Below are 60,152 nucleotides of genomic sequence, written 5' to 3'. Positions count from 1 at the left end.
CCTTAAGCGATTTCCAGAAAGCACAGAATTAAGGGCTAGAAGTGGGATTTTGAATCCAAGCCCATCAGATGACATGGCTCCTGCCTGCTTCACTAGGTCACACTAACTCACACTGGAGGGGAGGAAGGGCGCTTCAGGTAGAGAGGAGAGCACGAGCAAAGGCAGAGAAACCTTCAACAGGAAGGTTATGTTCCAGAAAATGCAAGTTATTCAACTCTGGGGGAGCAAAGTGTGTGTGGTAGGGGGACGGAGTGGAGAACGGGGTGCGAGCGTGATGGGGACCCAGTGGGACCCTCAGAGACTTATTCTCTGACAAGAAGGGAGCTCGGATAAGTTGTGGTCATGTTCTGTTTTGAATCATCTAGTTCACTCTGCAGTCTGGTCACTTGGCTGGAGGGTGGAGGATGGGAACTTGCAGGCACAGACCGTTTAGAAGGTGCTCTGGCTCCATCACTCTTAACTTGTGGTGTGACCTGGGGAGTCACTTACCCTTTCTGGCCTTCAGTTTTCTCATCTGTAAAATACAAGTATTGGATGAAAAGGAGTTTTCACCAATTTATCCACCACCGCAGGCCCTGTTTATCTCATCTGCTCACTGGCCTGCAGTGGGGAGAGTCTTTTTATTTCCTGATGGACTTTGCTAATTATTCCTCTCCTGCACCCCGCCCAACCCCTTTCTGGGTAACCACAGCCAGCCAGGCACTCAGGGCCTCTAATCAGCAGAGGTATCACCCTCCTTTGGTATACAGGGCTGAGTGAATTCTGAGTGAAGGCCTCCCTTCCCACAAGAAGGATGTTCTGGTTTTAGGAAATACTGCCATGGGGTCTAGGGACACAGGCTGGAGACCAAGACATCTTTGTCATGCCCCGGGTTCCTGGACCTCCTGCTTCCGGGCTCTTGGTCCCAGGGACCCCTCTGGACGCTGGACGCTAACATGTCTCACATTTGGGAGGTGCTTGGAGCGGAGGTTACACATATTTGGATTTTACGTTTAAACTATTTTTGTTGGAAAAGTACCGCGTGCCCAAGGGAACAACCCAAACACAGAAGAATAGTGAAAAGTCGCTAAGCCCCCTAAGGCCGGTCATCTCAGGCCCGTGCCCACCCGCCCTTGGGAGCCTCTGCCCGGCTGGCCGGGCCCAGGGCTGCGTGAGGCCGCCTCTTACAGGGTCCTCCGGCTCAAGCTCTGCCCACCTGCCGGCCTGGCACCGCCAGGGCACGGAGACCCACCTCAGGGTCGTCCCTGCTCCTCCTGACGACGCCTAGACTGGCGTCTGTCCCAAATGGCTCACCGAAGACTCTCAAGTGGAAGATCAAAGGCGAGCTCTTTTATTTAATAACAACGTTTTGAGAGAATCACGCATGTGGTGAAAAATTCAAACAGGACAAAGCCTCTCTCCCACCCAAGACGCCCCCCACCCCGCGCGTTCGCAGCTTCTCGCTTCTCCTTCAGGAGCTATTCTGCGCATGTACAAGCACGCATCCTGCCCATAACAACTTTTGAAAAGAATCTGACTCGAACGATTATATTCTAATTACTTATGCGCTTTGCTTTTTTCACTTAACCGTGGATCTGGGCGCTGGCTTTCTGCCAGCCCCGCGAGCCCCGCCTTCTTCGTAGGGCTGCACAGGGTCCACGGTTCCGGTCGCGCGTGCCGAGCACAGGGGTCAGTTCCACCAGAGTGGTGCTCGTCCTCCTCCTCTAGAGCGCGTGACCGGGGCAGGCGGTGCCACCGCCCGGGGTCTGGGCAACGGCCCCTCCCGAGGCCGGGCGGGTCCCCAACTCTGCAATTTGCGGGAACTTTCCCGGGCGCTCGCGCGCCGGCCAACCGCAGGTTCCCCCGTGCAGAGCCTCTTTTTAGTTTTAAGGTCGCGAATCGCGGCGAGGGAAGCCGCAAGAGGCGGATACATGGGAAGCGGAGACCGGGAAACGAAGCCCCGCGAGCCGGCGGGCCCACCCGCGAGCCGCCCCGCCCGCGCCCACGAGCCCCGCCGTGCCCCGGCGCGCCCGCCCTGCCCCCGCCGCGGGCGGTCCCCGGTCCAGCAGCCCGCCCGCCCTCCCGCCATCCGGCCGGCCCCCCTCCCGGGCGCAGTGCCCGTCCCCAAGGCAGCTCGTCACCGCCGCGAGGCCAATGGGCTGGGCCGCGCGGCCGCGCGCGCTCGCGCCCGCTGGCCCCGAGTCCCTCCCGCTCTCTCCCCGGCGCCGCACTCCTGCCCTCGCTCAACCGGCCGCCGCCGTCGGAGCCGCCATGCAGCCCCCGCGCGCCCCGTTCTTCCCGCCGCTGCTGCTGCTGCTGCTGCTGCTCGCGGCGCCAGGCGCAGCCGGGTGTCCTGAGCGCTGCGAGCCCGCGCGCTGCGCTCCGCCGCCGGCACACTGCGAGGGCGGCCGCGTCCGCGACGCGTGCGGCTGCTGCGAGGTGTGCGGCGCGCCCGAGGGGGCCGAGTGCGGCCTGCAGGAGGGCCCGTGCGGCGAAGGGCTGCAGTGCGTGGTGCCCTTCGGCGTGCCCGCCTCGGCCACGGTGCGGCGGCGCGCGCAGGCAGGCCTCTGCGTGTGCACCAGCAGCGAGCCGGTGTGCGGCAGCGACGCCACCACCTACGCCAACCTGTGCCGGCTGCGCGCCGCCAGCCGCCGCTCTGAGAGGCTGCACCGGCCGCCGGTCATCGTCCTGCAGCGCGGCGCCTGCGGCCAAGGTACCTGCGCTTCGGGGAGCTCCCCGCTCTCCGCCTCCCGGCCCCGACCTGCCCCCGCGGGACGGACGGGCCGGCAGAGGGGCAGCGAAGCTTAGCGGGGTATTCCGGGCGCCCACTGGCCGGGAGAGGCGGGCACCCGCCCCGGCGGGGGCAGCGTTGCGCGGGCTCTGTCGGAACCGAGCTTTGCGCCTAGCCCAGGGTCTGTTCCGCGCGCGGCGGGTCCTGGACGTGCTCTGTCCAGAAGCCCGGAGCCAGGGTGACGGGGCATCCCGCCCGCTGGCCGGCTGCTGGGTGCCCCGCGGGGAGCCGCACCGCGCCAGGGCCTGGGGGACAAACAAGACAGGAATGTGGGCATAAAGAGAGTTGAGAAGTTCGGGGCTGAAAAAAGTGCCGTGTGCTGCGTGAGTCTGAGGCTTTGGGACCGGGTCTAATTTCCGTAGCTTTCCCTTCTTTCTCTGCATCTGCCCCCCCCCCCCCGCCCTTTAAAATTAACCATGCATTCATTTTTATTTCGGATACTGTCGTTGAAAACATTGCCTTTTTATTTGAAAGGGACGGTGTTGCCCGTCAGGCTCCCCAGTTTCCCTAGGTGACCTCCCCGCCCCCTCCCCCCCCACTCGCCGCCCTGGCCAGGCACCAGTTTAGGCGGTGCAGCGGCGTTGCTGCCGCCTTGCTTCCCGTGTTTTGAGCCAACCCTACAAAAATGAAAGTGGTTCTTTTTGAACAAGCTGAATGTAGTTTTGGATCACAAAATATGCAGACTCAGGGGTGAGGGGAGAGGGTTAGGGATGAGGGAGAAGGATATCCTCTCCCTCCTTAAGCATCTTTTCTCTATCAGCGAGACCCATCCTGGCAGGGGAGGTGATGGTGATGGGGCAAAGGGTGGAGCAATCGTCTAACTCTCTCGCGGGACCTTCCAGAGGGATGCTTCTCGTCTCCAGTCAGAGAGACCATGTGGAAAAACAATACGGAGTTCAGCTCCGGCCAATCCAGCGGTGTGGGGACGGGCCAGCTCTGCTTGGCAGTGCACTTTGTTGCAGCCACACGGTGCCTCTTCGCCGCGGGCAGTGCGTGGAAAGGGAAAGAGGGGAGCCCAGCGCAAGGGGCTGCTCTAGGTTTTCTTTGTAGGAAAACCGTCCAGCACTAGGGCCTGGCACAGGTTGGCCGACACAGAGAGGAAGGTGCCAGAGCAGTGTAGGTGAAACGGAGATTGTGTGTTCTGCCAGCACGGGAGCAGGGAGCCAGCCTCCGCGCTCAGGAAACAGCCTGATTAGAGGGTGGAGGAGCGATATTCCCGAGAGAAGTGAACCTGCTGAGTCTGAGGTATGGGCATGACAACGCGTGCGTATTGAGTGCCCACTCTGTGCCCCAGTCCGTGTGCCTGGTGTGTTACACGTGTGACTGCACTCGGCCTTCACAGCCTCGAGAGGAGGGAGCCTTTGCTGTCATTCCCATTTTACAGGTGGGGGAACTGAGGTGGAACTACTTGCCCAAGGCCACTCAGCTGGAATTTGAACCCGGACAGCCTTACTCAGAAGCAGCCCAGTGTTTAGCCCCAAGCCTGGGGAAGGGAGGTCAGGCTGGGTAAAGGAAGTTTGGGGAGGGCCCGAAGTGCAACCCACGTGGAGTGCGGGGGTCAGGCTGAGCCAGGTATTGCTTGGTGAACAGATTGGTGTGGCTGGGGCTGCTTGGGGTGGGGGGCATCAGGGGTGACCCAGGCTGGTGGTGCAGAGCCCCAGGGCCAAAGTGTTCTCAGATGTTCTTGAGCCAGGGCAGCTCAAGACAAAAAAACCAAACAATAACCAAAAATACCTGGGTAGGACAAAGCTAGCAGTAGAATGCCAAACACGCCAGGGCACGGAGTTCGGGCTAGTGCAATCAGTAGTTTGGGTGTGAGGTGATGACTATAAAAAAAGCACGTTGTGTGTTTTTGTCAAAAACAAGCTAGCTGTTACTGTTTGTAGTCGAGCTGCACAGGGTCCTGAGTAACTGGCAGTATTCAAGCACCGAATTTACTGCCAGTAAGGTGGAGTCACTGAGTAAGTTTCAGGTCATTAATAGTCACCGTGTGTGTGGAGGGAAACAGGTCCTCTCCCACTGGCTGTCAGGCCCACAGCAGGCTCCCAGGAGAACCAGCGAGGGGACAGCCACGGAAGGATGAGCGTGGTGGCCCAGAAAGGAGGGAGAGACAGAGGGTGCAGAGCTGTTCTCCTCTGTCCTTTCTTTCTGCAAATATTTACTGAGCTCTACGGTGCATCCGGCACTGTGTGTGTGTGTGTGTGTGTGTGTGTGTGTGTGTGTGTGTGTGTGTGTGTGTCTGCCTGGCACATAGGAGGCACCTGGCAGATGCGTGAGGGGATGTTGAATGAATAAATGAACGAAGGAAGAAACCAGAAGTGCTGGAGATACACGATAACCCAGTCTTTCCTCAACGGAAGGTTTCACTTTTGCCGCCCTTCTCCCCCCATCTAGCATTCCGCCCTTGACTTCCTGGAGGTACCTCTGAGGACAGGAGCCTGGGAGCCAAGACTTCATTCAGTTGAAGCCCTGCCCACAAGCAGGTCACCTGACGTCATTGTTAAATGCTGTGCGTTGGCCGCCTGCTCCAGCTGTGAGCCTTGGCAGGAGCACTGTTAGCTGGAGTGCCCCTGCGAGGCCTTTTGGAGGAGGCGCTGTCGTACGGGAGGCCTGGAGTTGGAGCGAGCGTGCGAGGACGAGGGGAAGGATCGGCTCCCCGATTCACGAGATCGCGAAGAGGGTTTGTCTGGAGCGGAGAGCGAGGGCAAGGGAGGTAGGACAGGCTGGCGCGCAGCGTTTGGGAGCCACAGTGGATCTTTGGATGGCGGAATGAGCCACCATTCGAAAGAAAGCACTTTTATTTGTAAGCTGTTTCACAAAGACTCCAGAGGGGGTCTCTAATCATGGTTCTGGAAATGAAGGCAAATCATCTATTTCAGAAATCAATGCTGCTGTCAGGGTTTGGATGGGAAAGTGTCCAGTTATACCAGAGATCAAAAGAGCTGTCGTCTTCCACCAGGGGCAGTTTGGATTAGCTTCAAGCAAAAACTCTATACTGGTCAGGGGATTACGAAAAAAGAAAGGAATTGCAATTACTAATAGTCTGATAATAAGGGCTAACATATACTTCGTGCTTATTCTGTGCCAGGCCTGCGTTAACCCATTTGATCCTCCTAGCAACCCTATAAGGGGCGTGCTGTAATCCTCCCCAGGTTACAGCTGGGAGACAGAGTCACAGAACAGTACCTTGCCCAGGACTTGAACCAGTGCATCTGGTCCACAGCCCATTCATAAGCACTCTGTGCCGTTGACAGAGAAACCGAGATTATAAGCCAACCCCAGCTAAGCCGAAGCTAATAGCTGGAATAAACAGAGCTCCAGATGGCCATGGCCTTGAGCTGAAACAGAAACAAAGGCCACGTCACAGTGCTCGCTCCGCAGGCACAGGAGTCTGAGGACATGGTTGCCCCCAGTTGCCATGAAGGCAGCCCTTGCTGGAAAAAAAGCCAAAAAGCAGAAGCAGCTGTAGCAGAGATCCATCCAAACCAGAGCCCCAGGCCCCAGACTGCTCTTGGGCAGAGAAAGGCTCCTCCGGATTCCCAGACGCTGCAAAAAACTAGCCAGGATGTGTAGCAGATTTCTGCCAAAAAAAGGACAGGAAGCCAGAAAAGAGGCCTGAAAAAGACTCCTCAAGCATCAGAAGTCTAGTCCTTTTCTCCTCCTAGTACACTCTCCAGGAAAGCGACCCGCCCCACCCAAAAAAACCCCAGCAGCGCCGAGCCCAGGAACTCCTCGTCCTGGTCTCACCCCAGGCCTGACAAGGGAGGGCTTCTGAAGGTGCGGGCCGGCCCTGCATTCCTGGCGAGGAACCACCACTGGCTTAGATGCCTTTTGAATAGTTTATAAGGCTTTGCTCACTCTGGTTGGTTATCTTCTTTTGTTCTCAGTTGGTTTTGCTAAAGAGTTAAAATATTAAGGTTTCATAAAATTAGTAAGCCAAGTGTATAGAAGCCAAGCGTCTGAGTAACTCCGTTCCATCCGGAGGAGCTGTAAATAGATTGCATTAGCACTTAAAATAACTGCATTCAGTAAGTGATTATGGCGGGGACCATGAGCTAACTGTGGTCAGACGGCCGACGGCCTCGGGACTGCAGGGCTGGATCCTGAGTGCATTTGGAGTTGTGTGATCCTGGACGCCGTTCCGTGCCTTGGATTGAGAAATCAGACTTTCCATGAGCTTATATTTCAAGTGAATAAATAGTGATGGTAAGGCTTAATTTGAAGAAGAAATCAAGCTTGGCAGTGGGTGAGGCCAGCTGGGGTGGAGGGACTGACAGGCTGAGACTGCCTCTGACCCTGCCTAGGCTGTTACCTGACCAGGTGACCGGCCCCCGAACCTTCAGAGCCTCAACAGTGAGGGGATTGGACCAGGTGATCTCTGAGGGCTCTTCCAGCTGGAATGGTGTGTGATTCTTGTAAGAAAGCTAGTCTCTGAAGAATTGTGGTAACCTCATCCTTGTTTTAAAGCCTGGGCTGGCTTCTTTAAGAGTTATTTCTTTTTCTTAAGTTATCGATGGTTAAAGCCAGGGTTCGGGTTGAATGCCTGTGGCCCACTTGGGTCTGGTTGCCTCGTACTGCAGCTTTGTGCTGTCTGCTGCAGGTCCCCAGGTGACCACTGCGGTGGCATGTCCAGCCCAGGAGGTGAGCTCCACTGAACCCGGTGACCCTTGCTGTTTCCCAGGGACTCCGAGGCTGGGCTGCATGTGTCCTCTGGAGTGAGATCCCTCCTGAGCCCTTTCTCCTTCCTTCCCCATCTTCTCTGCCGTTAACAAAAAGAGAGAAAATTAATGTCAGCAGAGAAAATGAGAAGAGTGTAGCCATCCCAAATGGTTCCCGTTGCAGAGGCATGTCTGTTGCCGCTGGAAGGGCAGAGTTCAGCTTTTGGAATTAGTGCCATGAGTTCTATTTCTAAGTTCATTCAGAGCATTTATTGAACACCTTCTGTGTACTTAGAAGGTCCAGATAGAAAGAATCAGAGGTGAGAAAGGCTGGGTAGCCCGTGATCTCAAGAAGTTCGTAGTAGGTCATATCACACCCGGCTTAAGGAGTCAGATCACCACTTTGTAAAGGGATGACTTCTCGTATGTGACTTAAACTCTCTAAGTTTCAGTTTCCTCATCAGTAAAATCATTATAAAAATAATGGTGCATACATACCTATGTCATAGGTTTGTTGAAAGATGGAAACACCTCATTATATGAACTTAGTGCTTAGAACTGTGCCCAGTGCATTACTAGAACTGGATCAGTGTTAGCTGTAATAATAATTAGCATCATCATCGTCATCATCGTCAAGGAGTCCGCTCAGTAGAGGAAGCACTATAATGATGTCTCCCTGGGGATAAGGTGCGTGAGTGGCTTAAAGAAGGCGTCACAGAGAAGGAGGGTGATGCGGGACCTGTGTCCTGGAGGCTGACTTGGGGTTTGCCAACAAATATGTTAGAAAAGCTTCTCTGGGCAGAGAGACTCAGACACCACGTTGCCCGTCGTCACCCTGTGAAACCCCCAGGCGTTGTCCGTACCATCTGAGAAGTGTGTGACTTCTCTTGAATGAAGAGCTGCATGCCTGGAATGCCTGGGATTTCACAAATGTCATCTCATTAACCTTCCTTAGAGTATGTGACACCCAGGAGAGAGCAGTGTATAGCAGCCCCAAGACCTTCCTGAAGGACGCTTAGTTTGTTTTCCATGTTTTGGGAATTCCTCACAAGGAAAGACTGGTCACATCTTAAGGAAAAAAAAGAGTTTGGGAGCCCACAGATACCCTATTATTTTCGATTCCTAGGACGAATTGTCAAGTCAGTGTGTTCTGTAATAGCAGTCCTCCACAGCGTCATGTGACAGCAGCTGGTCCCTCACCAGGAGATCATCGTGCTTCCTCGGGCACATGGTGGTTTCAGAGGGCGTATTGTTGTGGCTGGAATTTTCAATAATTTTCAAATTTGAATAAGCTCTGTCTTAATGAGTCAGAGCCTTGTGCAATATTTTCAAACCTCAGGAAACATCTTTTTCATTAGTTGTGCAATCAGATCTCAAGGAGAAGACGGCAGGCCTGTCTGCCTGATAAACTGTTTTATTTTTTCATTTTTTTCTGACAGTTTGGTGCGATTCGTGGTAGGCTTCCCTTCCACATAGGCTCGGGCGAGATTTTACTAGATCGTCCAACAGGTGAGCCATCTCACACCCCAGGGCTAGGGGCGCTGTCTCTTCGGTGCCAGTATTCCAAGCGGCACCCCTGCTCGGGGTGGGGGATGGATGGACACAGAGGGTTCTGCCAGTTGGGGTTGTCCCGGCCGATGGCTGCCAACTGGATGCAGAGGAGGGAAGGCTCAACGTTCAGCAGTCACGTCTGCTTTTCTCTGGCAGAGGGTGAGCTAGCCTGGGGGACGGGGGGACAGGGACAGTGTTCTCCAGGACAGCCAGGTGGTAGGAAGCATCAGTGGGCAGAACAGTGACCAGAAGAGCTACCACCACTGGGTGCTTTCTGGGAGCTGGGCACTGTGCTCTTTGTGTTATGGGCCAAACTCGTGCTTCCCTCACCGTCACCCAGGGAGGGAGGGGCCTCGTTCCGTTCTCCAGCTGGGAAGAGATGAGGCTCCAGGAAGTGACTGATAATTGCCCAAGGCTACCCAGTAGAGGGAGGTAGAGCCAGGATTTGAACCCAAGTCTGCCTCACTCCAAGATTATTCTTGAGATGTCTTTGACCCAGGTGTTACTTAGAAGCGTGTTCCTTAATCACAGATACTTGCGGGCTTTCCAGCTCGCCTCTGTTACTGATTTCTAGCTCAGTTTCACTGTGGTCTAGGATCGTGCTTTGTATGATTTCTCTTCTTCTTTCTTTTTTGTCTTTTAAATTTGTTAGGATGTGTTTTCTGGTCAAGGATGCGGTCTCTCTTGGTGAATGTTCCATGTGAACAGCAGAATCTTCTGCTGTTGTTGGGTGGAGTGTTTCATAAACATCAATTAGGTCTAGTGGATTGATAAGGTCAACTATATCCTACTGATTTTCTGCCTGCTTGGTCTATCAGTTCCCGGAAGATGGATGTTGATGTCTCTGGAGTCTACTCTGGAGCCCTGAACTGCTGTCTCCTTTACGGGCTCCCAGTTTGTGGAAACCTGGGTTCTGACCACACAACCATCTCTGTGTCTCCACCACAGAGAGCGTGTGCTCTTTACCAGGGAGCCTGTGGTCCGCATGCTGAGTTTTCAGGCTAAGTTTCTATTGAACATTTACTGGTCAAGAAATGGCCTGAGTTGGGGTTTCTTAGGTCCTAGTTTGACATTTCTCCACCAATTTGACCTTTTTGGCTCTGGAAAATGTAGCCCAATGTGGTTCAGCCCTCATTGGAAAAAACCCAGGAGGAGAAGTCTGATAATAGCACAGAAGGCATAGGAGGAAGGGCAAGAGTTTGAGACCATCTAGAAAGGCCCCATGCGCACTGATCCCTTTCTGTCTGTGGGGTCCTAGAACACTCTCATCCAAGGCTCTTCTCTTGGAACGCTCACCGTTGGTCAGCCATATAGTTCTTCATCCTCTGAAAAATACAGCTGTGCCCTCACCTTCCACAACCCATCTCTAACCACATCAACTCTCCATTTTCATGTTTTCTGGGATTTTGTGGACAAGGACACTTCTGCCCTCGCAGAGACGCTGTTGACTGGCCAAAGACACCAGTTGGCTGTGGACAGAATCCCAGTGCACAAAATCTGAGTGTGGAAGGTTCTCGCAGGTCCCATAACCCAACCCTTCACTTCAGAGAGAGGCACCCAAAGGGAACACGACTCTCACAAGCTGCTTAGCTCATCGGGGCAGGAGGATGGTGGGTCAGTGTGGGCTCCATCCTGAGGCCCAAGGTAGAGCCCTTGAGCCCTTCCCTCCTCAGCTGTACCTTCCTGCTAAAGCAGGGGGTTATTTGGGAGAGGCTGGGGTCCATGCACACGATTCCCATGAGGCAGAAACAGTGGGTGCTTTCACTTAGTCTCCCATTACAAAATGATGCTAAAGAAAACTCCTCCCCCACCCCCGCCAAAAATAAGCTCCTTGGGTTGGAAGATGACAAAAAGCTATCCGTATAATGACTGACTTCTCCTCCCAAGAGTTCTAAGCACCTATTAATGCCCTTGAACCATAATTACAGTGCTCTTGCTAAAAAGAAAAAAATTAGTATAAATATAGTGGTGGGCACACCAGATAAACCAGGGCTGAGATGCTTCAATGTCTTTTAAGCTGTGGCCTGATTTTCCTCTCTCAGCATAAAGACTCTTTTGAATCTCTTTTCACCGTACTGTTTAGACGTCATGGGAAATGCATTTATACGTTTGATGGCATACTGCACTATGCCAGTGTTTGAAAGTTATAAATACACTTTAATCACATCACAAATAAAAGAAAAAAGATTCAGGATTCCACCATTATTCCAGCAGCTTCATCATTTCTGTCCCCAGCATTACCACCATTTGGTTAACTAGTCCTTCTTTGTGTCCATTTGGGCCACGTTTGCCCCAAAACAAACATTTTTGTGTTCATGGTTATTTCTGAATCTAGGGTTATTCTTCTGGGATAGATACTAAGAAGTGCAATGACTGGATGGAAGGTTAAGTTTCTTTTATGGCCCTTGGTGTATGCCACGGGCCATAAATTTTTTTCCAGGTGGTTGCCACATTATTTTCCAGGGGGTTGTACCCATATCCGTTGCCTTCAGCTATAGAGTTACCCACCTCCTAAGTCACTGACAGCTGGGGCAGAAGAAGCCAAGAAGAAATTCTCCTGAAAGAAATCCTTCAGGATACATGGAATAGGATGGTACCAAAACGGTCACTCTGCTCAGTCAGTAAATGACCTGGTCTGTCTTGAAGTGATTTTTATTCCCAGATTGACTGCTTTTAGGAGATATGCAATGTTTGGGGTAGAATGAGAACTTTTAAAGTTTGATTTTACCTGCGGATGGAGTTGTGATTGCAGACTGGAAGGGGGATTGTGTGGTCGTCAGGTCATCTGGTCCAACACTTGTGTTTTCATTGAGGGGCCAGGACCATTGAGGGGATGTGAAAGCCCGAGGTCACAAGCCAGGCTGTGAGAGAGACTCTGAGTTTCTGGACGCCCAGCCCACGGCTCTCTGCACTCAGCCTCCCGGATGCCAGCTCTGTCCAGGATGCAGGAGGAGGCCAGACTGTTTGTGCTTGTTTGGAAAAGTGAGCAACATGTTTATTCGATTGTTTGGTTACACATAGACCGAAATACAACTGGAGCGTCATACATAAAATGCAATTCTCTAGTAGCCACATTAAAGAAGTAAAAAGAAACAGTGACTTTTTTCTTTTTTTTTTAACGCTGTTCTATTGAGATATTATTCACATACCATAAAATTCACCCTTTTAAAGCGGATAGATCAGAGTTTTTATATACTTACAGAGTAGTGCAACTATCATCACTGTGCAATTCTAGAATACTTTCCTCACTTCAGAAAGCAGCCCGGTACCGGTTAGCAGTCACCGCATACTTCCTTTCTGCCCTAGGCAACCACTGATCTCTTTCTGTCTCTATGAAGTTCCCTATTCTGGACATGGGACATTTCATATAAATGGAATCATACATTTGTGGTCCTTTGTAACTGGCTTCTTTCACTGACCGTAATGTTTTCAAGGTTCATCCATGTTGCGTGTGTCCATGCTTCATTCCGTTTTATGATCCAATAATATTCTGTTGTGTGAATGTAGTAAGGCCAGGCTTTTATTTGATCTCCTCTTCCTGTTGGGGAAATCCTAATCCCAGCCCCAGAAGTCACCTTGACAGTGACTAGACGGCTCAGATGGCTCAGAAGAAACTGGAGCACAGGATGCAGGAAGCCAGCCTGGAAAATAAGAATATTCCATAAGGATGGGAATTACATACTGAAAGGAAAAGACCAGGAAGTGCACTTTTCAGATTTATTAGATCATATGATATTTTTTTGGAGCTGGAAATGATGTTGGAAATGGTCTAGTCTGCCCCTCGTCTTACTGATGAGGTAACTGAGACCCAGAGAGGGGAAGTGGCTTGTCTTGGGTCTTTACTTCTCGCTTGAGCCAAAGATTCCTTCTGACTTTTGTCTCAGTTTTACAAGTTACCCTCCTCACACCTCGAAGACAACGCTCATCAGCAAACGGGCAGGGGGTACCTCTCAGGAAGAACTGTGCCCTTCCTGGACGGAGGGCCTTGCTTCACCATCACATCCCCGCTTCTCCTTTCCCAAGCCCCAGGCCCACCCTCCCGGACCAGGGGCTACAGGAGGGTGGCTGCTGACAGCTCAGGAGTGTGTCCCAGACCCTTAATAAATGGACCCGTCACCGCCCAGCCCGCTGCTCGCAGCTGGAGGCTTCGGGAGCCTGCGCTGGCTTGGCCACTTCAGACACAACAACCGGGAGGAAGGAGCTGGAGCGGGAAGGGAACCCAGCTGAGAAATCTGGGGCGGTCAGGACGGGAGCCAGGTGCTAATCAGGAGGAAAGTTAATGGTGTTTTTGTGAGCGGAGCAGTCAGCTGTTTCCCCAAAGATGATGATAGACGCATCATTCGGGAGACTTCTGAAAAAAGAAATCGTGCGGTGGAGCTGATGGGACACTTCTTTTTCTGACTATTTTCCTAACATCCGACAGGTCAGAAAACAACGATTAAAGGCAACAATACCCAGCAAACCCAAGCATTCACCATGAGGATGCAAGCCAGGCCTTTTTTTTTTTTTTTTGCCAGCGAGACTGAAAAGCGGTTATCAATGACAGGCACCTTTAGACATAGACGCATTGTTCTGGAAAAGGCATCTTTTACCAGTAGAGCCGAAGCTGCAGAGAACTGGGCCGTGCGTATGACTGACGGCCAGCTGGCCGGGTGCCCCCCGAAAGCCGTTCCTCCTCCAGAGAGGCTGCTTAGATGTGTTCGGGTCGCCTTTCTCCCCCTTCACTTCACCTGCCGAGTCTTTTCCAGCATCACCGGCAGCAGCCTGGTCCCAGCCCCTGCAAACAGTCACTCGCTCAGGGCCCATGGATATGGGGGACGGGTTTGCAGTCTGAGGTCTGGCATCAGGCGAGCTTTTCCCGCTCTGAGCCGTCTGAGAGACCGCGCCGGAAAGCCAGGGGCTGCCGGGCCTTGGAAGTGCCGGTGTGGGCTGGAAATTGAGGCCAGGCTCCCGGGCTCCTCCCCCCTCTGCCTCCTTTATTCATTAGGAGCAGAGAAATGGGTCACACGTAACTCTCCTGAATTTTACTTCTTCATTTGTCTGCAAAAGACAGAGAGTGTAGTGGTCCATCATCCAATTATGCATCTTAAAAAAAAATAACAGTTGCTACCTGCGAATTCAGTTTCTTTTGACAAAAATAGAGCTGAGGGCCCTTGGCTGTGGGAAGCTTGATTCCAAAGCTGTGTCTTTTCTGTTTCGATCTGTCTCACTTAGATTTGCAGACGGTGGCCCTGAGAGGTACAGGACTTTAAGGTGATTGTAGACGTCAGCCGGCTGCCTTGGTCACAGCCAAGTGATGCCTCTCTCTCCTGAGCGTTTTCCCTGCAGGGTTCAGAGAAACCTAGCTGCACGGGCCCCTCTGCCCTGGAATCTGCAGCCGCAGCACCGATTAGAATGGGGGTCTGGTTTCCTGGAATGTGCAAGGTCTCGCTTCTGTTTCTGCTGTCTCCACGCTCCAGACCAGCGTTGGGCCAGACTCTGGGTTGGAGCCGTGGCTGACAGGTTTTCCTTGGAATTTAATGGAGGGGGACGGACAGAATCCAGTCACTCAAACTGAAAGCATGGAGAAGATGAGTCTTGCAGGGCATCTCTGCTGCGGTCACTGAGTTACGCTTTTTTTTTTTTTCTCCCCCAGGCAACCACTCTTGCAAAAAGGAGGCCCCGTCCCCTTTGCACTTCATGCATCCTTAGCCATTAGGGACCTGTTTAAATTGATTTGTCTCCTGACCCTCAGGGAGAAAGCAGTCAAAGTTCGGCAGAAGAGGAAGCATTCTGGGTTTCTCTGCTGTCCCGGCTCCTTTAACTGCAGCCCGCCTGATCTCTGTCTCCCCCTCAGCTGGTCTGGCCTCCTCCTCCTGTGCCCCTCAAGGTGATTCTCGAATTCATCATGCAACCTCACAAAGGAGCCTTTCTTAGTGAAAAGGCATCCTGCTGCCTTCCCTGGATGTGGACCAGCCCCCCTCCTAGCTGCGAGGTGTCGGGTTACTGAAACGCCCGCTTCCTGGCCCTGTCTCCATGCGCCTACACACCTGGCACAGGTGTCTTACTCGGGCCTCGGGTGCCCGCGCTTGGCCAGAGTTGTGGAGGCCACCTTCCAATCCTGCCATCAAAAGTCGTGGCAGGGCCCGCTGTTCAGGGTGAAGCTCAGTCTTCCAGCATCTCTCTTTCCGTGGTGCCCGCGGCTGGCCTCCCCATCTGCTGGCCTTGGCCTGCAGCCCTCATTCTCTCTGCTGTTTCATCCCCAGCAGAAGGAGAGGGACCTTTGGCTCAGGGCAGTGTGGTGCCCAGCGTTCCCATCCCCCTACTCCCACACCCCAGCCTCACCAGGCTCCACTTGGCCTCTAGGTAAAGGTGCCGAACAGTGAGTGGAATGGGCCCGGTGAGAACAGACCCCTGGGCCCACGCGGATGATGTGCCGGACGTGTAATCATTTCCTCCTGGGGGGGGGGTCCCCTCCGGATTTGGGCCTGGATTTATTTACCAGGCAAGTAGCCTCTTTGTAGTTACTTTTAATCTCGCCATACTAGGGACAGAGAAATACTCAGATGTGACCCTGGGACCCTCTCAAGGTGAAGAAGAGGACAGCCTCTGGCATACACCCCCATGGCAGTGCATTCTGAGGCATCACTGGTTTCTAGGCCTGAATCTAGGCTGGTCCTTGGAGGATGGGGTTCCAGAGACTGGACCTCACATGGGGAGCCCCTGCTCGGGGTGCTTTGGCTGTGGGAGGGTGGCTGATGACAGGTGAGGAGTGCGTCCCAGACCCCTTACTCAACTGAGCCATTCCCGAAGGCTATTTTAAGTTTCCGTGACACCCCACTGGAAGCCTGGTGTGTTTGCTCCTTTATTTACAGTTTCTGAGCCTGTGGGAGACTGGCTGGCTGTGTCTGCTGGAGGCCAAGAGAAATTTCCCAAGGCTTTTGGGTAGGACTTGGAGTTCAGAGCAGTTGCGGGTCCAAGCTGGCATCTCAGGGGTCATTACTTCTTCTGGTCCTTCAAATGAAAATGCGAATATGTTTTCCATTGGCTTTCACTTCCAACCTCTGTACAATGCATATGTGCCCTTGCCTTCAAAAGAACGTTATTTCTTTTGTCACTTATGCCCAGGTCCACACACGGAAGGAAGAGAGGGCTGGACCGGAAGTGTCAGGGGGACTGGGGCCGAGCAGGAGGGAGGCTGCCCTGACCAGCCTGCCACAGTCCTTTGGCAAGTAGACCCTGGATGAATCCAGCCATCATTCTGGCCGAGCTGCTTTCTTCCCGTTTTGTCCTTTCCCCTGCATCTTGTCGACTTGCTACGATTAGTAGTCTTTAAAGTATGACTGACTTTGCTGGCGTTTAAAGTTGAAGAAATTAGGTGAAAAATCACAAGTGAGTTCTTCCCTTTCTCTGTGGAGCCGAGAGGGACCTTGGAAGCCACCCGATTAAGCCTCCTTATTTTAAAGAGAGGAACCTTCGGCACGAGGGGCTTGCCGCGGTCGCACGGGTTGCCTCACGGAGTGTGAGCTGTACCAGGCATCTTAGATCACAGGAGGGGGGTGTCTGCCCGCTAGCGTATGGGACGTTTCCTCGGCTCCTATAGACTGACTGCCTGTGGGCTCCTGGGCTCAGCCAGATTAGGGCAGCATCTCCATCAGGTCCTGAGCACGTGTGGTGCTTCTCAGTACTTCATGTGCACTCTGGGTTTTAAAACAGATGAGTTTGGAAAGTAGGCAGGGCCAGCCTCATGGGTGTGCCACCCCCTCAGGAGGAGCCCACCCCTGGCTTAATGCCCTGCTGTGACCAGCTTGGAATTCTTAATAATTTTGGAACAAGGGCCCTCCACGTTTTCCTTTTGCACTGGGCTCTGCAAATTATCTAGCTGGTCCTAAATGTGGGACGGTTTTTGAGAACATGCTGTTCCCGTTGAATAAAGGAGGATTTATTTCTTTTCCCTCGAATATACTGTGTTTTGTTTTCCCAATTAGCCCGGCTCACCAACTCTGTTGAGAATTTGGAGAGCGCGATTGTTCTTGCTGGAAGGGGAGGTTGCGTTGTTCATCTTGAATCCTGGCTCTGAGCTCTCGGGCCTGGAAGTGGGAAGTGTGTCCCCACAACTGCAAGAGCTGCGGGGGACTGGAGGCTGGGTGAAAGGGCTGGGACCTGGAAGGGAGGCCACAGAGGCAGAGCAAAGAGTCCAGCTGGGGAGCCAGACAGATGGCCGCTCGCCAGCTCTGAAGCTTTGAGCATCGTGCTTGACTTCTCTGATCCTCCGTTTGTTTCCCCATCTCTGTAGACTGGAGGTAAGATCCTCCCTGCAGGTTTGCAGGAGTGGAGAGTGTGCATTAAGGAATCTTGGGAGATAGAGCTGGGGACTCAAAGCCACGTGATGGAGGGAGTTGTGGATGAGACAGGAGATGGGGATGTCCTTGGGGGTCCTGCAGTAAGTTCATGCACCCCAAGTGGCACTTACTCAGGGAAGACACCGAAAATGGGCCAGACCTGCCCGAATTAGAATGTAGAAGTGGGATTCTTAGAAGTTTCAGAAGTGTGGGAGGAGCCTTTTGGAGGTGTTGAGATGCACCGGGGAGTGCAGGGGTGAGAACTGGGAGGTGAGAACCCAGCTCGTGGCCTCAAGACGGGCATGGGGTTTAGTGCTTTTTGTGCTTTTCTCATTCAGGACTCCCAGCTCCCAGAAGTAGTGGTATTATCTCCACGTTGTAGGAGCGGAGAATGAGGCTTGGACGGGCAGAGCCGCTGCCTGAAGCGACACAGCTGTGAGGGGCAGAGAATCGGGACTGGAGGCCAGGTCTGCTCTGGGGTCACTCTGGCATTAACAAGGAGCCTTGCGACCTTACCCAGCCTTGCTGACCCTGCTAAGAATGTTCTGAGGTTGGAGTCCAGCTTGGCCTTCCTGTCTCCCTCGGACACTCTGGGTTTGTGAACCTGAGCTGCTAAGCCGGGGTGGGAGAGGGTGGGCAGCTCCGCATGGAGAAGGGACAAGGGACCAAGGGACGGGGCCGAGGGACAGAGCGTCCAGATCCAATTCTAGGCCAACTGTAGCCAGATGTGGAGCGGGGGCCACCCTGGAGGGCCGCCTTGGTCCTCCTACAGTGGAAACAAACTTATGGTTACCAAAGGGGAAAGGTTGGGGGGAGGGATACATGAGGAGTTTGGGAGTAACATATACACACTACTATGTATAAAATAGATAAACAACAAGGACCTACTGTATAGCCCAGGGAACTACACTCAATATTCAGTAATACCCTATAAGGGAAACGAATCTGAAAAAGAACAGATATATATAGATTTAGATGTAGGTTGATATGTATAGATATGTATAACTGAATCACTTTGCTGTACACCTGAAACTAACACGACGTTGTAAATCAACTGTACTCCAATATAAAAACAATTAAAAATCAAGTGTATCCATGGCACACTGGCCATGGTGACTTGTCGGTCACTGAGAGTCCTGGCTGGCAGAGGCGGTGTGTCCTGTAGGTGTAGCTGAGGTGTCCTGCTGGCCTGGCTCGGGCATCCCCCTCTTAACACTGTGAGCCAGCCACGTGCTCTGGGGGGTCAGGGAGCCACGAGGGTGGGACCCAGGCCTGGGCCCTGGGCAAGATTTGGTACTCCCACCTACGCCTGGCAGGTCCAGTGTTATGGGATCTGAAAGGGGCACCCTCTTAAGAAAAAGAATTCACAATTATGAATACAGCAGTAGGCATGGAAAGGATTCCTTATTTAGACAGAAAACAAACCGCCACAAATTAAAATTTTTTAAAGTGGACAAATTCTACAAACTCCACAAAACCCAGAAAACTGTCATGATGTTGTTAGTAACTACCGGATCCACTTTCACCTTTAAAATACTCCTCCCCGCCGCCCCCCCGTATTTTTTGGCTGTAGATTCTTTGATCGCCTTTTCATGTGACATATTTTGTAATGTTTCCTCTGAAGAGAATAGAATTATTTCTTCTTCTTATTGTCATTATTATTATTACTACTATTATTGTTAGTTTAGCCTTTCCTCTGGCGTATTTCTCCACGACCCACATACTTCCAGGCCAGATCACCGTACTCTGTACAACCTGTGGCTGCAGTAGGGGCACTGGCAGCATGGCAGTAGCAATGCCCCTGGAAACTATTTCTGTCCCAGGATAGATAACTAGAGCCAGAAGTGACTTCAAAGCACATAAATTAAACGCAAAGCAAAATGATCCCTCTAGTTTTACTTTCCTCTTAGCCACATCCCCAAATGCCCACAGCACTCCGACAGGACAGGAGATGTGTGACGGAGGGAAGGAGACAATGGTTTCAACCAGCTGCAGTTTAAATATTTCATTTCTACAGATTTTCCAAAAGCGTTTGCTTTGGAAAGCTGAATGCTTTGCTAGAGCCCTCGCAGGGCAAATGCGGGCCGGCTCTAGGACAAAGCCTTGTTTACCTTCACTCTAAATCCACTTATGCTTTGGATTATTGTAGCTGTGCTGGGATTCAGGATTATCCACTGGAGAGAGCCCAGGAGACCTGGCCAAGGTTCCCAAAGCTTCATGGTTTGTGGGCACCCTTGATGTCTCAGTAATTTTTCATGGCACCTAGGCCAAAAGAAGGATCTGACAGTTCCATTTATCAAGTATTATAATTAGGTCCCAACACCTTAATAAGTTTTTGTGTCCTTGTAACCTATTAGTCATTTGACAAAAAAAGAAAAAAGAAAAGAAAAATGATATTTTAATTTCATTATTCAATAACCACAATTACTTACAAAATTAATACAAATGATCTTTGCACACCTGTTGGGAGCCACACAGCCTCTCAAATCTTGGAATCAGATTGGACACTGCCAACCCATTTCCAGTTCAACATTGATTTTTGTACAGTACTTTCTTTTAATCACAGAGACCACCAGAAATCCAAATTCGCAAAATATGGAATCATCAAAAGAATGTAGTGCAATCTGATTTTGAAACCGTGAATGGCCTAGAGCTCGTTCTCAAGGTGTCCAACAGATATCAAGTATCGCTGTGTTTCCCCAGAAGACGTGAAATATCCTGTGAGTTTGCTATGGCACTCAGGGGTGGTTCAGGGCAGAGTGAGAACAAATGCATTAGGACCGGCAAGACTTCTTTCTTCTTGCTTCACCTCTCATCTTTACCTGATACTTTTGCCTTAAAGATGAATGAAACACACATTTTGATGTATTTAAAGCACATGTGCAATTGTGTGCTAAATCTTTTGAGAGAAACACAGGTAAAAGTCTGTCCTTTGATTCGTAGTCCCCTTGTGATTTTCATTTTCACTGCAACAAATTTTCTTCAGTGTGATCATGTATGTCCAGTACTTAACTTACTGTCTGGCTTTTTTTCAGTAAACACTTAATAATGGAAGTGTCTGTTAATTCTGATTCTGATAATAATCACTGAAACTTTTCAACACTGTGTCTCTCTTTCCTCATGTAAGTAAGTTGTTGAAAGTAGTTAGGAAGTATCATCTGTAAAACTCCAGAGATGATGGTTCCAAGGAAGCAGCATTTGTGGAGTTTTGCGCATGACTAGTAGTTTATAAAGGGGAAAGATGAATCATTATTGTCTTTGGATGGGAATCTGGCAATTGTAAAACTCATAAAATTATAGTAAATGGCTACTCTTAATGGGTCATTTGTTGTGTTTAAAATTATGAATGATAAATATTTATTAGGGAAGTGGAAAGATCTGTCTTTGTAAAATGTTGTGACATCATTCTACTAATCCTAGTTATTCACAATTTTTCTGTTTAAAATCACGTAGTACGTCATTCAATTTTCTCTTTTTGAGAATTATTTTGATATCCTAGGTTCTTTGCTTTCCACATAAATTTTAGAAATAGCTTATCAATTTCTACAAAAACTCCTGCTGGGGTTTTCACTGGGAGTATGTTGAATCTGTAGATCAATTTTGGGAAAATTGATAGCTTAATAATAGGGAGTCTTCTGACCCACATGTATGACGTCTCTCTCCATTTATTTAGGTTTTCTTTAATTTATTTCAGCAGTTTTGTAGCTTCCAGTGAACAGGTCTTGCACATATTTTATTCAACATTTTCCTAAGTATTTAATATTTTTGATGGTGTGTTATAATTGGTATTTTTAAAAATTTCAGTTTCCAATTGTTTACTGCTAATACATAGAAATACAATTGATTGTGCATATTGACCTGTTACCATGTGATGTTGATAAACTCACTTATTCTACGTAATATATTTATAGATTCTTTTTCTGTGTGGACCCTTACGTCATCTGCAAATAAAGACAGCTTTATGTCTCCTTTCCAATCTCTATGCCTTTAAATTTCTTTTTCTAATTAATTATTCTGTCTAGGACTTCAATAAAATATTGAATAGAAGTGGTAAGAATAGATGTCCTTGCCTTGTTCTCATTTTTAGAGGGAAAGCATGTAATCTTTCACGGTTAAGTATGATGTTAGTTTTAGGTTTTTTGTTGATTCCTTTTATCAAACTGAGGAAATTCTCTTCTATTTCTAGTGTGCTGAGTATTTTTTATAATGAATGGACGTTCAATCTTGTCAGATCTTCTTTTGCGTCTATTGAGATGATCGCTTGGGTTTTCTTTTTTAGTATGTTAATTTGGTGAATTACGCTATTTAGTTTTCAGATGTTACACCAACCTTATTTATCCTTTCCTGGGATAAACCCCACCTGGTCATGATATAGTATCCTTTTTCTTATATTGCTGAATTCTATTTGTTAAAAAATTTAAGCACATTTAGTCTGTGTTCATGCTGGATATTAGTCTATAATTTTCTTTTATTTATTTATTTATTTGAATTTTATTTTATTTATTTTTTTATACTGTAGGTTCTTATTAGTCATCGGTTTTATACACATCAGTGTATACATGTCAATCCCAATCTCCCAATTCATCCCACACCACCCCCTCCCCTCTGCCACTTTCCCCCCTTGGCGTCCATACGTTTATTGTCTACATCTGTGTCTCTATTTCTGCCCTGCAAACCAGTTCATCTGTACCATTTTTCTAGCTCCCACATATATGCATTAATATATGATATTTGTTTTTCTCTTTCTGACTTACTTCACTCTGTATGACAGTCTCTAGATCCATCCACGTCTCTACAAATGACCCAATTTCGTTCCTTTTTATGGCTGAGTAATATTCCATTGTATATATGTACCACAACTTCTTTATCCATTCGCCTGTCGATGGGCATTTAGGTTGCTTCCATGACCTGGCTATTGCAAATAGTGCTGCAATGAACTTTGGGGTGCATGTGTCTTTTTGAATTATGATTTTCTCTGGGTATATAGTGGGATTGCTGGGTCATGTGGTAATTCTATTTTTAGTTTTTTAAGGAACCTCCATATTGTTCTCCATAGTGGCTGTATCAATTTACATTCCCACCAACAGTGCAAGAGGGTTCCCTTTTCTCCACACCCTCTCCAGCATTTGTTGTTTGTGGATTTTCTGATGATGCCCATTCTAACTGGTGTGAGGTGATACCTCATTGTACTTTTGATTTGCATTTCTCTAATAATTAGTGATGTTGAGCAGCTTTTCATGTGCCTCTTGGCCATCTGTATGTCTTCTTTGGAGAAATGTCTATTTAGGTCTTCTGCCCATTTTTGGATTGGGTTGTTTCTTTTTTTAATATTGAGCTGCATGAGCTGTTTATATATTTTGGAGATTAATCCTTTGTTGATTGATTTGTTTGCAAATACTTTCTCCCATTCTGAGGGTTGTCTTTTCGTCCTGTTTGTAGTTTCCTTTGCTGTGCAAAAGCTTTTAAGTTTCATTAGGTCCCATTTGTTTATTTTTGTTTTTATTTCCATTACTCTAGGAGGTGGGTCAAAAAACATCTTGCTGTGATGTATGTCAAAGAGTGTTCTGTGTTTTCCTCTAAGCGTTTTATAGTGTCTGGTCTTACATTTAGGTCTCTAATCCATTTTGAGTTTATTTTTGTGTATGGTGCTAGGGAGTGTTCTAATTTCATTCTTTTACATGTAGCTGTCCAGTTTTCCCAGCACCATTTATTGAAGAGACTGTCTTTTCTCCAATGTATATCCTTGCCTCCTTTGTCATAGATTAGTTGACCATAGGTGCGTGGGTTTATCTCTGGGCTTTCTATCCTGTTCCATTGATCTATATTTCTGTTTTTGTGCCAGTACCATACTGTCTTGATTACTGTAGCTTTGTAGTATAGTCTGAAGTCAGGGAGTCTGATTCCTCCAGCTGTTTTTTTCCCTCAAGACTGCTTTGGCTATTCAGGGCCTTTTGTGTCTCCATACAAATTTTAAGATTTTTTGTTCTAGTTCTGTAAAAAATGCCATTGGTAATTTGACACGGATTGCATTGAATCTGTAGATTACTTTGGGTAGTATAGTCATTTTCACAATATTGATTCTTCCAAATCAAGAACATGGTGTACCTCTCCATCTGTTTGTATCATCTTTAATTTCTTTCATCAGTGTCTTATAGTTTTCTGGATACAGGCCTTTTGTCTCCCTAGGTAGGTTTATTCCTAGGTATTTTCTTCTTTTTGTTGCAGTGGTAAATGGAAGTGTTTCCTTAATTTCTCTTTCAGATTTTTCATCATTTGTGTATAAGAATGTAAGAGATTTCTATGCATTAATTTTGTATCCTGCAACTTTCCCAAATTCATTGATTAGCTCTAGTAGTTTTCTGGTGGCATCTTTAGGATTCTCTATGTATAGTATCATGTCATCTGCAAACAGCGACACTTTTACTTCTTCTTTTCCAATTTGTATTCCTTTTACTTCTTTTTCTTCTCTGATTGCCGTGGCTAGGACTTCCAAAACTATGTTGAATAATAGTGGCGAGAGTGGCCATCCTTGTCTTGTTCCTGATCTTAGAGGAAATGCTTTCAGTTTTTCACCATTGAGAATGATGTTTGCTGTGGATTTGTCATATATGGCCTTTATTATGTTGAGGTAGGTTCCCTCTATGCCCACTTTCTGGAGAGTTTTTATCATAAATTAGTGTTGAATTTTGTCAAAAGCTTTTTCTGCATCTATTGAGACAGTCATATGGTTTTTCTTCTTCAGTTTGTTAATATGGTGCATCACATTGATTGATTTGCATATATTGAAGAATCCTTGCATCCCTGGGATAAATCCCACTTAATCATGGTGTGTGATCCTTTTAATGTGTTGTTGGATTCTGTTTGCTAGTATTTTGTTGAGGATTTTTGCATCTATATTCATCAGTGATATTGGTCTTTAATTTTTGTTTTTTTAATTTTCTCTGTCTGGTTTTGGTATCAGGGTGACGGTGGCCTCATAAAATGAGTTCGGGAGTGTCCCTCCTTCTGCAATTTTTTGGAAGAGTGTGAGAAGGATGGGTGTTAGCTATTCTCTAAATGTTTGATAGAATTCACCTGTGAAGCCATCCGGTGCTGGACTTCAGTTTGTTGGAAGATTTTAAATCACAGTTTCAATTTCATTACTTGTGATTGGTCTGTTCATATTTTCTATTTCTTCCTGGTTCAGTCTTGGAAGGTTATACTTTTCTAAGAATTTGGCCATTTCTTCCAGGTTTCCATTTTATCAGCATAGAGTTGCTTGTAGTAGTCTCTTAGGATGCTATGTATTTCTCAGGTGTGTGTTGTAACTTTTCTCTTTTCATTTCTCATTTTATTGATTTGAGTGCTCTCCCTCTTTTTCTTGATGAGTCTGGCTAATGGTTTATCAGTTTTGTTTATCTTCTCAAAGAACCATCTTTTACTTTTATTGATCTTTGCTATTGTTTTCTTTGTTTCTATTTCATTTATTTCTGCTCTGATCTTTATGATTTCTTTCCTTCTACTAACTTTGGGTTTTGTTTGTTCTTTCTCTAGCTCCTTTAGGTGTAAGGTTAGATTGTTTATTTGAGATGTTTGTTGTTTCTTGAGGTAGGATTGTATTGCTATAAAGTTCCCTCTTATAACTGCTTTTACTGCATCCCATAGGTTTTGGATCATCGTGTTTTCATTGTCATTTGTCTCTAGGTAGTTTTTGATTTCCTCTTTGATTTCCTCAGTGATCTCTTGGTTATTTAGTAGCATATTGTTTAGCCTCCATGTGTTCGTGTTTTTTACGTTTTTTCCCTGTAATTGATTTCTAATCTCATAGTGTTGTGGTCAGAAAACATGCTTGATATGATTTCAGTTTTCTTAAATTTACTGAGGCTTGATTTGTGACCCAAGATGTGATCTATCCTGGAGAATGTTCCGTGCACACTTAAGAAGAAAGTGTAATCTGCTGTTTTTGGATGGAATGTCCTATAAATATCAATTAAATCTATCTGGTCTATTGTGTCATTTAAAGCTTGTGGTTCCTTATTAATTTTCTGTTTGGATGATCTGTCCATTGGTGTAAGTGAGGTGTTAAAGTCCCCCACTATTATTGTGTTAACTGTCGATTTCCTCTTTTATAGCTGTTAGCAGTTGCCGTATGTATTGAGGTGCTCCTATGCTGGGTGCATATATATTTATAATTGTCATATCTTCTTCTTGGATTGATCCCTTGATCATTATGTAGTGTTCTTCCTTGTCTCTTGTAACATTCTTTATTTTAAAGTCTATTTTATCTGATATGAGTTTTGCTACTCCAGCTTTCTTTTGATTTACATTTGCATGGAATATCTTTTTCCATCCCCTCACTTTCAGTCTGTATGTGTCCCTAGGTCTGAAGTGGGTCTCTTGTAGACAGCATATATATGGGTCTTGTTTCTGTATCCATTCAGCTAGCCTGTGTCTTTTAGTTGGAGCATTTAATCCATTCACTTTTAAGGTAATTATCGATATGTATGTTCCTATTACCATTTTCTTAATTGTTTTGGGTTTGTTTTTGTAGGTCCTTTTCTTCTCTTGTGTTTCCCACTTAGAGAAGTTCCTTTAGCATTTGCTGTAGAGCTGGTTTGGTGGTGCTGAATTCTCTTAGCTTTTGCTTGTCCGTAAAGCTTTTGATTTCTCCATCGAATCTGAATGAGATCCTTGCTGGGTGGAGTAATCTTGGTTGTAGGTTCTTCCCTTTCATCACTTTAAACATGTCATGCCACTCCCTTCTGGCTTGTAGAGTTTCTGCTGAGAAATCAGCTGTTAACCTTATGGGAGTTCCCTTGTATGTTATTTGTTGTTTTTCCCTTGCCACTTTCAATAATTTTTCTTTGTTTAAGTTTTGCCAATTTGATTACTATGTGTCTTGGCATGTTTCTCCTTGGGTTTATCTTGTATGGGACTCTCTGCGCTTCCTGGACTTGGGTGGCTATTTCCTTTCCCATGTTAGGGAAGTTTTCGACTATAATCTCTTCAAATATTTTCTTGGATCCTTTCTCTCTTTCTTCTCCTTCTGGGACCCCTATAATGCAAATGTTTTTGTTTAATGTTGTCCCAGAGGTCTCTTAGGCTGTCTTCATTTCTTTTCATTCTTTTTTCTTTATTCTGTTCTGCAGCAGTGAATTCCACCATTCTGTCTTCCAGGTCACTTATCCATTCTTCTGCCTTGGTTATTCTGCTATTGATTCCTTCTAGTGTATTTTTCATTTCAGCTATTGTATTGTTCATCTCTGTTTGTTTGTTCTTTAAATCTTCTAGGTCTTTGTTAAACATTTCTTACATCTTCTCGATCTTTGCCTCCATTCTTTTTCCGAGGTCCTGGATCATCTTCACTATCATTATTCTGAATTTTTTTTCTGGAAGATTGTCTATCTCCAGTTCATTTAGTTGTTTTTCTGGGCTTTTGTCTTGTTCCTTCATCTGGTACATAGCCCTCTGCCTTTTCATCTTGTTTGTCTTTCTGTGAATGTGGTTTTTGTTCCACAGGCTGCAGGGTTGTAGTTCTTCTTGCTTCTGCTCTCTGCCCTCTGGTGGATGAGGCTATCTAAGAGGCTTGTGCAAGTTTCCTGATGGGAGGGACTGGTGGTGGGTAGAGCTGGCTGTTGCTCTGGTGGGCAGAGCTCAGTAAAACTTTAATCTGCTTGTCTGCTGGCTGGTGGGGCTGGGTTCCCTCCCTGTTGGTTGTTTGGCCTGAGGCGACCCAGCACTGGAGCCTACCTGGTCTTTGGTGGGGCTAATGGTGGACTCTGAGAGGGCTCACGCCAAGGAGTACTTCCCAGAACTTCTGCTGCTAGTGTCCTTGTCCTCGTGGTGAGCCACAGCCAACCCCCGCCTCTGCAGGAGGCCCTCCAACACTAGCAGGTAGGTCTGGTTCAGTCTCCTATGGGGTCACTGCTTCTTCCCCTGGGTCCCGATGCACACACTACTTTGTGTGTACCCTCCATGAGTGGAGTCTCTGTTTCCCCCAGTCCTGTTGAAGTCCTGCAATCAACTCCCGCTAGCCTTCAAAGTCTGATTCTCTGGGAATTCCTCCTCCTGTTGCCAGACCCCCAGTTTGGGAAGCCTGACATGGGGCTCAGAACCTTCACTCCAATGGGTGGACTTCTGTGGTGTAAGTGTTATCCAGTTTGTGAGTCACCCACCCAGCAGTTATGGCATTTGATTTTATTGTGATTGTGCCCCTCCTACCGTCTCACTGTGGCTTCTCCTTTGTCTTTGGATGTGGGGTGTCTTTTTTGGTGAGTTCCAGTGTCTTCCTGTCGATGATTGTTCAGCAGTTAGTTGTGATTCCGGTGCTCTGGTAAGAGGGAGTGAGAGTACATCCTTCTACTCCGCCATCTTGAACTAAATCCTCTTTTTTTTAAAATTAGAAAAGACAATTCTTTTGGCCACATGGCATGTGGGATCTTAGTTCCCCGACCAGGGGTTGAACCTGCGTTCCCTGCATTGGAAGCATGAAGTCTTAACCACTGGACCACCAGTGAATTCCAGTCTATAATTTTCTTATAATATCTTTGTCTGGCTTTTATATTAAGGTAATGCTGAGTTCATAAAATAAGTTGCGCAGTGTTTACCTTCTTTTTTTTTTTGCGGTACACAGGCCTCTCACTGTTGTGGGCTCTCCCGTTGCGGAGCACAGGCTCCGGAAGCGCAGGCTCAGCGGCCATGGCTCAAGGGCCTAGCAGCTCCGCGGCATGTGGGATCTTCCCGGACCGGGGCACGAACCCGCGTCCGCTGCATCGGCAGGCAGACTCTCAACCACTGCGCCACCAGGGAAGCCCTACCTTCTTTTTTGAGGAAAGTTTGTGAAGTGTTAATATTGTTTCTTTCTTACGTGTTTGGTAGAATTCGCCAGTGAAGCTGTATGGGTCTGACATTTTCTTTCTGGGAAGGTTGTTAACTACAAATACAGCTTCTTTAATAGCTGTAGGATTATTTGGGTTACCAATATCTTCTTCAGTGAGTTTTGATAAATTATGTCTTAAAAGAAATCTGTCCACTTTTTCTAAGCTGTAGAATTTATGTGCATAAATTTGTTCATGATACTTCCCTATCATGCTTTTATTGTCTGTAGGATCTGTATTGATGCTCCCTCTTTGACTCCCTGTTTGCCATTTTTGTCTTTTCTCTTTTTTTCATTCATCGGGAATGTAGGAAATACCTTACTTTCATGTTTCTGAATTCCCAGCTTTCCGTAATTGGCAGCTGTTACCGAATGCCAGCCAGTTCCAGCTTTCTGTATGATAATGGAGTAGCTAGAAGGGCCAGGTCGCAACCCGGCTTGAGACGTCCCATCCTCATTACCTTCTGCTGCCTCGGTTCTGGCATGATTAAACACGGCCCTCACTTCATAGAGGGAGTTATATTGGTCTTCTTCTGGTGAGGTTGGTTACTCCATGGGAATCTGAGGGAGTGCAGCTGGGCTTCAGTTCAGGCTAGACTACCCTGCTGACACAGTCCCTGTCTCCCAGTGGCTGCAGGTTGCCCTGTTAAGCTGGGGAACAGAGTACATGTCAAAGCCAGAAAAACCGCACACCTTCCCCTTGACCTCTGCCTCTGCACTTGTGGCCACGATGGCCCTGTTAGGAGGAGCCTCTAAGACGTACACAAATTTGCCAAGGTGAGGAGAGTGGTTCTCTGGACACTTTTCACCTCTCCCTTTACTCCTCTGCTGTGCCACTGAGGTACGTGGTGCTCACACCTGTCCAGAGCTGCCTACTGAGCAGCACCTCCACCAGTTCTCTTGTTTTTTTATTTTTAAACTATGCCGTAACTTGGCCAAGCACTTCATCATATACAGGAGCTCATAAAATCAGCATCAAAAACACATGGAGGTAGGGCTTCCCTGGTGGCGCAGTGGTTGAGAGTCCGTCTGCTGATGCAGGGGACACGGGTTCGTGCCCCGGCCCGGGAAGATCCCACATGCCGTGGAGCGGCTGGGCCCGTGAGCCATGGCCGCTGAGCCTGCACGTCCGGAGCCTGTGCTCCGCAACAGGAGAGGCCACAGCAGTGAGAGGCCTGCATACCGCAAAACAACAACAACAACAACAACAAAAAACAAAAAAAGAAAACACATGGAGGTAGATATTATTATCATCACATTTTATGGACAAGGGGAGAAGACATGGAGGAGTAAGGTGACATACTAAGGTCACATAGCCAATAAGTCCCATACCAAGTGTCACACTCTGATCTTTCTGAGACCAGAGCCTGTGCTCTTACCTATCCTCCCCATGCTGAGTGGCCTGGATGCCCCAGCCCTCCATCTGTCTGCATCACTTGGAGAGTGAGTTGTGGCAGAGCCAGCCCAGGTCCATCTCTGGAATTCTCCACCCTAGTTGACCCCTCTGGAAGGAAGATAGTTGACCTGCAGTTGAAATCACAGCAGGTGGGGCCAGCCAGGGTTTCTAAAGACCACGAGGCAGCGGCAGCTTCCTTTAGCTCGGTGGACAACCTTTTACATGGAGCAGGACCCTAGCATTGAGCCAAGCTGCTCTTAGCAACACTCTTATTCCTCATTCTGAAATTGCATTTGGACAAGACAAACACTTCCTTGGTTTGACGTTTTGCCCATCTTTGGACTATTAGTTGATAGTTCCTTCAGTTCAGTTGTTTCTGCTCTATTTATTTCTCCCATTAACACAGATCCACCAATGATAATAGAGGTCACCCGTTGCTTTTTTTTTCTTTTTCGGTACGCGGGCCTCACTGTTGTGGCCTCTCCCGTTGCGGAGCACAGGCTCCGGACGTGCAGGCTCGGCGGCCATGGCTCACGGGCCCAGCAGCTCCGCGGCATGTGGGATCTTCCCGGACCAGGGCACGAACCCGTGTCCCCTGCATCGGCAGGCGGACTCTCAACCACTGTGCCACCAGGGAAGTCCACCCATTGCTTTTTCATCTCAGCGGCACAATTAAGGCTTGTCACTGTGGCTTTTCAGTGTGGTCTGTGCACCCACTGTTCCTCCTCTCTGTTTACACATCTGCAGAATTAGGGGAGTCCTGTGCCCAATCTCAGATTCCACAGTCTCCTTATTTTGCTGTAGCATGTTGGAGTAAGGGGGAGAGACAGGGATTAGTTCATAGAATGTTGAAGGTGGAATAGACTTCACAGCTCATTCTAGAGGTAGTTGGCCCCATTTTACAGACGGGGAAATGGGGACCACCCGGTAGACTGCAGATGGAACCTGGGCCTTCTGGTGTCCAGGCCAGCATCCTTGCTGCTCTCCCACATTGCCATCCCAGGTGGACAGACCCTGGAGCCACTTTCTCTAGTGTGTGTGAGGAAGCAACTGCTTCTTGTTTTAGCTGGAAAAACCCATTCTCACTTTCATCCCTGATGTGGGCAGATTCTCCCGGGCTTATGTGGGAAGTAGGAAGAGGAAGCGAGTGAATGATTTTTAGTGGCAAGACTCTAGTAATCGTCCTTCTTTTGAGGGTCTCAGAATCTCCACACTTCCCTGGGGGTTGCTGGCCTTGTTGGAGTTAAGCCTCCTTTTGGCCTTTCCCAGGGAGCTAGTCCGAGGAAGCCCAGATGCATTTGTTTACAGTTGTCTCTGGGTGATGCTCATGGGTTCTGTGTTGGGAAGGAATGTTCCTATCCCCTTGTTTATATCTCCTGTTGGAGAATGCAGGGAGACACGCCAGTTAAATAACCACAGCTACCTGGGGTCCTGGGAGGGCAGCAGGTGTGTGATGTGGAGACGTTGTAGGTTTGCTCAGACTTTTCTGTTATTTATACACTCCAGGAAGAAAATTTAGTGTCTCTAGAGAAGTCGTTTATAGTCTCTGAGCCTCAGTTTCTCTAAATATAACATGGGAGCAATATCTGATTTTCCTCTTCCACAGGAAGGGTACCATAAGGAAGGCTTTTCTTTTCTTTTTTTTTAAATACATTTATTTACTTATTTTTGGCTGTGTTGGGTCTTTGTCGCCGCACGTGGGCTTTCTCTAGTTGTGGCGAGCGGGGGCTACCCTTTGCTGAGGTGCGCAGGCTTCTCATTGCGGTGGCTCCTGTTGTTGTGGAGCGCAGGCTCTAGGCACACGGGCTCTGTAGTTGTGGCGCACGGGCTTAGTTGCTCCGCGGCATGTGGGATCTTCCTGGACCAGGGCTCGAACCTGTGTCCCCTGCATTGGCGGCGGATTCTTAACCACTGCGCCACCAGGGAAGTCCCAGGAAGGCTTTTCTTAAGCTTATTTATTGAATTTATTTATTTTTGGCTGCAGTGGGTCTTCGTTGTTGTGCACAGGCTTTCTCTAGTCGCGGCGAGCTGGGCTACTCTTCGTTGTGGTGTGCAGGTTTCTCATTGCGGTGGCTTCTCTTGTTGTGGAGCACGGGCTGTAGGTGCACAGGCTTCAGTAGTTGTGGCATGCGGGCTCAGTAGTTGTGGCTCGCAGGCTCTAGAGCACAGGCTCAGTAGTTGTGGCACATGGGCTTAGTTGCTCCACGGCATGTGGGATCTTCCTGGACCAGGGCTCGAACCCATGTCCCCTGCACTGGCAGGTGGATTCTTAACCGCTGCACCGCCAGAGAAGCCCCAGGAAGGCTTTTCCGATGGTACCATATGAAAGGGTTCTGAAAGCAAAAATAATAAATATTATGCTACCATAAATTTGTTGAGTTAGTTAATCTTGCTCAGTAGTTGCAGATCTTTTTCTGCACCTTACAAAAATCAAGCTATGCAAAAAGAGAGCAGATTCCAGCCCTGAAATAAAGCAGCTCAGAGCCCAGTAGCCGTGACAGACAGGGGCCCTTTGTTCATCGATGGTCTTTCACTTCCAAGAAGGAAAGCTTGGGAGAGGCAGGCTGGTACCCGAGATGGCCCTGTGCCCAGGGGTATTGAGCTGGAGAACTGAGGTCCCTGGTGGGGACACACAGCCCAATCTGTACAGATGCTGTGGTGCCACTGGGGATGCCTGTGGACACGCAGCTCTGAGAGCCACAGAAGACTTGAGAGTGTCACAGCTTTCACAGCCTGGCACCTGGAGAACGGCTGTACCCCTGGCACAGAGGGGTGTGTTTGTGTGTAGGAGTGTATGTATCTGTGTATACGAGTGTAGCTGTGTGAATGTATGTATGTGTGTGAGTGTAAGAGCGTGTGTGTATACAAAAGTGTTTTGGTGAGAGTCAGAGTCTGTATGTAAGAGCGTGTGTGCATGCGTATGTGTGTGGATGTGTTTATGTGTGTGTACATGTGAGTATATGTATATGTGTGTACGATCATGAGTGTGAGAGTGAGTGTGTTTGTGAGCATATATTCATGAGTGTGTAAGTGTAGGTGTGGGCGTGTGTGTGTGTGTGTGTGTTGGGAGCACAGGCCCTTTGGTTAGCAAGGGGCAGTTTTGCAGGCCTGTGGTTTCCTTTTAAACCTCAGCCTCCTTGCGAACCCCCGTGTGTGAACGGTGAGGGAGGGAGACCAGCTGTGGTGAAGGGTCAGGGTTCTTTTCCTTTTATTTCCTACTCATCATGGATCAGTACTTTTGTAAAATATGCTAAAAATGAATTACTACCAAAATATAGTTTAAAAAGACAGAAAATATCAGCCCCGATTTAAAATTTTTAGATGCAAGAGGCATAAGATTTCTCCGTCAAATTTCTATGAAGGTTTCTGGAAGCTCCCTGTGAGTTCCTGCATGGGGCCAGGTGGCAGCGGGGCTGGCAGAGCTGCTGGGTGCAGCCCTGTGCTCGACCCACGGGCCAAGGCGGAGAGGAGGGAAAGGAAGGGGTGCGGGGGTTCTTGGCTACAGACTGGCCTGGAGCCCCTCTGCTGTCTCTCTGCAGAGAGACTTGTTCAGGGGTGTCAGCAGGTGGCACGGGTTTGGGGTCAGAACAAGAGGCTCAGGCTGCCTCTGCCACCCGTGTGCCCGCAGAATGGGGGCTCCCAGCCCCTGAGTCTCCAGGAGCTCATTTCTGAGTCAGATGCCATAGGTGTGCACATCGGGCTGGTGGTATCTAACTTTTTGCCTTGCTGGGAGACCTACATCAGATTTGTGATTGACAGCTTTGTCTGAAAGGAGCTTTGCAAAATGCCCACCATACGGGGGGTTCCCTCATTACAGTGCATATGTTTATAGAGAGAATTATGGTCATTCGATTTTCTCTTTTTTTTCCCCCCAACAGAATCAAGGCATCTCTTGTGTCTTTTGGCCTGGGATGTCCTGGGGTCGGGGAAATGGAGTGAGTGCTTAAGATGTGGTGGGAAGCTGCTCTGGGGACAGACAGCAGGAAAGACACCATCTGTGCCTTTGCCTTAATGCTTTTTCCTAGTAGCCTTTTAAATCTATAACACTTGATGGGCATCTTGTCAAAAACAGCCTCAGCCCTCCCCTCGACAGCGGCGGTGTGCTGAGAAGGGCTGCTGTGTGGTGCTGCGGGAGTCGGGGAAGGGACACTGGTGGACGGTGTCATGTCAAGGTGGCCCTCGGGCGACCAACTCTTTGGAAAAATGTAGGAGGCCCGGGTATCTGCTGGAGCCTCTGGTTCAACATTCTCGAGGTGAAACTATTGAGAGCAAGGAAGCCAAGACAAGAGGTCATCTTTGGTGGGTTTTGCCGTCTTATCTGAGTGGGTATTTCCTCAAGAACCAGAAAGGTCTTTGCAACTGAGCCCAGTTGCAAAGGGCTCTTGTCCTCACCCTCCTTCAGGTTTTCTGGCTCTTCTAACCTATATCTTTCTCCAGGTGGCCACAGCACAGAGCACAGCACCTTTTAAGTGTCTCGTCTTTGTTTCTGTTCTCAGGGCAGGAAGATCCCAACAGTTTGCGCCATAAATACAACTTCATTGCCGATGTGGTGGAGAAGATTGCTCCTGCTGTGGTTCACATCGAACTGTTTCGCAAGTAAAGAGAGCCTTCCTTTTGTTCCTCAGCCTCTGAAGCTCCCACTGAAACCGCTGCCATTAGCAAAACATCAGATCTATTTAAAGTGTCCCTGAATATAGTCCTACAGGAAGATAAGCATTTCTCCCTTGGGATGTTTTCCTGTTTGACTACTTAAATCTACATTCTTGACCCTTCTAGATATTTTAAGAACCTCTGGTTCTGAAGAGATTCCCTAAGAATATTTTCTAAGTGGAATGTTTGGATGCGTATAGAAGTCAGTCTAACGTTCCATTTTTTAAAGTTAAATAAAGCCAGTGTGTCAGGTAACAATTACTAGACGCGTGCTGCAGTTACAGAATCGGTTCATCAGTGTGTCTCAGAGCTGATCTGAAGATGTTTCAGCCTTAACCAGGTACTGTTTTTGGTTCTAGGCTTCCTTTTTCTAAGAGGGAGGTGCCTGTGGCCAGTGGGTCTGGGTTTATCGTGTCCGAAGATGGACTGATTGTGACAAACGCCCACGTGGTGACCAACAAGCACCGAGTCAAAGTTGAGCTGAAGAATGGTGCCACGTATGAGGCCAAAATCAAAGATGTGGATGAGAAGGCCGACATTGCACTTATTAAAATTGACCACGAGGTAAGTGTGTGCCCCACCTGCAGGACCAAGTTCTCAGGTGCCTTGACTGACATTTGGCTAAATCTGGAGAGGTCAAAAGGCACCAGAACTCCCTGATTTCATGAGATTCTGAAGCGGGACCAAACCAGTCAAGTCTGGACCAAAGGAGAACATTTAGGACATGCTGAGTGTGACCTGGGGTGAGGGAGGGGAGGGAGCTCATGGAAGCTTCTTTAATAAGCAGGCTATCAGGTGAGAGGTTTTTTGTTTGTTTGTTTGCGGTACGCGGGCCTCTCACTGCTGTGGCCTCTCCCGTTGCGGAGCACAGGCTCCGGACGCGCAGGCTCAGCGGCCATGGCTCACGGGCCCAGCCGCTCCGCGGCATGTGGGATCTTCCCGGACCCGGGCACGAACCCATGTCCCCTGCATCGGCAGGCGGACTCCCAACCACTGCGCCACCAGGGAAGCCCTCAGGTGAGAGTTTTCACAGTAGTGTTTTCAATTTTTATAAAAGAAAGCAATAGGTTTATAAAGAAATGAGTAGGTAAGCAGTGAAAATTGAGTTTCCCTTCCATTCTTAGCCCTGAGGCAACTGTGGCTGCAGATTTCTGTTCCTTTGTGCACTCATCACATATAGAGAATTTGCTGGGTTTTGAAGTTAGCCATCATTAGCATGTGAACAGCCACTCTGAAAACAAACCAGGTCTCCCAAATTGGGTTTTTGCAGAGTTACTAGGTGTGTTTTAAAACAATACTCCAGGTAGATAGCTAGTGGGAAGCAGCCGCATGGCACAGGGAGATTGGCTCGGTGCTTTGTGACCGCCTGGAGGGGTGGGATAGGGAGGATGGGAGGGAGGGAGACGGAAGAGGGAAGAGATATGGGAACATATGTATATGTGTAACTGATTCACTTTGTTATAAAGCAGAAACTAACACACCATTGTAAAGCAATTATACCCCAATAAAGATGTTAAAAAAACAAACAAACAAACAAACAATACTCCACACAAAAAAGTTTTGGAAACCGTGAATTAAAACAAAGCTGATGGATTTTGTCCGCATAGCACTTCTCAGAGCTTTTAACATGCTAACGTGCATATGACTCTCCTACGAAAGGGTGTGTACTCTAAACTACAATTTTCTGAGTGTAGACTTTTTTTTTTTTTAAACAGAGACACAAAGAGCTCAGTTTGGGAAAAGGTTTGCTTTCTTTTGAAATATTCTCCATGTAGGCATTTTTGTTCTGTTGATTTGTTTAGCAGTCTTCATACCTGAACTTAAATCCAATTTTTTTAGACCATCAACAGTTCCCAGTCTTTGGTACGTTAGTTATGGAGGTTTGTTTTGCTGTGTGGCAGGTGCCTAGAGAGATGGTGTTTTCTGGTTTCTCCACGCTCTTGTCATTTTCCAGACTTCATCTGGAAAGAGGAATCAGGCTAGGCTGGAATCTTGTTTCCGGCCCAGGAAAAAGGATCATAGACCTCGAGCCAGGAGGGATCTTCTTCTCCGGCTCTCTGTACATTTTACTTGATCCAAGCTGTGAAGTCAGACGCAGGTGGTACAGCACGGGCTGTTTATGTTTGTGTTGTTGATTGGGACAGAAACAGGCTCTGCGCCTGGTGTAGGTAACTAGGTAACTGGCCTTTAGCGATGTCTCAATTGCGTATTATTTCTGTTAGGTTACCGTGGAATTTCTGTAACAACTAATCTTTCAAAATGTGTTTATCGGTCACAGTATAATCATAATAACTTCTACTTGATAAGCGCCAAAGCTGGACCAGGCTCTGCCTTCATTTGTAACTTTCACCTAATCTGCACGATAGCGGTATTATTGCCATTTTATAGAGGAAGAAACAGGGGTTCCGAGAGCGTAAGTCACCTGCCCGAGGCCACACATCCAATGCTGTGGTGAAGTCACAGCCTCCGAAGCCGGCCAGGCTCCCCAGGTGCCCAAGCCCGTGACCGTTATGGGAGGGACGCAGCCTGGCCTTTTGATGTGATGGGCTGACTCAACTTTAAATAGCCCACTGGGAGGCTGGCGCACCCCGGCTTAGTTTCACACTGCGTGAAAGGTGTCCAGGATGTGGTAGTCTCACCGGAAGGAGGTGACCAGAATAGCATAGCCTGTGGCCACACGCGGGACTTCTCAGCTCCACCGAGCCCTGGGGAAGCAGCCAACCTTGCGGGCTGTCTGCAGGCAGGGCTCTGGTCTGGACGCTGCGTGAGCTGCCCCCGCGGGCTAATTTCATGTTTGGCACGCGTGGGAGCAGCCCATGCAGCTGCTCTGGCCGGGGGATGTCCTTTTCAGCTTTTGAGCCAAGGTGGCGAGTGTATTCTCCTGCCATCCCTGGCATGTCCCGGCTGGCTGTGAACCATCTCCCATCTCGACAGACCAGCTTTGTAAGGTGTTTCTGACCTGGCTCCTACTGTCCCCGGGAGGCTAGCCTTCCTGCCAGCAGCGCGCTATTTGAGATGCGTTTCTAGCCCAAGAAAAAGGAGCTTGAAAATTTAGAGTCGAGCTAACGTGGCCTTTCAAAATGGAATCGGAAATGAGAGGATATTAAATTGCAGACGCCCACACAAGAGACTGGTTTCCACTGACTAAACTACTTTTTTTTTGCTGATTGTGGTTGGAAGTGGAGAGAGTAAAAACATCTCTTCCAGCTCTTTCCATTTTGTTCCGTTAGTCTGATGATTGATTATTTAGGAGAGGGGGCCGCGGACTGGCTTGTAATCAGGCTCAGTTTGGAGAGCCTCTCACCTGGGTGAATACAGATGTGCCCGAGCACATGACAAATGTGCCGGCAGCGCTGGGGGTTGAGGTGAGCTTGCCTCGCGCTGTGTCGCCTCAGCAGCGAGAAACAGGGCAGGAAATCTCAGAGGAGGCAGAACAGAACCAACCAAAATTGGACTTGAGGGTCGAAGTCACTCCGAATGGCGCTTGCCGTGTGAGGTCAAGGCCCAGCCTCCCCAGGGCTATTTGCTAATAACCCAGTGGAACTGGTGTGACCGCCCCCCGCATACACGGGCCCAATGGTTAAGTTGGTGCCTTATACTCTGGTCTCATTTCCTCCCCCCAGCACGAGGATTTCACTTGAAGGGCTCTCCATTACTTAAACAGCCATCCTCCTTCCTGAGCATGCGATTCTTGCCACTTTTAATGAATGAAAATTACCATGGCCATCTGTTATCACTGCCCACTTTTCACCCACCCCGTCCCCCCTTCTTCTGGGAGCAGAGGCCAGCATCTCCTTCAGGGTCCATTTCTCCCCCACTGGAAAGTCTTGAAGGGACCACCAGTCATGACACCCCGCCCTCTGGGGCCAGGTGGACACGGGACCCATCAGACCGAGCAGATCCTCAGCTTGGAGCAGCGACTGAATGCCACCCACGGAAAAACAATATGGGGGAAGCTGGTGTAGCCTCTGCTGCCGGGACCCCGCTGCCCCCGGAGTTCCTGCCCTTTCTGAGCCTGATCTACCTACTTTCCCTTCCATTTTGCAAGCCCCACCTCACATCTTCCGTACACCTGCCTCGGCTTGAAGTTGCCAGAGACGTTTCTGGGCTTGCGACCAGAGGAATTTTTGCTTCTCACTGCCGAGCGGACACATGTGCTCTCACTTTCCCCGCTGAGTTTTGAGCCAGGAAGAACCTTTGGAAGAAAGCTCACTGGGCAGAGCAGCTGTCTTTCCCTGGTCTGCCGCTCCCACCAAGCTGGAGAAGGAGGATGTCCCCCAGCAGGCCCATCCCCTCCAACCACAGGCGGCCCGGATATCTCTTTCTGTGCTTCTGTCCTAGGATTTGCAGCTCCCCTTTCCTCAGGACCATGACTGGGACCAGCATTCATCAGGGGAGGGAATGCCAGCTGCAGGAAGGAAGGACAGTGTGCATGCAAACAGTTTAATAGAAAGCAGCTTGGAGGGCAGACTAGTTCAGCCTCACATAAAAACGGTTTCCAGATGTGTTGAACATGACACTGGCTGTGTCTGCAGAACATTTAAAAATTTCCTCCAAAGGCAGCATTTTGTCTCTGCAGTTTTTTTTGTTTTTTTTGGTGGTACGTGGGCCTCTCACTGTTGTGGCCTCTTCCATTGTGGAGCACAGGCTCCGGACGCGCAGACTCAGCGGCCGTGGCTCACGGGCCCAGCCGCTCCGCGGCATATGGGATCTTCCCGGACCGGGGCACGAACCCGTGTCCCCTGCATCGGCAGGCGGACTCTCAACCACTGCGCCACCAGGGAAGCCCTGCCTTTGCAGTTTTTTTGCTGAGTAGTTCAGGGCGAGAGAGAGAGAGAGAGAGAGAGAGAGAGAGAGAGAGAGAGAGAGAATACTTTAGGCCAGAGTGCAGGACAGAAATACCAGGGATGTACTGAAGAAGGTGAGAGAGGAAAGTTACTTTTGTCCCAGCTGCTTTTCCGCTGTGTTGATTAGAAAACAGGCAGGAGAAGGTCATCTGTCCTCCCGCCTTGATGATTGCAACTTTCAGATTGCGTCCTGTCTGCCCTGTGTAAACCCCTTCACACACTCTCTGTTCTTACAGAGAGATCGTAACTGCTTACAGGGCCTTGGAGGGCCACCCAGCCCGACGGGCGCCCCACTCTACCCCGCACTCCTCCCTCTGCCCCTCCCCCTCTCTGCTACCCCCCACCCCCCATGCAGGGCTGTTCTCCTGGGGCCTCGGCCTTCCCTCCCTGGGGTGTCCCCATCCAGCTCCTCCACAGGTGACCTTCCTTGTCCTTCAGGCCTTGGGTTAAATTCTGCCTCTGCCCCAGACGGCCCTTCCCTGACCCCCTACCCTGGGGAGCGCCCCACGTCCCAACCTCCCCTCGTCACTCTGGAGATGCATAGCCCCGGAGGTGATCACATTTCCTCGTTCATTTGTGCCTTCTCGCCCCCTCATCGTAACTCACGATGGTCTTATCTACTTGTGGATATCAGTTTCTCTCTGCTGCTGGAGTGTGAGGGGCACGCCTGTCTTAGTCCCTTGTGAGGAGGTGGAGGCTCAGCACCAGTGTCCTGGGTGTGAACCGCGAGCCCTCCGCTCAACGGCAGGCAAGGCCGGCTGCCCTGAGGGCTCGGGGAGCGGGGAGGCACTGGGGCGCCTGCAGTGATCCGCTGCCCCCTTTCCGGCGAGGAGGTGACCGCGCAGCAGGCTGACTGCAGGGCAGCAGCCCCCAGACTCCGAGGCCAGTTCTCATCTGATCCAACGGCTGCCTGGGGTTTGGACGGACGGCGTGTTGCTTTGCTGGGGCCCCCGTAGCTCTGCGGTCTGTGGTAACTCAGAGCCCTGGTGAGGTGGTGAGGTTTCCTGTGGGCGCTTCTACCCCCGACGCCAACACCCAGGGGAATATTTGGAAGCAAGCTTGTCGAGGCTTATGAAGTGGTTTTCTTCCCTCACTCCCAGACCTGCATCCGCCCTTGGCCACCTTTGGGCCAGATGCCACCTATGGCCCTGTTTGAAGTGGCTGAAGAGTGACAGCCCTGGGCACGGGGGCTGCTTTGTGGGCAGAGGGTCCTTCTCCTGCTGAGCGGGCTCTGGTCTCTCCACGCCTGTCTCCTGGAACGTGGCCTGCTTGCAGTGGATCTGCCCCAACTTCTCTGAGTGAGGAGGGTCCAGGCGGCCTGGGGACGATGGTGGGGGAGGGGAGTGGCGGGTGCCAGGTGTGACTCGTGCCCCTCCACTCCCCCACCCTGCGCCCAGCCTTCAGCCAGTTCCCCTCAGACAACCTGATTGTCGGAAGGCGCTGACTCAGCCGCCTGAGCTCATCCAAAAGTGGATCAGATAACACAGAGCCTGTGCTGGACCGGCTCCCCATCTTCTGGAGTCTGTCACTCATGCTTGTAAAGTAACCAAGAGCTGGAATGCTGCTTGCCCTACCATAGTTACCCTCGTATTTTGTTTCTGTGTTTTTCCATTTGAATTCTTTTCCCCACTCCCTCCGTCCTGGTTGTTTTGTGGTCTCTCCTCTTTTTCTCCCTGAACTGAGAGGCCTGCATTGCATTCGTTAAAGAGGCCCCAGACCCTGTCGATGTAACGAGGCTTCTGTTACCGTATTGATTTTTACCATTTTTAGGGGGATGCAGATCAGTGTTGCATTAGGTGATGTCAATCCAGACGCTGGCGGGGAAGCCGGCGTCTTTTGCGCTGGGCCAGCCTGTGTCCAGAGGCTCATGGGGACGAGGCTTCTCATTGTTCTGACTGCAGCTTCTCGTGGAATGAAAATATTTCAGTTCCCCAGACTATCAGAGCTGGAGCCCTTGTGTGTTCTCTGGCCCCATTTCAAGAGCTTAGTTGATTGTTAAGGAAATTCTTTGGCTATGTTTTTCTCTTAATATGGTAATGCTTTTTTTCACTTTGGCAGACACTCTTCAGGGTATTTGACCAAGACTCTTATTTATGGTTCTGACAAAGCAGCTGGGTTGTCGGGACTGAATTTGTAGATGCTTCATCGGGAATGTCCCCTTCAATGAGGAGGGAGGGCATGCGTTGTCAGTTTAGTGAGTGAGTAGCAGCGTGTTGGGGCCCAGGGTTGGCTAGCTGTGGCCTGCAGTCCAAATCCGGCCCTCCATCTGCTTTTGTAAATAAAGTTTTATTGAAACACAGCCATGCCCATTTGCTTATGTATCAGTAGAGTCTACAGCTGCTTTTGCTGGACGGCAGCAGAGTAGAGTAGTTGGGATGGAGACCACACGGCCCGTGAAGCCAAAAGTAGTTACTCTTTGGCCTTTCACAGAAAAAGTTTGCCAACCCCAGTGTGAGATGATTAACACCTTGTTCTAAAGGAGCAAAGTGTGCTTGGACCAAAATATACTCTTAAGACCCAAGTGAGGTGAAGCACGAGGTCACTACAGGGGAAAGGGCAGAGAAGCTGATCTCATTTGCTCTTGTGGGGACTGTGCTTCTTTGCTGAAGAAGATGCTTCGGTCTTGCTGGATTAAGCAGAGAGAGGCCTTAGTTTTGACCATTTCTCTGTAATATCGGTAGAGAGGAATTTTGTGAATTTGAAGATGTTTTCCAAATTATTATTCAATTTTAAATCCTAATGATCTTTTAAGGTCTTGTTGGTTCATTCTTTCAGTTATTCCTTATTCCTTCACAGAGTCCATAAATATTTATTGAGCATCTATTTGACCAAACACTGTGTTAGGTGCTGAGGATGTAACAGCAATGGGCAAAAGCCATGGAGCTTATGGTCTAGTGTGGGAAACAGGTAAACTGGAATAAATAGGGTCGTTGGGACAATGAAGGAACAGATAGAAGAAGCAGGAGAAGGCACTGGAGCTGGGGAGACCCTGAAGGTAGTATAGGCAGAGAAGCTTATCTGAGGAGGTAACATCCAAGCTGAGACGTGGAGGACAGACAGAGCCAGCCAAGGGGAAGAGCGGGGTACCTCGGGTCGCTTAGATTTCCTTTCTGCCCATCCTGAGGACCTGGACCTTCGGCCCAGTGCAAACTTATTTCCCAGTGAGTTTTTTAGAGGCCTCCGGAACACAAGCCAGTGCTTCTGGTTAGCCGGTGTCTCTGCATATTGTCCATGTATCTTATTGGCCTTGGTTCTTTGGGGTTCCCGATCGTACTCTGGAAAGCTCCAATTTCTTATGTAGTCAATCTCCTGAGAGTCTAGAAGTGCAAAGGGTTCAGAATGAGCTGGTCGCCTCTTATTCATGGCAGGATGCAGGCAGTTTCCCAAAACTGGTTTCCTAAAACCAACCACTTTCTATGGCAAGGCAGAAATAAGACATTCTGGTGAACTGAGGACTGATTATTCTAATAAATGTGCTAAGCAACAAGTCACTTTTGTTAAATAAGGCACCAGAATCTGATAACGAGAACATATGACTCAGGGTATTTCCCTTTTTGCTTTGGCTGCCAGGCAGCTCATAGAAACCATTGGCCCTGTGGCTAGAATACTTCCTATGCCACCATTTTATGTCATAAAGAGATATGAATTAACTCATTGTAGTAAGCCCTGTGTCATTGACCATCTCAAATTATTTTTATCTAGAGGAGGTTATACACCTTTAAGAATTTTTTAGAATAAATTTTACAAGAATGATATATCCTGCATATGGAGCCACATGAGCTCTGTGTGGTCATGGGTAATGGTCACTGTGCCCTCAATTCAGTTCAGCAGTTACCGAGTGGCTGCTATGTGTTGAGCACTGAACCTACCAGAGTGAGACCACAGCCCTTCCCTTTGCGGAGCTGGTGGGTATAAGTTGTCCCTTTACCCACCTGAGCCCTGAGCCTACTACCGTAAAGACGGCTGAAAACCAGGCTGCAACTGGAGTCCTTACCCAAACTGAAATGCCAGGCCCTGGCTAACCCCAGGGTTAGTCCAAATATTGGACTAATCCCAATTTTAAGATCCTAATGGATCTTTTAAGACCTGATTTGTTTATTTGTTCATATATTCACTTTCACATCCAATGATTTTCATAAATATTTATTGGCCAAACAACGCTGTAGCAGCAGTGGCTAACTTGAAGCCGCCAGATAAAAGTGGAGGGGTTGAGGGCTTCCCTGGTGGCGCAGTGGTTGGGAGTCCGCCTGCCGATGCGGGGGACGTGGGTTCGTGCCCTGGTCCGGGAGGATCCCGCATGCCGCGGAGCGGCTGGGCCCGTGGGCCATGGCCGCCGGGCCTGCGTGTCCGGAGCCTGTGCTCCATGGCGGGGGAGGCCACGGCAGTGAGAGGCCCGCCTACTGCAAAAAAAAAAAAAAAAGTGGAGGGGTTGATAGATGAGAAGACAAAAGTTACACTTGATGAGATGGTGTTTCTCCTACTCTCCATGCCACAAACTATATACAGTCACTGGCTGTCGGGCTCCCGTATAGAAATGTTGACATTTCTATACGGGAATATTTGAAATGCCAGTGTTTCTTGATGTAGCCTAAAGGAGTCTAGATATCACGGTGCTGTGCATAAACAGTGAGGGGGAAGTTTGCTTCATCAGCCCTTTCTCTATTTTGTTTTTTCGTAACCATCCTCTGTTCCTTTTCTCTCTTTCTCTCCATCTCCCCCACTTCTCTTGTCTGTCCCACCTGAACATCCCCCCACTCATCCCACCTCTTCCCCTCCTCCCCTCCCTGTATAGCAACTGTAATATGTCAATCTGGGGAAACGGACGGGGGTAACTTGATTACACGGTCCTTCCGAGTTCAGCGTGTGTTGTGATCTCGGTGCTGTGTAGCAGATCCTTCCTGGCCTGGCCTCCCGGCTCACCTGCGCACTGCAGCCGCCCTCTCTTGGTGGTACCCTTGACCTTGTCGTCACTGATAACCTCTCCGCTCTCTAATCTGAATGCCAAGCATCTCAGTCTTGGTTCACCTCCTCCTCCCCCGGCACAGCTGCTTTATGGGCATGTGACCTGTGCCCTTACAGCCCCTATGCTCAGAACGGAACCCCGCTTGAGGGTTTAATGCTCTGAGGTCTTTGTTTTAATTTTATCTTTGAATTTTGTGCTTTGTACGTGAAGTCTGATGAGACAGCGGAGTATGTGCTGGGGCTTAGAGCCTTGGCCTCCGCCCTGTTTCTTTTCCTGTTGCCTTCCTACCTCCCCAGGATGGGTTCTTGGCTTCCCCACTCCTCTGGCCCCTGGGACCTCGGACCCCGCACAGCAATCACTGCCACCCTCCTTCCCCCAGGGAGTACAGGCATGGGGTACATACACCCCACAGCATCTTGGGCAGCGGGTGGATGATGCCACAGGTCATTCTGCCGGCAGCGAGGCAGGGCTAAGCCTTTTCCACCCCATCCGGGTACCTAGTGCCTCCTGGTGCCGAAGGAAGTTGCAGTGCCCTTGGGGGTGGTCCATCCTCTGTGGGTTGGGGCAGTGAGCTCTTGGGATGGGGAGAGGCCTGGCTCTACTACCCTGTCGCTGCTCGGGCACAGTGCATGGGTCTGTCCAGTAGCTGGTGAGCAGAGCACTGAGTCTGAGTCTCCTGGGTCTGCACTCACCCCATGAAAATCTTTGTGCCCCAGGGAGCATGACACTGAACAGCAAATAAAAACATCGGGACAGATGAAGAGAGAGAGAGAATATAGAAGGGAAAAAAAAGCTTTATATTTTAGTACCTTTAATGGGACTTTTTATGCACTTTATGAACAAGGCGTCTCCATGTTTATTTTGTCCTGGGCCCTGCAAATTATGTAGCAGATCTGTGGTTCATCTGGGTCCACCCATCTGCTCACATTCCCCTGTCCCTCAGCCCCTTGTGGGCTCACTTCCCTCCTTCCCCAGGCGGGATCCCTGTGTCTCAGGCAAGTCTTAGCTGCTAACATCCCCCTGAACTCTGTGGTCTAGTTTGCTGTTCCTTAGGAAGCATGCAAGTTCATTGGCACTGCTTCTTGCTGTGTATGGGGGTCGCACACGGGAGATGTGCTCTTTTCCCCCATTGCCTATTTTTTTAAAGAAAATGAAAGGTTAGCATAACTGTTTCCAGAAGACACACTGAATCACTTAGTTGAGTCTCAGCCAGTTGCTGCAACATTAACCTTTGAAGCAAACTTCATCCAACACACAACACCAGCCTGCAAACCCCAGCCTCTTGAAAACAGTGTGCTGGGCAGCTGGTGGATACAGTGGCTTCTGCAGATTCAGCAACAAAAATGTTTTTGTAACAGGAGCAGTTTATACTTTGCAAGGAAGAGAAAGAAGTAGTTGACTTGTCTCATGAGGTTAAAAGAAAGTTGCCAATTTTTTTTTTAGTTTTATTTGTTCATTTTATTGCTCTTCTCTCCAAGCTTTAGTGAATGAGGTTGCAACGAGAGGAGCGCTCAAGGGCTTTTAGGCCAAACCCAGGGTGGCCAGAAGCTGAAATGTAGATGGGTCATTGTTTTTAGGTCCGCTCTAGATGATTTCTGGCTGAGCCAGCGTCTGGAGAATTCCAGGAATCCCCTTTCCTCTTGCGGCTGTAAGAGTTTGCAGGGATCATCTGACCTCTTTGCGAAGTTGTATGAAAAGAGATTTATTAAGGACTCTGGTGCTTGTTTTTTTTCTTTTTCAAAAAATAAATAAATTTATTTATTTGGGGCTGTGTTGGGTCTTCGTTGCTGCGCACGGGCTTTCTCTAGTTGTGGCGAGCGGGCACTGCTCTTCGATGCAGTGCGTGGGCTTCTCATTGTGGTGGCTTCTCTTTGTTGCGGAGCACGGGCTCTAGGTGCACAGGCTTCAGTTGTTGTGGCGTGTTGGGCTTCAGTAGTTGTGGCGTGTTGGGCTTCAGTAGTTGTGGCTCGTGGGCTCTAGAGCTCAGGCTCAGTAGCTGTGGCGCATGGGCTTAGTTGCTTTGCGGCATGTGGGATCTTCCCAGACCAGGGCTCGAACCCATGTCTCCTGCATTGGCAGGCGGATTCTTAACCACCGCGCCACCAGGGAAGTACGTCTGGTGCTTGTTTTGATCTCACCAATTTAACCATTGTCTGCTAATAGGTTTTTTTTTTTTTTTGAAATCTACCAGGTCTTCTGGAAAGATCCCTAATTGTCAGAGCTGGGATGACTTTGGACATCACCAGGCTCGACTCCCTTATTTTAGAAGTGATAAAACTGAGACCCAGAGAAGTCTGTCAAGTGGCCCAAGGTCAGAGTGAGTTAATACAGATGCCCTGCTCCCTGGGACTGTGTGCTCCCAGCGTACGTGGAGGCTGTGGTGGTGCTGTGTGTGTGTTTTGTCTGTGTCTTCCCTCTGCACCACCCTTTGTGGATGCTGGAGGATACGCCCATAGCAAGTCATCAGCCAGGGCCCTTACTCAGCACAGGCCTTTTCTTCCCTGTGGGAATCAGCAGTTGTGATGCCCCTTCAGGGGGAGCCCAGGCCACACGGCGAGCCCGTGAAGCAGGCAGTGCCACACAGCAGGGGCTTGTCTGAGGGTACCACCGTGGCCTGGGCCCTCGCCCTGAGGACGTGTGACCTTGGCTTCCTCTGGCTGTGGCCTCTGCTCTGCTTCCCTTCAGCTCCTGGCCCTGTTGTGTGTCATGTCTGCTCCCGTCTCCTGCCCTGCCCCGTGGCAAGCTCTGGCACAGAGAGGCTCTTCTTTGGTGGCCGGCTGTGCACCCTGAGCATCTGGGCGGTGAGCACTGCTGAGAACACCTGGGCTCTCAGTACCACCACCACCAGCTGCAGGACCGTCGGTCCCCTGGTGAGCGGAATGGGCACTATGCCCGTCCCATCTGCTCATGGGACAGAGCACAAGGCGTGTAGGGCATGCGAATAAGAGGGAGGCTTGTCTACACTGACGAGGCTCTGCTCGGACCACTTGTATTTCACGCTGGCTGCCCTAGACATGTGTGGCCATTGCTCTCCTCTGAAGCGGACTTCTCCTCTTTCTGCCCTCTGCCAAAAAAAGAAACCTGCATGAAGGAATGTACACCTACAGATGTTTCCAGACACGTATGAGCATCACCACTGTAAAAGGAGCCAGCTTTGGTGGACTCTGATGGTGGCCCAGCCCTGAGTTTGTTTTAGGTCCACTCCTGACCGCCCCCCGCATTCCTAACTCAGGCAAATCCTGAGAGTCTAAGGCAGTCACCAGGGCTATGATCCCCCCCCACCTAAGGGTGGTTGAGGATAACCTATGACCAGGCAGTGGCTGATGACCCACGAGGAAGAATGTGCTGGGCCCTTCTGGATTCTCAGCTCTTCTGAAGAGACACGCAAGGGAGAAAAGAGTCTGTTACTTCCAGTCGGCATTGCTCCATCTTTATGTCATGCCTGGAATGATGGTGGCCCTCCTGTGACCATGGGCCCAGGCTGCCGTTGATCAGACGGAAGGAAGGCAGGAGCTTCTCCTTGACTGACGTTGCCCTTGAGCCTTTGAAGAGAGCAGCCCTCTGCCATCGCGCCCGTGAGCAGGTGGATGTTCACTCCACTTTGCATTGGGTTTTTTGTTACTTGCAGCTGAAAAAAAAAAAACAAACGTAATTGATGCACCCAAATCATTTTTAGCGTTGATCTATATTTAGCCTTTATGGAAGATTCTAGGCTGAGCTGCCCTTGGGAAGGGAGGTGGATTTTATCTCTTTTTACTGCTGTGTGTTCTGCCGGCTTGTGTGTTTCCCTCCACCATCAGACAGTAAGCCTGGAGGGCACGGGTGGGTTTCACTGATCTTTCATGTTCCCTGTGCCAGGCCCGTCCTCAGTGAATGCTTGTTGAGAAAGTTCTCTTTCATGTAGGCAGCGTTTTGTGGGAGCGGTGATGCCAGGCCTGCTGGTTGTTGTCTGTTTGTTTGTTGGCATCTAAACGAACAGTAAGAGCCGCCTTTAATCATGCTACTCACCAGCCTCTTCCAGGTTTTAGCAGAGAATCTATCACGCCATTAGTATCCTGCCTACGGCTTGTAGTTAGTGATTTAACTCGGACGTAGAGCCCACACGCAGGACTCTTGACACCCTCGTCTGGGCTGTCTCCATCGGCCTGGCTGGCATGGCCGATGACCCGGTTGTTCTCGGGATCCGTGTTCCCTTCCAGCCCCTCTTGTTGACTCTGCTGTGAGGCCGGCATGTAGCACAAGTGAGTCACTTGCAAACCGAGGATGCTGTGCCTTTCAATGTGGACGTCCCCTCTGCCCCACTGGCCTCCCAGCTTCCTCCCTCTCATGAACAAGAGCATGACCTTGAGAACGGGCAGTGTGATGGCCTCACTTTGGGATGCCCCTCGTCCTGGAGGGATTGGGACAACGTGAGCTGCACGCTCTCCTGGTGGGGCCCGAGGGCTTCTGCCCCGCTCTGATCCGGAGCTCGGGGTTGAGCTTTTGCCACGTTCAAGCTCCCGATCCCGGCTTTGCTGTGTACCCGACTTGCATTTCACCCTCCCTCCCCGCCAGTGGTTGGAGAATCTGGAGACAAGGAACGGGAGCCTCACGCCCCAGTCTTCCTCCTTCCCACTCTGCTCCTCCCGGCTGCCAAGTGGAGGACGGGTGTCTGCGCCTTTACTTCGTAGGCGTGTTGCGAGGCTCCTGCGAGATGCTGAGATGTGGGCTGTTAGGAGAGGGTCGGGCATCTCCAAGATGGCCTGTGGCTGGGCCGCTTCACAGAGAGGCTCAGTGTCTGCTGCAGGGAGCCCGGAGCCGGCTTTGATGTGGGCGGCCTGGGAACCAGCCTGCGGACAGCAGCGCGGGGTTAAACCAGGAACGGGTGGCCCCAGGGTTTCCCATCCACAGGTCAAGGCCGAGGCGTGCCTTGGCGCTTCCAGCCGTATCTGCTTTTCGTCTCCCCCCGAGTCCCCCCATGGAGCGTGTGTCTAGACAGCTGTGGAATAAAACGCTCAGTTGCCGAATAGGAATTTGGCCAGCAGAGGCATAGCTGCGCCGAGCAGACAGGCCCAAGGTGAGGAGGGAGGATGAGGATGAGCCCCACTTGGGTCTGGAGCAGGCTGGAGAGCCTGACGCCTGTGCGGCCCGCTGGCACCTGCGGGAGACGGGAGCCAAATGGCCCCCAAAAGGCATTTTGACCTCATGAAGGCTGTAAATCTGGCCTGGCCCACGTCTCTGCTCCACGTCACTCTCTTGCAAAGATTTCTGCCTACAATTAGAATTCACATTAACACCTACAAGGAGTGAAGGTCTGGGAGGTGGGAGACCTGTTCTCTCGTTTAGCCAGGCTGCTCGTGAGCTGTGAGAAGTCACTCCCTCTCTGAGCCTCAGTTTCCACATCTGTAAGATGGGAAAAAACATGCCCTAACTGCCAAGGGGGTCATGAAAGTGCTGTGTCACTTGGGAGGTAAAATGTCACCTGTGTCATTCCTTTCACATCAGTCCAAGCTTCATAGTCTAAGGATTCCCCTTGATACGTGTCCACTTGCTTATTTCTGTCTTATGATTGTCCTTTAGAATCTAGGAGATGTTCGAGTGAATAAAAACTTAAACAAGGTGATACTTGGTGTCGCCATCAGTGCAGGTTTGGCTAAATGACCACTTGTGATCCGAATTTCTTCGCCTTGTGTTGAAGTGAGGATTGGTCCTCGGGGAGACTCTGGGCTCCTATCACTGGTGTCCACTTGTCCAAGCCTGCATGGTCACTACAGTGTGGTGACTTCACTGCGCTGGACCCAAGCTCATCCACAGGCTTCCCTGGGCCCCGTTACTGGCCACAGGCCTGTTCCTCCCCAGTGAGTGCAGCCAGCCGAGCGGCAGGCCCTGGGTGTTCTCCTTCCCTCCTGGGGGGTCTCTCCCCTCCGTCCTCACAGCTTCTGCTCCCCAAGAACAGGTGCCTCCTTTTCCCATCCCCTGGGCCTGAGCTCTGACTTGGAAGAGGGGAGTTCCAGGGAGCGCTGTCTTTGGGCCCCTCTGCCTTCTCAACCCCCTGAGACGCAGGGGCCTGGGTCTGGCCCCCTTCCTAGGGGCTGGAGGTGGAGGAACGGGGGCGGGCGGTGAGCAAATGCTAATGGAGACCCTCTGCAGTGAGTCCTGCCCTGTAACTTTCTGATGTGGTTCTCGGCTTGTGGCTGAGCTGATGTGGGCTGGGCCCGCCTTTCTGTGTTTGAACCTGAACTCTTGCCTTGAAGCTGGTGAAAAGCAACTGTAATCTTGGGCAGCCTGGCAAACCCAGCCCAGGAGCCTTCGCCACTGTGTCCCCTTGCCCACCCCCCAAGCCCAGCCCTGAAAGCAGTCCCTGGGCCCTGAAGGAGTGCTAGTGTCCCTGGCGGGCCTCCCCACAGTGGTCAGTGCTCATCACTGGCCCTGACTCCTGCCCACCCACCCGCTGTGGCTACTGGATGAAGTCATTCCTGGCAGGGGCGGCTGGCGCGGGCCCAGGGTAAACAGGCCACGCTGAGCTCATTGGCGTGCTTCTGGATGAGCTCGGGGAGTGGGGACTGCAGGCTGCCCCCTCCAGAGCAGTACCACACACGCCAGCCTCAGGCGACCGCAAGGGCAAAGTGTCACTGTCAGGGCAGGCCTGTGCCACCAGCCTCCTCCTAGTGGAGGGCTGGGTGACATGCGCTACTTTGTGGGAGTTTCGTTGGTGGGGTTTCCCGCATTGAGACTGCACAGACCCTGATACTAATAACAATAACCAACACCTCTGATGCTTACGTGTCCCAGTTACGTGGTGCTTAACTGAGCCAGGTGCTCTTCAAAGAGCCATTCTGGTCTCAAGTCGCTTAATTCTGACAACACACCAGTGAGATACGTGTGCCGCGTTATTCCCGTTTTCCAGGTGAGGACACTGAGGACCAGAGTGGCTGTAAGCTTGAGCCAGGATCTAATCAGGCCGCCTGGTCCCAGGTCCGTGCTCTTCACTGGGGCACTCTTCTAGGCTTCTCAGTACCTGTGATCTGAGGGGCATCCCTTCTCATGCAGCCCCTTAAAGTTTTAGGTCTTGGATCCCTTCTTCAATATCCCTTCTTCCTCCTTGAGTTCTCTGACCTAGCTTGTTCCTGACCAGCATCTTCCTTATTTGGGGTCACAGGGGGTTCTTTGTGACTCAGTGCTTTGTGGGGGGTGAGAGTCTGGGTTCGGGGTTGCACTTTTAAATCCCTGGCTGGTCTCAAGTCACCCAGTTGCTTGGAGTCTCAGTGTCTTCATCTGTCAAATGGGCTGAGTGATCTCCCCATCTCATCAGCTGGCGTCTGCTTCATCCCGGCGAAGGAAGTGCTAAGTAACCGCTGGTTTCCACCCCCTGCACCCTCCCAGCCTCCTCTCCTCTTTCCTTCTTTTTCGAGGTGGACGAACATGGGGACTCTTACCTCGCAATTAGCACCAGGCCTGGGCCAGCTCTTTGCTTTCTGGGCCGGTCCACACTGTTCAGAGCAGCTGCTCATTTTGTCTCAGGAAACAAAGGAGAACTCGGAGGTTTGCCTGGCTCCAGGGAGGAAGGGAGGGAGGAGAGCTTAGAGCCTTCTCAGATGGAAGCCCAGCTCAGCCCTAGTGACGAGAGCTGGCTTTATTTTGTCCAGTTTTGGTTTGAAGAGTAGTGTGGGGCTTCTGGCTCTGCCTGGCCCTCACAGGGCATCGGGGATCAACCAGCCTTTGTTGGGTTAATCAGCCCTCCAGGGACGGGAGCAGAGGTGGTTGATGCAAGACCTTTCCAGGCAAGGAGAGAGCCCACCTCTTGGGTCTTGGCGTCTCGGGGCCCTGGATGCCCTGTTGCCCCCGGCCCCACCCCTGCCCCTCCCCAGGACTGCATGTGCTTAGCACAGAGATGCACCGGACGGAGTCAGGGCAGCTGCAAGCCCACAGAGCCCCCGATTCTTCAGAACCCAGGAGGGACGAGCCTATGATAAGTGGCAGGGGGGTGGACTCTGGATCCTTCCCTGTGGCTCTCTAAGATGCTGCAGTCAGGCTTGCCCCCAGTCCTAAACCTGTCCCCCTCTGTCTCCTGGCCTCCGGATTTCAGAGCAAGTCTGTGCTGATAGCTTCAAGATGTGCTGAGACCCTGAGCTGGCCTCCAGTGTCCGTCCCACGTCTTCCTTGGCGTGTGGCAGCGGCAGTGCGCACTTGACTTGCAGCAGCTTACGAGGAGGCACTGATTATCCTGGGTGGGAGGGAAGATAGTCCTCAGCCGGGAAGGGATGCTAGGCCTGACCTCGGTTTCCTGCAAGGCCTGGTGGGTATGAGCGGTGTCCCTTACCTGGCGCTCCACGACATCTGTGCGTTTATCCGTCCTGTTCGCTTAACCAAATGCAGCAACGCCAACCTTGTGTTTCCAGGGAAAGCTGCCCGTGCTACTGCTTGGCCGCTCCTCGGAGCTGCGGCCTGGAGAGTTCGTGGTTGCCATTGGAAGCCCGTTTTCCCTTCAGAACACTGTCACCACTGGCATTGTCAGCACCACCCAGCGAGGAGGCAAAGAGCTGGGGCTCCGGAACTCGGACATGGACTACATCCAGACAGACGCCATCATCAACGTGAGCCCTCTCCGCTGCAGGGTTGCGTGGGCTTTTGGAAAGCTGGGCTGGGCTTAGGAACCAGGGCTGGAGTCAGGATCCTCAAGGTGCTTTCAAGGATCTCCTAAAGCAGATGAGGCAGAGGGCTGGTCCTCAGCCTGTTGGCAGTCTCCGGGGACTCCTGTGACGGGAACTTGAGATTTGCCAAAGTCTGCAGCCCGGAGGAGCTCTCCGTGCCCCCTGCCGCCCTGCCCCAGGGTCAGCCACCCCTGGCTGGAGCTGCTTGTTCAACTTTGTGGCAGGAGGGATGCTCACCTCAACACAGGCTCTGTAGCCCCGAGTTTGCATTGCCTTCTTGGGGGGAGCGGTCTGTGCATCAGACCGACCCATTCGATGTCTAATGAGGTCAAGGATTATCACACACAATCTCATCAATGGGATCTTTTTTAAGTCACAGTTTTCCACTTCAGCTGTTTCCCTATAGGATTAACGTTTCTAAAAAGCATTTCCCCCTACATCTATCTAATAAGTAAGAAACACAGTGTGTCTTGTGGACTCGCTGCGTCTGGTAGGCTTTATTCCCAAACTTTCTTGTGATCTTCATGAAGTAATGGAAATAGAGCAAGCCATGTGGATTTCCAGGCCAAGCAGCAAAGTACGGGGTCACATAGATGTAGCGGGGGCGGTTATGAAGATTTGAAATACTGTGGTACTGGAGCAAGTGGGCAGCCAGCCTATTGCCAAGACAAGGAAGATGTGTTGGGTGTTTTGGGAATTTGTAGTTGGCCTTTGGGAATTTGTAGTTGGCAAAAAAAAAAAAAATCCATCCATCTATCTACCTATCTATCTATATCTATCTATATCCCCTTTATGGCACGTCTAAAACTTTCTGAAAAATTTTTAAGGTCCTTTTTTTCCCAGCAAAATACTAGGTAGACAGGAACAAAACTCCGGCAAGAACTTGCACTCAGGGACCTGCCAGGCAGAGAACTAGATTGGACCATGTAATGACATAAACTCATAACCTTTTCGTTTTTGCTTAATTTCAGTATGGAAACTCCGGAGGCCCATTAGTAAACCTGGTAAGACCTTTAAAAAATCTATGTACATGTCTTTTTCTTCCTTTTGGTTTCTTTTCACACATGAACTTGCCAAAGCGCATTATCTAATTCTTTTAAAGTGAAATCTGTGACTGTACTGTACCTTGCAAATTACTCTTCTTATCTTTTCTGCAAAGAGTAAGGCATGATGGAGTTTGGATTGGAACTGCTATGCCAGCAGACATGCTTATGTTTCAAAGTTACAAGTAAAGACATTGGAATTCAGGTCCACTCCAGGAGTGGTTAAAGGAGTGGGTCTTTATTTTGAAGGTGTCAGCAGTTCTGGCCTGTCCCTACGCTGCCTAAGGAGCTGGCATGGCTCATCCACAGGGTTTGTCTTGGCCAGGGGCCCTCCTCTAAGGCCAGGCTGGAATGAGGAGTTACCCCGCTCACAAAGATGTCACCTAAGTTTATATTTTATTTAAGCAAAAAAGGGAAGCCTTAGAATCAGACAGTCAGAGCCAGGGTGCAGCTCAGGGTCACCCATCCCAACTCTCATTTACAGGTGAGGAAATCGAGGCCTTGTTTAGCAAAGCGCAGGATGGCAATGCCTTCTTGAGGTCCCTCTGAGTCGGGCTCAGCGCTACGGGAAATGTGCAAGAAGTGACTTAAACTCTCCTGGCAGTTTTCCGTTCTAAGTCCGAGTTGAACAACCCTTTAACAATAGTGTTCAGAATAATGGTTGGATGGTGTGAGGCAAGACTGCTATACCAGGATTGTTTCCTATGGTGTGGCGTTCACTGAACTGTGAATTTATCTTGAATTGAAGCACACCCTGTAGACTGGCTTCCTCCATGATTTAAAGCTAGTCTGTGACAAGCAGAGGCAGTGAGATGCGATTGTGAGCCCTCTGCCTCCCCAAAGTGCCCCGGAGTCAGCTTGGAAGTGAGGCTTTGTTTTGCTGATGATGAAGTCCGTCCGCCCTAAGCACTAAGGTTGTTTCTCCCTGACGTCAGCAGAGGAATCTTTTTTTTTTTTTTAATAAATTTATTTATTTATTATTTATTTTTGGCTGTGTTGGGTCTTCGTTGCTGCACACTGGCTTTCTCTAGTTGTGGCGAGCCGGGGCTACTCTTCGTTGCAGTGTGCAGATTCTCATTGCTGTGGCTTCTCTTGCTGCGGAGCACGGGCTCTAGGCACTCGGGCTTCAGTAGTTGTGGCACACGGGCTCAGTAGTTGTGGCTCGAGGGCTCTAGAGCTCAGGCTCAGTGGTTGTGGCGCACGGGCTTAGTTGCTCCGCGGCATGCGGGATCTTCCCAGACCAGGGTTCAAACCCGTGTCCTCTGCATTGGCAGGCGGATTCTTAACCACTGCACCACCAAGGAAGTCCCAGCAGAGGAATCTTAAGATCACTGGAAATGGGGGAAACAGGAAGGTGTGGACAGCCATAAAGGACTCTGGGGCTTTTGGAAGCATATTCCATGCCAAAGGAGCAAATGTGCATTTTGAAACTGTCTGTTGTGTCTGTTGCTATGCTTTCGGCGTGGTGATCACTCAGCTCTGAGTCGAGTGGGTGTCGATTCTTCCGTTGCTGAGATTGGCTTACGCTGCCCAAGTCAGGCCTCTCCCTCTACGACCCAGGAGCCCCCTCCCTCCAGCGCCCCCCACCTCACACATTTCTCTGAAGAAGCTCCAAGCCTCCTTTCTTGCAAATTCTCCACTCTCTATCGGTGCATATCTTCAGGCGAACCTTCATGGATTCAGTAAGCTGTTTCCATCTTGCTTTTCAGGATGGTGAAGTGATTGGAATTAACACACTGAAAGTGACAGCTGGTATCTCCTTTGCAATTCCATCTGATAAGATTAAAAAGTTCCTAACGGAATCCCACGACCGACAAGCCAAAGGTAGAGCACGTGCCCCGCGGGGACTTGGGTCGGGGAAAATGACACCCTGAAGGTCAGAAGGGAAAGGAACACACGCTATTAAGCCCGTGGTATTAGGTCATAGGTGTTGGACTATTTTCAACCTATGATCATGAATGTGTCACATGGTTCAATCTGGTATGTACCGGGCATGATCCTGGGTGATTTCTGTACATCATTCCACTTCATTATTCATTATGTCATTTAATTCCTTTGCGTGATCAGGTGGGAATTATTAGTCCCATCTTATGGATGAGAAAACTGAGATTCGTGGAGCTCATTCCTTCCACAAATGTTTATTGAACCTTCTGCTCAAGTCAGGCTGGGGGTTTGAGGCTCAACAGGGTCCCTTGCAGGTGTGATGTTTACCTTCTACCTGGGGAAGAGAGGAGGCAGGTAGGACCCCAGTCAGGATTTGAACCACAGGCCGAGCGCATCCCCCTATGGTCCTGACTCTACACAGCAAACTGGGGGATTGGACCCCATGGCTCGTGGTGTACCCGGCACAGCCACCAACTGGGCTGACCTTCTGTTGTCCTTTCCAGGCAAAGCCATCACCAAGAAGAAGTATATTGGCATCCGAATGATGTCACTGACATCCAGGTGGGTAACAGAATGTCTGTGTCTGTCTGTGTCTTAAATTTAAAACAAACCTGAACTTCAGGAGACTCTCACTGGCACCCCTAAAAGGGAAACCTTACTTTGCTTCAAGACAGCTCAGTTTCTGGTTACAGTTAAGTAACATTAGGAAAGAGAGGAGGACCGTTAGCCTTGGCCTCTTGTTTTATCCTTCATGTTTGTTTCTGGGTTCTGAGCAGGCCCTTCCTTCTGGAAGATTCCATTCTTCTTGGAAGGCAGGCCTGAAGAGCCGGGGTGTTCATCACTCCCCCATGCCTTCCTTTCACCGCTTGCTCTGTTGAAACTCACATTCCAGGAGTGCCCCGAACACCTCCCTCAGCCCCAGAGCGCCCTGCCTTTCCTTAGCTCTGCCGCCTGTGGGCTGAGGCTCCTGGAAACACCTCCCTCAGCCCCAGAGCGCCCTGCCTTTCCTCAGCTCTGCCGCCTGTGGCCTGAGGCTCCTGGAATGCCCGTCAGGCCCAGCATGACTGATGGGCTTGTTTTTCCCGAGCTGGTGGAAGTTGTGGTATGTGGCTGCCGGACTCATAACGTACTGGTATTTTAACCTTGATGAAAACATCTGGTGTAATCGTAGGAGTCCTGGTACCTAAGGGCTCGCTTGAAACTCTTGTAGGTAAAGTTGGCAAGGAGCAGAACATATTGATATAAATATTAATGTATTAATTATTGTAGTTAATTAGCTATTAATTGTGAACACATGTAATAAATGGTGGTACCTTTCTCAGCTGGCTTGCCAAGACTGAAACGTGCATCAGGTCTTGTTTGGGAACTCTGAGAGGTGAAGGCGTAAGGAAGGAATACGGGCCCTGGGGTCCAGCTTCCTGGGTTCTTGTCCCAGCTCTACTGTTTCCTGGCTTGTGACCTTGGGATGACTTGACCCCTGAGTGCCTCAATTTCCTCCTCTCCGGAATGAGGCTAACTGTGCAGGCGTGTTGGTGTGTGGCGAGGACTGAGTGATTTCATGTGTATCAAAGCTTGGATGAATGGGTGGTGGCAGTGGTCACTAGCCACGGCGACCCCGCCCACTATTTCTCACGTGCTTGGCACTGGGCCAGGTGCTGGACCTAGATGGTCTCATCGGGTCCTCACGACAACCCCATGTCGTTATCCCTGTTTTACAGGTGAGAAAACTAAGGCACAGAGAGGTTAAGCAACCGCCCAAGATCACACAGTCAGGAAGCGGCAGAGCTGGGACTCCAAAGCAGGCCGACCACTATACTGTACTGACTCCTCAAGTGGTAGCTACTATCAATTAATAATAATGATGATAAAACACTTCCCTTGCTGTTATCCAGTAACTCTAGGAAATAGGCAATTTGAAGCAGAATCAAAATCCCTGGAGGAATTTTACGTTAGAATCAGGGAAGGAGGAGAAGCCGGGCAGGAGCCCCGTTGTTACCTAACAGTAATACGGGTATGTTTGTCCTGATCAGCAAAGCCAAGGAGCTGAAGGATCGCCACCGAGACTTCCCAGATGTGCTTTCAGGAGCGTATATTATCGAAGTCATTCCTGATACCCCCGCAGAAGCGTGAGTGAGAATGATTTTCCCTTTTCCTAATACCCTTGTGTTTCCTGAAGGTAGGGGGCAGGGGGCTGTTCTTTTCGTATTAGCTCAGGTGATTGTGAGAATCCTTGACAAAATTGTCGGACGTCCCTGGTCGACTCTGCCAGTCAGGACTTCCAACCTGGTTCAGCTCAGGACTCGTCAGCAAAAGGTTGCTTCCTATCTTCAAAAGTCCTCTTGAGGAGGGGTATCAGATGGAAAGAGTGATGTCGGACTTGTTATGAGTCTCCAGAACAGGCCTGGCTGGGGAAAGAGGCTTGAAGGAGCCATGTCCCGGAGACCTCGAGCAGCGGTCCTGTCCTAGGCTGCTGGAGGCGTCTCCTCCTGAAGCCTTCGCTAATGATGTCTGTTATCAGTCAGGCCTTACTTATCCACACCTCTAGAAAAATAACCCAGGGGACGTCAAAATAACATGAAAAGAAGTAGGTCAACTAACAATCAGGGTCTGTTACCTGTATCGACGAAATATCCAGAGAGAGGTGCTAGACCAGGGAGGGGCCAGCCCACTGTTTCCTGGGAACCAGCTCTGGAAGAATAGATTTTGCATTTTTAAGTGGTTGAAAAAATTTAAATGAGAACACATGAAAGTGATGTGAAATTCAAATTCCAGTGTTATGTAAATGAAGTTTTACTGGGTCACGGCCATGCCCAATAGATTATATATTGTCTATGGTGGCTTTTGGACTACCACGGCGGCGTTGAGTTGTTGTGATGGAGACCATCTGGCCTGCAAAGCCTAAAATATTTCCTATCTGGCCATGTACAGAAAAAGTTCGCTGACTCCTGTGCTAGACCATTAAGAACCATAACCGCTTATTGGACACTGTCATATAGAAGAGCTACAGTCCCAGCAACAGCACAAAGCAGGCGTCTCACAGTAGAGCCATCAACCCATCCCCGTAGGAGCTGCTCTCTGAGTTGTAACACCCATTACAAGCAAGTTGGCCACGGTCCTGGTACATGGTAGATGGTACATCCTCATCTCCTTTGGAGTCCATCTATGATAAGATCATACAAGTGCTGGTAGGCATTTCTACAATGGACATGATTGATGATGTGGCCTAAAAACCTCAAAAGGAAGTAACGCAACCCATGGGTGGTTTAAGCCAGTCTCACATAAGTTAACTATTACCCCACCCTGTTTGCTCTGGGCTTTTAGGTCCTAAACTGTGCCTCTGTTGATGTACAGTTGATCACCTTTCGTGGCAGTTAGACCAGGAGGAATGGAAACATTACAATCGCATTTCCCTTTGTGTTGCAGTGGTGGGCTCAAGGAAAATGATGTCATCATTAGCATCAATGGACAGTCCGTGGTCTCCGCCAACGACGTCAGCGACGTCATTAAGAAGGAAAGCACCCTGAACATGGTTGTCCGCAGGGGCAATGAAGACATTATGATCACCGTGATTCCCGAAGAAATCGACCCGTAGGCAGAGGCATGAGCTGGACTTCATGTTTCCCTTAAAGACTCTCCAGTGGACGATGCATGATGCCTCTGGGCTGGTGGCACTGGATGCCCAAGACTTTTGTCCGCCATGTTGCTTGTTCAGCAGAAACACTGGCCAGCAGAATCCTTCTTGATAGGTCGTAGGCAAAGCCAGTGTAACGTTGTAAACCCGCAGGCAGAAGCTCGCCCTTCTGTATCGTATGTACGCAGCGTGCTTTTTCTTGCCAGCTTGGACTGCTCCTGCTTGGACAGTCGACGTTTGTCTCCTTCTTTAACCGAGTCATCATCTTAGTCTAGCTAAGCCTGTTGCTATAACGTGTAGGTAAGAGGAAGGTCCCACGGGAGCCAGGATGGTACCAGGCGTGCTTATGCTTTCCTCCTAGTCAGCATCCAGAGGAGGGAGGTGCCGAGACCACGGGAGGGTGAACGCTGGCTTCCAAAATGGCCAAAGTTGCCTCTTTTAGGAACCTCTTCAGAACTGGGAGCACAGTGACTTGGAGTTTGAGCTATTAAAATACTTCTTCATACTTTGCTTTCTGGCGTCCTTCTTTGCTGGGAACGGCTGGTTGGAGTCTCTTTGAATTGATTATAATGTCAACGGCCTGCTCGTTGCACCACGTTTTCCCTGCTGTTGAGCTTGAGGTCGCACCAGTTATTTCAGAATCATCCCGGGGGTTTACCGGTGCTATGAACACTGTGCCTGGCCACCCTGGCTTCGTGAAAGCGGCCTGAGGTCAGTTGCCCTTGAACCTGGAGCTTTTCAAACTAAAGAGAGGCTGTTAACTCCACACACCGTGCAGTAAGTCAGCAAAGATTTTCTGGACCTCTGCTGTGTGCCAGGCAAGGCACAGGGCCGAGGGTAGAGGGGTGAATGCAGAGTGGGACCCCAGAGCTTCCATTGAGAAACTAGGTCTCTTTCTGAAAGGAAGATGGTTCAGGAGACCAGGATGCGACCCAAGAACAGTCCTGAGTCTT

General features: G+C 49.8%; 1 protein-coding gene across 1 annotated transcript; it reads left to right on the top strand.

Moving 5' to 3' along the window:
• The first annotated feature begins 2,027 nt into the window (after positions 1-2,027).
• On the top strand, positions 2,028-59,704 carry HTRA1 (HtrA serine peptidase 1). Its single transcript, XM_079900286.1, has 9 exons — positions 2,028-2,692; positions 34,048-34,147; positions 34,561-34,765; positions 52,390-52,584; positions 53,613-53,645; positions 55,394-55,508; positions 56,072-56,129; positions 57,599-57,694; positions 58,992-59,704. Exons 1-9 carry the CDS (start codon positions 2,134-2,136, stop codon positions 59,158-59,160), a joined length of 1,530 nt encoding a protein of 509 aa, XP_079756412.1. The 5' UTR covers positions 2,028-2,133; the 3' UTR covers positions 59,161-59,704.
• The last annotated feature ends 448 nt before the right edge of the window (positions 59,705-60,152 follow it).

Source organism: Stenella coeruleoalba (assembly GCF_951394435.1).
Source record: "Stenella coeruleoalba genome assembly, chromosome: 16".
Classification (NCBI taxonomy): domain Eukaryota; kingdom Metazoa; phylum Chordata; class Mammalia; order Artiodactyla; family Delphinidae; genus Stenella; species Stenella coeruleoalba.
This window is presented reverse-complemented; position numbering and strand designations above follow the sequence as displayed.

Bases quoted from the DNA above. Each gene is read 5' to 3' on its own strand.
- HTRA1 (XM_079900286.1), top strand. From the start codon at position 2,134: ATGGGCTGGGCCGCGCGGCCGCGCGCGCTCGCGCCCGCTGGCCCCGAG. The intron at 2,693-34,047 runs GTACCTGCGCTT...TTCTGTTCTCAG, and splicing joins GCGCGGCGCCTGCGGCCAAG to GGCAGGAAGATCCCAACAGT. The intron at 56,130-57,598 runs GTGGGTAACAGA...TGTCCTGATCAG, and splicing joins ATGATGTCACTGACATCCAG to CAAAGCCAAGGAGCTGAAGG.